General features: G+C 42.8%; 1 long non-coding RNA gene across 1 annotated transcript; it reads left to right on the top strand.

Annotated features, from left to right (window-relative positions):
• Positions 1 to 18,975: 18,975 nt before the first annotated feature.
• Positions 18,976 to 55,792, top strand: LOC142830776 (uncharacterized). Its single transcript, XR_012906246.1, has 3 exons — positions 18,976 to 19,574; positions 29,400 to 29,631; positions 54,006 to 55,792. It is a non-coding gene; the product is annotated as an uncharacterized LOC142830776 (long non-coding RNA).
• The last annotated feature ends 845 nt before the right edge of the window (positions 55,793 to 56,637 follow it).

Genomic DNA, 56,637 nt, shown 5'->3' with positions numbered 1-56,637 from the left:
TGTTGCCTAATTAAACTGTAGATCCTTTGTCTGATGCACCTTTTTAGAGTTGTCTAGTAGGAAATATGACATTGAGAGGAAGAAGTGTGTTAAAAAAGAGTCTTTCACTGCTTGCCTTATAGCACACCCAAGATTCCTGTTTGTCAAATCATGCCTTGTCATTTATTATTGCTTACATAAATCCTGAGACTGTCATGAGACTCACAAGTGAGCTTTGGATTACCCTTTGTACACTCTTGTGATACAATCAATCTCGTTATCTTTCCAGGTTCAGAGAGGCATCAGCCTCCTTACTAGCACTGCAATCCATGGGAAAGACAAGAAGCCCAACTGAGCATTGCATTACTCTAGCTTTAAGCTGGTGGAGAGTTGCCCCAATCTAATTAAAATGTTCAAATATAGGCCACCACAGAAATTGTACAACTACCCACAAATTGCACAAGAGGGCCTAATACTGATCTTGTAAGCACACAAATTAGAAAAAAAAAACTCCACAAAGTCAGAATCAGACCAAAGCATCTAAAACAGACCAAGAAGACTGTCCTAGGCCTAATTCAGTGTTTTCTTTTTTATTGCCCAAGACTAACGGCTGGTAATGCCAGCCCAACTCCCTGTGCTGTAACGACTGGCTATTAAAAGCTGTTTCTAGAATAGTGAAACTAGCCTTGCTGTCAACAGGCCAACAGCTTGACTCCTGTTCTATTGTGCTCAAGAAAAGGCACTGAAGAATCTTGTTGCTTTTTTTTATTCAATATCTAAAATTACAAACATTTGCCATAATTAAAGATGCCCACTAAGTTATTCTCCTCCTTAAATGTGTATCTACTGTATTTTGAGAGAATCTTTGTGTGTGTGTGTGTCCACCCACCCACCTGTGAGTTTGTTTATTTGAGAACTCCTCCTAAAAGGTAAGAGCTAGGACTGCCAAATGTGGTAGGCAGCTTCCTTTTATCATAACTTAAAACAAGATCAGGGTTTGGTTGTGCCAGGACAATAGGATGTGGATGTGCCTGACTTGTGATGTTTTCTCATCTAATGGAAAGGGAGGGCTGTGATAGCAGGGACAGTTAAACTCCCGAATGGCCACAGAGGGCAGCATGTGTCCCAGTCCCAAGGAAACTGCCAGCCAGTGTGGCCTCCACTGCTCCGGCTTAGCCCTGAGGAGCAGGCACTGCTCAGCTGCCTCCATCACCCCAGGCCAGCCCCAGGGAGCAGCTGTCTGTGACTGGCTGTCTGGCCCCCACTGTCCCAGGCCCCCACCACTCCAGGTCAGACCTGGGGAGCAGCCACCTGTCACCCACACCCCCTGTTCTGAGCTCCCCCACACTTCCCAACCTCCTGCCCTGACTCCCGCAACCCCACTCCCCGTCTTGAGCCCCCTTCACCCACCAACCCTGACTCCTGCACCCCTTCATAGCCTCCTGCGCTGAACACCTCATCACCCCCCAATTGTGACTCCTGCACCCTTCCGCAGCACCAACCTCCTGTCTTAAGTCCCTCACACCCCAAAGCCGCTGCCCTGACTCCTGCAGCTCCCAGCCCCGTGTTCTGAAGGATTCAAACAATGCCAGATAAATCTAATATGTTTATAAATAACATTTCTTTTGTGTTAAAATAGACATAAGCGTATTAATCCCTCCACACCCCATCATAATAATGATGCGTGTATATATAACTCTCTGATTAAGCTTTAAATCATCATCGAAAGACTTTAAGTAGTAAAGTACAAAAATAGCTCACTACAAGGATCTGATACAAGTCAGAACCTGTTACAGACACGTGAAATCTCCTAAAGAGCATTAGCTGACAAAGACATGACATAGTTTTCCATTAATATAATTGCATTTCCATTTTAGCACTGAGGTTTCAATCTAAGCTACAGTGAAAATCTTCTCAAACAACCTGGTCCTGGAAGGTGCTGAGCAGGGTGATTTCAGTGTGAATTTAGGGTGCTCAGCACTTTGCAGAAGGAGCACAACACTTGACAGGATCAGGCCCTGATGGAGCAAAGGGTGATTTTGAAAAGCACAGTTTCAGAAGGAGAGAACTAATCTGTATTTCTGGAAAAGCTGCTGGGGGGGGGGGGGGGGTTAAACGAAGTGGTAATTGTGGAGTGTCTTTGCAAGCATTCATGAGCACTGGAGGATTAGTCCTACAATTCCAAAGAAGGCTTTTTATTCTTGTAACATGGCTAATTGATTAATACGAACCCAGGATTCCTGAGCCCATTCAACTATCCTGCAGGGAAACCCAGTAAAGCAAGTGCTGGCTAACAGTTAGGGCAGTGGTGGGAAACCTGCACATGTGGCCAATTGGGGTTCTGGGTGTGTCCCCACATCATTTTGTTTGCCATTGCCCATGTGCCAGGTAGCCAGATTCCAATGGTTTCCGCACACACAGGGTTTTTTTTCCTACTGGTATTACTAAAGTGACATGGATTTAAAGCAAGAGTACATTAAATAAAGTATGTGCTGATTGCACACAACGTTGTGAAAGTCGTGTGCTCCCTCTGCATCCAATCAATGTGCTGCTACAATTCAATTGGCACACCCTGCAAATTTTAGCGCAGTTAGCAAAAGTATCCTATCCCGGGAAAACATCTTGGTTATGACAATCATGTGACTCATGAGATGAAGGAAGGCCACTCACGAGACACGTTCACTAGCATAGGCTGCCCATCACTGAAATAGGGGGTGCTCTTTGCAAAAGTGTTTTTTAAAAATGCAAGCAATGAATATTTATGTTCAGCAACTCCACCACTGTGAAACGTCAGCAAAGAGACAGTGAATAGGAGAAAATGCAGTCAAATAAAATTTGAGCCATAATCAGTGAGTTTTTTCTCAATGTAGGAAGTGTTGTCTAATGATTATCATGGTCACATGAGAGTCAAGAGTCTTTGTTCTGTTGCTTCTATGTGTGTGCCCTGCTCTTCAGTCACCATGGAGGAAATCTCACAATGAGTGGCTGGAATTTGCAAAGAACCTTGTGCTGTTTGAAGTAAAATAAAGTAGGAGAGAACAATTCATTCACCTCTCATTGCAGCCAGCTGTGCAGTAAACTTCAGCCCTGCCAGAGAAGTGGTCCTGCGAAGGCTGTGAATGTTTCACTAAAAGTTTGAGTTAATCAAATCCCACTTGAAACTGAAGGGGCTGCTTTATGGTCACTCACTTATAAGTCAAATGGTTGCTCACAAGCAGCATCATTCTTGAGTAAAGCATTAGAGGGCTCTTAATCAATAGGAAAATAAAGCTAGTAACATTAGCATCTGGGCACCAGGGATTTGGCAAGCTGAGATTCTTGCCAGAATGCCAAATGGTCTTATTTCACTGTTTCTTTGCCCTCCCAAGCTTAATCCTTGTTATGCCTTGTGAGAAACTTACATTGTTGTTTTCTTATGCTGGTTTGTACAGCACTGAGCACAATGAGACTCTGCTCATTGACTGAAGCCCTTTGAGGTTATCGTCATCGTCATTATCATCAACAAGTGCAAATATAATCATAATCATCTAAACAGAAATTAGAGCATCAGTAAAGTCATTCAAACAATTTTGAAGTAGACTCTTTTTCACCAAAGACCCATTTTGAAAAATGAAAATGTTCACATGAAACAGTCTGTTCCTTTAAATATTTTAGTTCCCAATTTTTCTGAGAGAGATTTTATATATAAAATCTAGCCAATAAATTTTACCAATTTCAAAACAAAAACAGGATTACATATTTGATTAAAAATCCACAGAAAATTGGGAAAAAACAGATATATTATAAACTATCATACATATAATGTAATTAATGTGTATATAATATCATTATAAATGTATTATAGTACACAATTAATTGCATTAATATCTCAACATTTTGATTGAATTGTTTTGGTTTTCCCTCAAACTCTCTAAATCACTGAGTATAAAGTTGTAAAAAGTCTATACTTCTGCCCAGTAACATTCTTAAGAATGTTAACCAGTAAGTATACTGGTAAATGTGAGGCTTACCAATATGTTTACCAGTTAACTTGCCCTTGCCAGTGAATTCCAGCAGTGGTCAGCTACACTGGGCCAGAGCAGCCCTGGCTGCATGGGATTTGTGGGTTGCGTAGTGGGACCCTACCTGCAGTGGGACCCCGTAGATGAGGTATGGCCAGTGGGGAAATCCCTTGACTGTACCTGGACCAGGAGGCAAGCTAGGCAGCAAGCTGAGCAGCAGAAGCTAAGTCAAAATGGTTAACTAGTTGAACATTATCATTTAACTGGCTAGTGTGTTGAACACAATGGCCCCAGAATTATATTCTTAAAATATGATGTGACTTTGTGTCTTTAAAGCCAGGGTGGGAGCCCTGGCTTTCTGTGATTTTTGCCCATTGTAAGGCTTGGGGCTTCCCCACAGAGAGGGGCAAGCTGGTGCTCATGTCAAGCTCCACCCCCATGGCAAGTCTCTGAGCTCTTGCACCTCACTGCAGGATTGATGTGTGAGGGCTAGCTTGCCCTGTAGCTGAGGGAATCCCTGACTCTCAGCATCCCATCTCCCTCATTAGGCTGGAGTACAAGCGGAGTCCTGGCGTCTTGAATTGAGTGATAGTGAGGTGAGTGGTTTTTTTTTCTTTTTAGTTAGGAGCCAGATGTGTGAGGGTTTTTTTTTTTCTTCCGGTTCTCACTTGTGTGTGGCTCCGCAATTGATTTTTCTGTGGGTCAGTGGCTCCTGACTGAGGAAAGGTTCCCTACCTCTGCTTTAAAAGAGCAAAAAATCCTGTTATTTCTCTTAACTGTCCAGCAGAGGGTGGGGCAGGTGGTTTTGGGAAAGTTTAGAATGTGGGAGTGTTTGTTGGGGTCAGTGTGACCAGCATGCATGTAGACTGTCTGGCTGAGAGCATCTAGCAAGGAATTAAGTAGCAAAGTATTTGAGGCATGTGGGGTTACTGGGCAGGTAGTGGCCTCGATGGTCTGGATTGTACCCTGTAGCAAGCAATGGGGAACCTAGGCAAGTGAGTGGGCCACATGAGTGGCCCTCCTTCATTTCAAGGGGCTGAAAGATTGTTGTAACCAAGATGGTCTCCCAAGATAGAGTAGTTCTGCCAACTGCTCTTGCAGGCATAAAATTTACGGGTGTGTCTATTGAACTTAGACTGGATGCAGTACTTAGACTGGATGCAGAACAAGCACATGGCTCTCACAGTCAAAGTTGTGTGTAATCAGCACAGACCTCTCTCCATGTGCCCTTGCTTTCTATGTCAGTTTAGTAATATCCACGGGAAAAAAACTACACAGATGGAAACTAGCATTATCTAACAACCCTGCCTGTGGACAACATTAAATAAAATATCTCATGGGCCACACACAGAATCCCGATGGGCCACAGGGTGCCCACCACTGCTCTAGCATGGGATGCTTACAAAAGACAGAAGCACAAATGAACACAGGAATATAGAAATCAGCACCACACTGGATCATACCAAATCGTCTATCTAGTCCAGTGTTCTGCCTCCAGCAGTGACCAGAACCAGATGCTTCAGACGCAGCAGCAATCAAGAAGATCAGTATAAATTTGACCAGTGCTGTCTGTCTTAACATGCTGCAGAGGTGTGCTATGAGGTATAACAGGAATCTCTGCGTTTAAATGTAATTCATTTTGTTATATGGGATAATCTACGAGAGTCTGAAATAACTGGCAATGGCAAATCTATGCATGGGTGAGTGATAGTATTAATGGAGATTGCATGGAGGAAGGATCTTAACTTGAATAAATTGCTGATTTTTGGCTGTCTGATTGAATTTCCCAATTTCATTGTTCAGCTTCTTGCGAGAGGCTAGACAGCCTCTAGGATGAAATGCCAGAGCAGAGCAGGGAAGGAACAGAGCACTGCCTGGAGGGCCAGCCTCAGACTAACAAATTTCAGGTTAACGGTTTGGCCCGCTTAGGTTTAAATTAATTATGTTTTTCACTCAACCAAACATTCTGGAATTAAGACTTAATAGAGAGGTTTGGATTTTTTAGTTTGGTGTTTTTGTAACAGTGAAGTGTAGAAAGAGTTAAAATATATCTAATAAATTTAAACCAAAGAGGAAAAGCTATAGTTTAATATATGTCAGACATATAAAACCTGTTCCAAACCCACTGTTTTAGTGCTCCAGCCACATGTCTTTCTAGCTTTTGTTAGGAAACTAGACCATGTTAGGATTTTATTATTGATAGTCTTTACAACCTGAATGGACTATTTTATTGGGCTTTGAGGTTTTTATTGCATATATTTATATTTCCATTGGGGCTCTGAACTTCGTATTTGAAAAGTTATGAGAGAAGAAATTTGAGTGCATTTGCTCTGTGAAAGAACTCTTGTAATTATGTCAGGGACTTTGTAAGATGCTGAAAATTGGATATTGGATTGACAGATAATCCAAGGAAATGTGACACTGCATGAAGTACATCCGTAGAGTTACATACTTTAGCGTATCCAGACTTTTGGATGCTACTAACAGATCCCCCTGAAAAGACTTTAAAATTTGGCCCTTACCTCCCCACCCCTTTTTGCGATTTTAGTTTTAGGAATCCCTGCTAATCAGCTTTTTCTGTGTGAGGGATTTACTTTGATACAGTAATGAACTGGCTAGTGTGTATGTAGACCACTTCCCTCTACTGGATGCAATCAAAACTACTCGACTGCATAAAATAGACCTTCTGCTAATAAATTAAAATGCTTTTTTTTTTTCATTTCAGGCAGCAGGGCCTTGTGCTTTTGCAGCGGGAAGAGCTGTGACAATTCAGATGCTTCTGTGAGTGACTCAGTATGGCTACACAGGTAGATAGGGCTGATTTTCCACTCAGCTGCCCCTGTTGTAAATCAGGAACCACCCAAGTAAGGTAAATGGAGTTACATCAGTTAGTGAGAAAAGAACCCGGACCATCCAGTTCTAACTCTGCTGGTGACCTGCTGTTCAAAGCAGCAGTGTGCTCTGCAACATAATGACAACAGTGAGGTCCCAATGCATATATTGATGCTACAATTAAAAACCTGCCACTAAGTGGCTGTTTCATTGTGGTGTAGACATTTGAGCTCAGGCAATAGCCTGAGTTCCAGGACCCTCCTCGCTCATGGGGTTCTGCACCTGAAAAATATTTAAGCCCAAACATCTGCATCACAAGGAAACAACCCCTTAGGCTGAGCCCTGTGAGCCTGAGTTAGCTGGTTGGCCAGCTGTGAATTTTAAATCAGTGTGCATTGCTCCCAAGTGGTCTTGGATTTGGTACTATTTGATACTAGGCCTATTGAGCGAAGGGGCTAATGCAGTGAAAATATCTTCAGAGCTCTAATATGTGAGTGGAGTGATTTGGCTATTTTAAAGGCTCTCCCAAATTCCTGGACCATTTTGGTCAATTTCACTGTCAATTAAAAATTGTAAATTTCATTATTTCAGCTATTTAAATCTGAAATTTCATGGTGGTGTAATTGTGGGGATTCAGACCCAAAAAGGGGATTGCAAGAGGATTGTAGGGGGAGTTGTGGTATTGTTACTCTTACGTCTATAATGCTGTAGGTAGTGGCACTGCCTTCAGAGCTAGGCAGCTGGAGTGTGGTGGCTCTTGGCCAGAAGCCGAGTTCTGAAGGCAGAGCTGCTGCCAGCAGCAGCAGCACAGAAGTAAGGATGGCATGGCAGGGTATTGCCACCTTTCTGTGCTCCTGCTGGTGGAGCACTACTTCAAAACTGGGCACCTGGCCAACAGCTGATGCCCACCTCTGACGTTAGTGCCCTGTGATCCCCACTAAAATAACTTAGCAACCAAGGCCAGCCCACAACATTTTGGCATCTGAGGTGGGGAGCTCAAATTATGCCCCCATGCCACCTTTTCTCCTGCTTGCCTGTTATGTCTCTTGTGCCCTCCTTCCTCCAGCACAGCACTCCACCATCTCTGTGCATCTAGAGCAGAGAGAATACATATGCACCAGCAGTAGATACAATTTTCTACACTCTGGGTCCTAGTGGTGCCCGCCTCCCCCACAGTCTGGCATCTGAGGTGGCCACCTCAGTTCGCCTCATGGTAAGGCCAGCCCTGTTTGCAACCCTCTGCAACTCGCTTTTGGGTCAGAAGCCCCAATTTGAGAAAATCCAGTCTCCCTCTTGCAATTAATATAGCATAGGGTAAAGGCACACAACAGATCAGATTTTCCAGTCAATGACACTTTTTTCATGGCCCTGAATTTGGTAGGCTTCTAGTTATATTTCTCCCAAGCACCCTTGTCAAACCAACATGAAACCATTGCAAACAATTTGCTCTTCTTGAACTAGACTTTTTTTTTCTCAGATTATGAAAAGCAACATAGTAAAGCTAGGAAGAGAGTTATGTTCAAATATACAATGGCAATATGGGTTGCACTGGCAGCCAAGTGTAGCTATGGTTTGTGTTTTATGTAATTTGAGGCCAGACTGTGGCTTGGCCTTGCAGGAGAGAGGAGAGAGCAAGAAACCTTGATAGATATGCACGTTGGCATTCCCTGCATCAAGGCCAGTCACAACTCAAGAGAAGGCAGGGCCTTCACTGTTCTTTTTTATCAGTGTCATGCACCCTAAAGGAGGAGAGCCGTGAATTGGGAATTTCTATTCCCAATGTAAAGCTATGAAGAACATAACCAGATGAAACAGATTTTTAATGGGGCTGATTGATTATATTGTGTTCACATGATTGATGTTACTTTTTTTTTTTTTGAATTTATCAATGGAAACTCATTTGTTATGGATGAGATATTAATCTTTATATCAGACAAACTACCACTACATTATTCATTGGCTTGTGTTGAATTTGGAATTAATTGCTGTGTCTTTTGGTGTACTGTGTCTAGTTATGCTAATAAACAACACTGAGTGATTTTCTCTGCTAGTAATTTGCTGCTCTCCAAAGAAACAGTCACATCCTGAAGAATCCAGGATCTCATTGAGAATCTGTGTCAGGAGGGCAATTACTATAACTGTACTCCCACTAGGCCCTGTGGATGGCATGTCCATCCTTATCAAAAACATTTTCCAGGTGCTGGTGGTGTGCATTGTCAATAATTATAGCATGTTGCTATTCAAATTAAAGTCATTATAGTAAACATATGGTAACATTGTAAGGCATTGAAGAAATTTTAAAATTAATTTTTGCTTTTTTATATCAAAGTAATTGTGTGCGTGATCTCTGCTTACTGCATATTATATAGTAACTTCAACCTATTTTCTCTTTAGGACCTTGTAGTGAGGCAGTCTGGCCTCCCTCTGAGCCAGAGGAGGAGAGGAACCAATCTACCAAGTGGGTAGAGCTAGACCTGTCTCACCCTGCCCATCAGAACTATGTCACTGGGAAAGAAAATATTAGATGTGGGGCCTCTGGCTCAGTTGGGGTTGAGACACTGAGAAAGGCAGATGGATCTTGCTTGCTCCCGACTACTGACCCTGCTGCTGAGCCCTGCATGCCCTGTGCAATGAGGAGCTGGCTTTTGCGATAGTCCTTCCAGTACTACGGCTGGCCACATACCCAGAAGAGATGGAGAATCCCCTGGTGATCCAGGTACATCCTGAAAGGAAGGGAGGAAGTGGCCCAGGAATAGCTGAGCACAGTCTGGCTGTAGCTCTGTTTGAAGCACAGTTGGCTCTTTTCAGCTTGATCCTCGCTGACCCAGTTGAGGACCACTCTGCCACTTTTAAGTCTCTGGGTTGAGGTCTGGTGGCGTAGGGTGGGCTCAGACCACATCTACCACATGCACCCCAAATGGCAGCCTCTCCTTGCCAGGCCCAGGTTATGTCTACACTACCGGGTGTCCAGGGAACGCGTCTGCTCTTCTGCTTTTTTTTGTGGAAGAGCCGACGTGCTCTTTTGAAAGCCTGTTTTCCTCCTCCTATGAGGAAGAAGGGCTCTTCTAAAGAGGAGGATTTTTCGAAATTTGGCCCAGCCAAATTTGAGAATAGTCTCTTCTGAAAAAACTATCGGAAAAAGGTATGCAAATTGCGGAGTGCTACAATACCTTTTTCCGATAGATCAGTGTAGTGTAGACATAGCCCCAGTGGCCTGAGTTTGATGGTAGTGTGCCAAAGCTAGGGCACCCTACTCCCTGGGTTTGTTCTGTCTCTGCAGCTGGAGACCAGAGCTCATTAACTACTAGGTTTGCTTTGTTCCTCCATCAGGAACCCAGAGCTAAGTGACTCTCCAGCTCCTATAGATCATAGTCTACAGCAGTGCTTTTTTTGTAATGGTACTGCCCAGTACGCAGTGCCAGCACCTTCAGGTGCAGTACCAGTACCTCCAGTCAGGGCTCAACAACTTTTCCCCTGGAGTTCCGGCACCTTTTTTTTTTCACAAAAAAAGCACAGGTCTACAGTATATGCACAGTACCTGCTTAAAGAGCCCAAGGGAGCTAATTGCTGTCTGGAAGTTCAGCCCTGTTAGGCTACTCAAGATACTAACATATACCTGCTAATTCCCCCAAGATACTGACGGCATAGCGACGTGCTAGTTGTCCCTCCCACTCTGATTACAGACATGTATACTCCACTTTCATAAACAATGAAAAACGAGGGGAGGAGAACGTGTATGCTGAAAATGCTTGGGGCTTTGATGCATGGATAATGTAGCACCTCAGCCCTAGTTTTGAGGAAGAGTAGATGGAGGTCTGGAAGGGAAGGGGAAAATATAACCCATAGATTTTAGCCTCGAGCACAGAAAGATCTATCCTACAAAGTGCCCTGATCCACTCTGACCCTGATTCACTAAAGCACTTAAACATGTATTTCTACTGTTAACACATGGTAACCCTACTGCCTTCAGTCTCTGAGTGCCTCCCAGAACCTCCACTCCCACAAAATGGCACTCCATGGAACACTCACAGCTTGAATACTGCTTGCAGTTCAGGCCATCCCATCTCAGAAAGATATATTACCATTGGAAAAGGGTGTGAAACAGCTTCCATACAAGGAGAGATTAGAAAGGCTAGGCTTGTTCATCTTAGAAAAGTGGCAACTAAAGGAGGATATGAACGAGGACTATAAAATCAGAAAAGGTGGGGAGAAAATTAATAGGGAAATATTATTTACCCCTTCACATAACACACAAGAACCAGGGATCATCCAATGAAATGAATAAGCAGCAAGTTTGAAACAAAAAAAAGGAAGCACTTCTTCACATAATACTCAGTCAATCTGTGGAACTCATACATTTGACCTCCACCCAGAACCGGTCTTAGGGGCAGGTGAGCGGAGCGGTCACCCAGGGTTGCCATTTTCAAGGGGCTGCCGATAGAGCCGGTATAAGGGGCGGGACGCAACTGCATTTCAACCAGACCTCCAAAATCCACCCCTCAGGTTTCTCTGGTTACTCTCCTCATCCTTTTTTTTGCTTAAGAACATAAGAATGGCCATTCTGGGTCAGACCAACGGTCTGCCGACAGTGGCCCATACTAGGTATCCCAGAGGGAGTGAATTGAACAGGTAATGATCAAACGATCTCTCTCCTACCATCCATCTCCACCCTGTGACAAACAGAGGCCAGGGACACCATTCCTTTCCATTAATGGCTATTAGCCAGTATGGGTCTTAACTTCCATGAATTTATCTAGTTCTCTTTTAAACCCTGTTATATTCCTAGCCTTCACAACCTCCTCAGGCAAGGAGTTCCACAGATTGACTATGCGCTGTGTGAAGAAGAACTTCCTTTTATTTGTTTTAAATCTGCTGCCCATTAGTTTCATTTGGTGGCCCTAGTTCTTATATTATGGGAACAAGTAAATAACTTTTCCTTATTCATTTTCTCCACACTGCTCATGATTTTATACACCTCTATCATATCCCTACTTAGTCTCCTCTTTTCCAAGCTGAGACGTCCCAGTCTCTTTAATCTCTCCTCAGATGGGACCTGTTCCAAACCCCTAATCATTTTAGTTGCCCTTCTCTGAACCTTTTCTAATGCCAGTATATCTTTTCTGAGATGAGGAGACCACATCTGTACGTAGTATTGAAGATGTGGGCATACCATGGATTTATATAAGGGAAATAAAATTTTCTCCGTCTTATTCTCTATCCCTTTTTTGATGATTCCTAACATCCTATTTGCTTTTTTGACTGCCGCTGCACTCTGCATGGACATCTTCAGAGAACTATCCACGATGACTCCAAGATCTCTTTCCTGGTTAGTTGTAGCTAAATTAGCCCCCATCATATTATATGTATAGTTGGGGTTATTTTTTCCAGTGTGCATTACTTTACATTTATCCACATTAAATTTCATTTGCCATTTTGTTGCCCAGTCACTTAGTTTAGTGAGATCTTTTTGAAGTTCTTCACAGTCTGTTTTGGTCTTAACTACCTTGAGCAGTTTAGTATCGTCTGCAAACTTTGCCACCTCACCGTTTAGCCCTTTCTCCAGATCATTTATGAATAAGTTGAATAGGATTGGTCCTAGGACTGACCCTTGGGGAACACCACTAGTTATCCCTCTCCATTCTGAAAATGTACCATTTATTCCTACCCTTTGTTTCCTGTCTTTTAACCAGTTCTCAGTCCATGAAAGGATCTTCCCTCTTATCCCATGACAACTTAATTTACGTAAGAGCCTTTGGTGAGGGACCTTGTCAAAGGCTTTCTGGAAATCTAAGTACATTATATCTACTGGATCTCCCTTGTCCACATGTTTGTTGACCCCTTCAGAGAACTCTAACAGATTAGTAAGACGTGATTTCCCCTTACAGAAACCATGCTGACTCTTGTCCAACAAATTATATTCTTCCTGGCTGGCAAAATCATTTTTGGGACATATCAGTGTTATATTCATTAGTTAAAACATTTGGTCACATTGTGATCTGATGCAGTCACTATATCAAGAGGGCTGAGGAGAAGATAGTTATTCTAAAGCCAGGATTCCTGAGTTCTAGACTCACCCTTTAACCTGTTTGAGCAAATCCTAGGGCTTGTCTGTGACAATTTATTGTCATCTACAGAACATCAGTTTTCTATGCAGTAACGCCCAATGTGGCCACTGCTACAATGCACTGAAAATCATCTATTAGCATGTTAGACTGCACGCAGGCACTGTCCTCTTCTCAACCCTTATGATATATTGACCTTGTATAAGATTATAATGTTCAAACACCTTCTCATGTGAATGTAACATTGCTACTTAATGTGCCCCGAAAACATCTGGCAGCCAGGCATCTCCTGCTAGCAATGTTTATGTGACACAGGATTGAGGTTCATCTTGCATGCTGCAGGTCGGGTAGCAATTGACAAGCTTATCCGATATTCAGTTCGGTGTTCTCATCTGCATTAATGTTCTGGAATTCTCATCACTGTAACGTCTGAGTCCCTTTCATAAGCAGAAATGGAACCTATAAGTCTAGACAATAGTTCCTCTCGATTATTTTTACCATTGATCCCAGGATCTGTCTATATCATTTATTTCAGTGGCTGCAAAGGAGAAAACTGAAGAATAGCATATATTTTCCACAGTTTGGTACTAAAACAAGATGTGTTTCTACTGTTTAGTGCTGAGTACAAATAATATCTGCAAATACTCTTCTTATACTGTTCACTGCCTCTATTCAGTGTCATGGTTAATGGCTCACTGCTGATTTGCAATAGAGGTTTTGCCTCATGGAAATATCAGAAATCCTCTTCTTATTCACCAAACACAAGTAACTTCCCTGCCATCAGGTGCCCCCCATAGGTTGGCACCCCGGGCAGCTGCCCGGCAAGCCCCCCCCCCCTTAATCCGGCCCTTCTTGTGCAATAGCTGTAGTGCTAAAAGCAGTTATGCCTCAGAAAAGAGGTTTACCTAGGGCAGAAAAAGCCCTCTGTTCTGCCTTTTAACTGCCCATTTAATAGTGCTAGAGCTCATTTGAGGTGTGGACACTCCCCAGGTTTTTGTGCAAAAACAGCTGTTTTTGCGCAAAATCCGTGTAGTGTAGACGTAGCCTGGATGTTTTCTTTTTGTGCAAAAACCCCTTTTCCCGCCAGATCCTTATGCCCCCCAAAATGGGGTTTACTGATCTGTCAGGAAAAGGGGTTTTTGTGCAAAAAGGAAACATCCACACTACTTTTCTTTAAAAAAAAAAAAAAAACCCCTGTGCGCAAAAACGCCTTGCATAAATTATGCAAATGAGGCATGGTGATATGCTAATATACGCCTCATTTGCATGCTTACTGCCAGCAAAACCTGCAGTGCAGATGTAGCCACAGTGGTAACACAGCTTTTTTTCTTAGAATTTAGAATGATAACACACAATGACCCTTTAAACCATGAAAGATAATTCAGGCTGCTTCCTAAAACAGTCACAACTCTCCCCAGCTTTCTGTAAGTTTGCAAAATGTGTTCAGATGGTACTGTTAACATGGCTTCCCTGAAAGCCTCTTAGCCTGCAAGCAGAACAAGGAAATCTCTTATGCATAGTGATAGAAATGTAGCCGTGTTAGTCTGGGGTAGTTGAAGCAAAATGCAGGACAATGTAGCACTTTAAAGACTAACAAGATGGTTTATTAGATGATGAGCTTTCGTGGGCCAGACCCACTTCCTCAGATCAAATAGTGGAAGAAAATTGTCACAACCATATATACCAAAGGATACAATTTTAAAAAATGAACACATATGAAAAGGACAAATCACATTTCAGAACAGGAGGGAGATGCGGGGGGGGAGGGAGGGGAAGGAAGGAAGGTAAGTGTCTGTGAATTGATGATATTAGAGGTGGGGAGAGTGGGATGTCTGTGAGTTAATGGTATTAGAGGTGATAATTGGGGAAGCTATCTTGGTAATGGGTAAGATAGTTTGAGCATTTGTTCATTCCTTCCCGGAGAGTGTCAAATTTTAACATGAATGACAGTTCAGAGGATTCCCTTTCAAGTGCAGATGTAAAAGGTCTTTGTAGCAGAATGCAGGTGGTTAAGTCATTGACAGAGTGTCCTTTCTGGTTAAAATGGCAAGAAACTGTTTTCTCTTTGTGATCTTGTCTATCTGTTTTGTGGGCATTAATCCTTTGGCGAAGTGTCTGAGATGTTTGTCCAATGTACATAGCAGACGGACACTTTTGGCACATGATAGCATAAATGATATTTCTGGATGTGCAGGAATATGTGTTCTTGATCTTATAACTCACTTGGTTAGGTCCAATAATGGTATCAGCAGAATGAATATGTGGACAAAGCTGGCAATGGGGTTTGTTGCAAGGGAAGGTACCAGGGTTGGTATTAGTGTGGTATGTCCTGTGGTTGTTGGTAAGAATCATCTTGAGGTTAGGTGGTTGTCTATAGGAGACTATGGGTCTGTCTCCCAGAGCCTCTTGGAGTATGGTTTCCTGTTCCAGTATAGGCTGTAGTTTATTTATAATGTGTTGGACAGGTTTAAGTTGGGGGTTGTAGGTGATATCACACTTATGCATAGTGTGATAGCTTGCCATATTTAACAGTGTCTTATATCCCATATTACCTGGCATGAATACTGGAGGGAGGTTAATAATCATTTTGTATCAAGAAGGGTTGTAATGGAAATATTTTTACAGCTTGTGGGCAAATTCCTTCATTACTGCCTAATTATTAGCATGTAACTCAGCAGAAATGAGCATAGTAAATGGCAATTCTGATTTCTAAGCCAAGATATGTGAATATAATGACTTTGTTGACAGTGAACTGATTAAAAATACTGGAGTTTAAATCAAATTCAGGAAGCAATTAATGACACTCAAAAATGTGTGAAAGGGAAATCTAAGATGTTTTCCCATGGGGAAATGTTTGTCATACAGCAATATATTCTCTTTCCTCTGTTCTGGCAGCATCCAGAGACATTTTTAATATGGCAATCATTCAAATATTTTATGCTTCCATTTATTTTGGTCCACATTTGATTAACTTTTGAGCATTTATTGTGAGCATAGAATCATAGATCCAGAGGACTAGAAGGGATCAAAAGAGTAATCTAATCTAATTCCCTGCCAAGAAGCAGGATTTGCTGTCTAAACCATCTAAAACAGAAGACTATCCAGCCTTCTTTGAAAATCCTCTTGCAAAGAAGCTTCCACAGCCTTCCAAGATAGTCTGTTATATTGCCTACAGTTTTCATAGTTAGGAAGTTCTCCCTGAGATTTTATCTAAATCTGCTATGGTGTTTGAACCCAGTATATCTTGTCCTGACCTGTGTGGAAAAAAAGAACATTTTTTTTCCATCCTTTCATGGCAGCCTTTAAACTATTTGAAGACCACTATTCTGTCTCACCTAAATCTCCCTCTTTCCCAAATTAAACATACCGCGTTCCTTCGGCCCTTGCTCATATAGCTTGCATTTGATCATTTTTGGTGCTCACTTCTGGATCCTTTCTGGTTTCTCTATATCCTTTCTGAACAGTGGTGACCAAAACTGGACACAGTACTCCAGTTGAGGCCTAACCAGTGCCAAATAAAGTGGATCTCCTCCTCCTGTGACTTGAATGTTATGCCTCTGTTGATGTAACTCAAAATTGCATTTTTTTTGCAACAGCATCACATTGTGACATTAAAAATAACATTCAAACAAGACTACTTCTTCAGTCTAGTTAAAAATACTGTAAAACATTTTTAAAACAGATCTCTACTTCTTGTTTTAATCAGGGTGAAATATGCTGCTTGACTTGTGAGTTACCAGATGTCTGGCATGTAGTTTTTTGGTTTGAATTGCATCTAAAGAAAGCAAGCTTACAGCAAACACTTATTAATGAAAGGCCACTTCCAGAGCTAGCGTATGCTCTGTGTATCTTTCTGCTTGGCACCATCAGTATTTTTTATCATCTGAGACATGAAACATTACATTGTGTGAGATATTTTGGTACTGACCTTCAGTATGTACTGACTCAGTTTATACTTGAAAGTACATTATTGTCTCAGTCATATTATCTGGCGTACAGACAACGTAATAAACCTACGCTAACAGTATAGATCTTTAAATAGATAAACCGGATAAATGGTGGTGTAATGTGGAAACAGCCTGGAATCTGGTGCCCCCCTGGAGAAGGTATAGAAAACCTGATAATATAGGACTTGCATAATTTTAAGCATTTGAGTAGTCTCAATAAAGTCAGTGGGCTTACTTATTTGTTTAAAATTACTCACATGCTTACGTACCTTGCTGAACTGCAGCCATAATCAGGAGGCAGTCTTCATGTTATAAAGGCCATAGAAACTGAAGGCCTGATCCTTCAAACCTTTACAAATGTGAGTAGTTCTCTTATTCACAATAGTAGGTCTACTGGAACCAGTGAGAAGAAAGAGCCAGTGTAAGGATTGCTCATATCAATAAAGGGTGCAAAATTAGGCCTCAAAAGAAAGGGATATTATTTTTTCTTTTCAAATTGCAAATTGCTTAGAATTGATTTTGTGACCATTTGACCAATGGTACCCAATTCATCCAACTGAACCAAGTGCAAAATAAATGTTCCAAAGCAGATACTAATGACCGAATTTAGTCCCAGTTACAAACATTTGTGGAAATATCTCACAAGTCCATAGTAATGAGATGTAATGTTAGTTCATATGATCCTGGAAACAGGATGGCCTGCCCCTTTAAGGACCAGGCAGTCTAGGGCTAGCTAGCCCTGTTCAGTCAGCCCAGCCATACCCTATAGACTAAGTGGCTCGACTAATGGGTACATGTAACATCCTGAAACACCTGGGCCTCATAAAAGAGAAAGGAAAAGTCGGGTTGAGAAGGAATCACAGGGAGTAAAATGGGTTCTTACTGAAACCCTGAGAAGAGTATCTGAGATTGTGAGTGGGTTATAAGAAGGGAGACTGGGAGCTGGCATGCGATCTCAGAGCCAGAGAGATTTAAAGGCTGACCCAGAAAAAGGCTGGAGGCAGAGGCCATAGGGTGGGTTTAAGAGGGGTCCAAGCAAGTAACAAAACCTTTTGTTTGTATGACCTGGTGGTGTATTTTGGTTACCTAAGAAAGAGTCTGGACTAGACAAGGCTTAGCTGAAGGACTGTATTGCAAGTGGAAAGAGGCTACTGCAGGGCCACAGAGGTGATCTATAGAGGGTACTAGAGACAAAGATGCCTGCAGCATCATGTCCAGATGGCAGGGGTTTTGAAGCAAGGAGTGAAAGGGTATATCTAAACTACATGCCTCTGTCGGCAGAGGCATGTAGATTTGTTTTTTTGGCAAAGGCAAATGAAGCCGCGATTTAAATGATAGTGGCTTCATTTAAATTTACATGGCTGCCGCGCTGAGCCGACAAACAGCTGATCAGCTGTTTGTCCGCTCAGCGCGCTAGTCTGGATGCTCCCCTGCCGACATCAAAGCCCTTTGTCGGCAGCCCTGGTAAACCTCGTCCCACGAGGAATAACGGGGCTGCCGACATCAAAGCCCTTTGTCGGCAGCCCTGGTAAACCTCGTCCCACGAGGAATAACGGGGCTGCCGACAAAGGGCTTTGATGTCGGCAGGGGAGCGTCCAGACTAGCGCGCTGAGCGGACAAACAGCTGATCAGCTGTTTGTCGGCTCAGCGCGGCAGCCATGTAAATGTAAATGAAGCCGCGATCATTTAAATCGCGGCTTCATTTGCCTTTGCCAAAAAAACAAATCTACATGCCTCTGACGACAGAGGCATGTAGTCTAGACACAGCCAAAATGTTTACAATTTTCTACATAAACCTTTTCCACAGTTTTCTTTCTGAAAGTTCTCCGTCGCTTTGCTATAAAAATTCACTGCCCACTAGTACCATAATTCACTGCCCACCAGTGTCATTACTGTTTGTTTTTTGCCTGTGCATTAATACGCTGGTGTGAGGGGTTAGCAAGCATGAAGTGAAGTTGATCTGGTTTTGGCTTCATCCTTGGGGGAAGGGAGCTGGGCTTCAGCTTTCTTCCCTGGACCACAGAGAGTCTAATGTCAGACTGTTCTTTGGATTGTTTGGCAGATCCTCTGCTTGTGGCTCCCCAGGCGGCACCAGACACCTGGCTGAGAGCCACTGCTCTACATCATATAAAATGTCCAGAATGTTACTACAGCCGTTAGCAGCCTATTGAACATCTCTTGGGAGGCAGATTCTCAGTATATTACAATATTGGCCTCTGGGAACTAGATTTTTCAAAAGAACTCAGCAGCATATTAGAATCACTGGAACTATTAAATGCATAAAAAGTCAAGAGTCAACACACAAATCTTACACATGATGTAATATTGTTCTTTACACCTTTCACAGAAGACTTTGAAAACAAAACTCAAGAAAGTTATGGCATTTTTATTGTTGTTGTAAGCAGAAGTCAGTTTCATTTACTGAAGCAACATTTGGCTTTGCAAAGAAAAGCAAAGTCCTAAAGACATCTCTGTAATGAGGGTCATGTGAGTGATATAAGTGCCACAGTAAAAGCAACTATTTTTCAAGCTAAGAAATGTAAACAAGACAAGTATAAGGGATTAGGAAGCTTTTAATCAATCTACCTCTTGCCGTACTATACTTAACACAGTAGGCTACTGGAGCTGGATGAGAAACGGTCTTCTCATCCTGTGAAACTTTCAAGAATTCAAACAATTTTCCTATCCCCACTAAGATGAAAAGTCAGAATCTTAGAAAATGTTCATTACCCAAAACCCCACAATTGGTTCAGGTAAGTTGAACTATTTATTTGTTTATTTGTTTGTTTGTTTTTATTACTATAAGTAGTTTAAATTTATAAATGGAAAACTATTTTGAACCAGAACAGAATGTTTGCTTTGGAAAATGTCAGAATTAAATGTTTTTGACAACTTGAAAACTCTTAAATTTCAAGTCAAGTGGTTGAAAGTGACTCTTTCCCATGACCAAATTGCTAATTTATGATGGAAAAATATTTAACTTTAATATTTAATTTAAATATTCCCACTGAGTTGTAACCTTCAAGAGGGATCCTCCCTCCAGTCATTCTGGTTTTTAATCTGTTATTTTGTATAATCTGCTGCTTTCTAAAGGCAAAAATCCCTTCTTTCAAAATTATCTTGATAAACTACACATGTAAATTAATCCCCGGAAGGGATGCATCGCAACATCCAGTTGGGATGAACTCCAATAGAAGCAGGAAACTCTCCCACTTGTTCTCATTTTAATAATAAAAAATTAATCAACACTAAGTGGACATCTCCGGTGAAATACAGAGGAACTGCACAACTTGCTCACAGACAATTTACAAGCAGGAGAGAGAAGGCAAAATGATTATTAGTTATTTGGCCAACTTTTATTTACTGCTAGCAGAAAACGTGATTTTTGGTTTTGTTTTTTATTTTGCTTTGGGTTGGGTTGGGGAGTTGCTCACTTTTTCTGCACAGAAGTTTAAAAATTAAGGCACTCCTGAAATTTCAGAAGTATCCGACTGTTAAATATGATTTGTCAATGTTTGGGAGAGAGTGGGGGAAATAACGAGGGGAAATAGGTTCTTAGAAAAAGGATGAGAGCTTTGAGTAATAGAAAGCATGGCTGCTCAGAAGCCCCCCTACATAACATGCAATGTGCAGAACTTAGACAGCTGCTGTCAAGGGAGTAATTTGAATTTCTCACTGATGTCAGTTCTTTACGCATGTACATCATGCTGACACATATGTCTTGTATTAAATAAGCTAGATGGATCACTGCTCTCCTACTGGGTGAAGATTTTTTTATGACCTGACCTGGAAGATGAATGCATGTTCATTTTCATCGTACCTGTATATTTACTAATTCTTTTATTGGCATAATTGAAACTTGTTCTGTGACTCCCAGGAAAACATCTGCAGCTTTCTGTCATTTGAAAAAAATACTAATTCACTCTTTCAGGGTTTTACCACATCAACTATTACTTATTATTTGTACAGTCATAATCCTGGGGATCCCTAATCATGGAGCAGGATCTCATTGCTCATCGACTTACAATGTCAGACTGGCCACTTGTTTGCTTGAAAATTAGCACTTTTGTGCCTTTTCTCGTGTTTCTCTTTGGGCCCGGGAGATGTTTCTTGTACATATCCACAAAGCCCCCTCATTACCCACCTTCAAATCCCTCCTTTGACATGATGCCTCCATTCAACTTGACAATGCTAGTTCTTGTCTAGTAATTGGACTGCTAATGGGCAGAGACTACTGCCTCTCATGCTGTCCAATATTGTCTCATTGTTTACTTGTTCTCCTTCATCAGTCTGTATTATTCTTCTGTCCATTGTCTCATACTTAGATTAGAAGCCCCGTAGGGCAGGGACCATTTTTGTCCTGTTTGTACTTCCACAGTGCAATGGGACTCGGGTTTATGAGTAGAGCTCCTAAGTGTTAAGGAAATACAAATAAGAAGAGGAGACAAAAGATGAACACAAACAAATGAGGGAACACAAAGAAAAATGCGATAATGCTAGTCAGCAAAACAGGCAGTGACAGTGCTTCACCAGCAGTCTAGTTAGTAGGTCTTTTCTGTGGTTTGTGTTTTTGTTTATCCAACTTCTCTGATGCTTAAATTATATAAAAGTGTCTGTGAGACCAATTCATGGCTTTTATCTTAATTGCTGACAAAGCACCACAATAAGGATGTTGATGTTCTCACACAATGGCACAGATTCTAGAAAGGGACTTCCTTCTTTCTTTAGATTTCAAAAAGTAGATCCTTTTTTTTCACGCTGAATATTTTTGCTATTGAGTAAATAACCTTTCGTCCATGTGGTTCTGCGGTGATAGATTGACCCTCCCAGCACAGTGAAAAAGGGGTTTCTTGTAATACTGAAAAGAAAATCAATCACAAAGAGCATAATGTGAGACAATCTGCATGAGTTAAAGGACCAGATTCCAACGTCTTTGTGCTAATGGTCAAATTATTTATTCTTTTATTGTTGAAACTTTAATAACAGTGAATAATGCATAACAGTGTTCCAGCCCTCAAGCTGAATGAATAAGTGAATGCCTTTCTCTCCAGCACCTTCTGTGTTGCTGAAGTGTCTTTTGATCCTAGGAGTGGAAGAAACCTAAAGCATTTTGCTCCATCCACACGTGGACAGATTTTAAAGTGTGCAGCATTCATTAGTGGAGACATGCTTTCAAAAGACCTTAGCACACTGGATAGTTGCAGTTGGTAAAATAAAGGGTTGGCTTGGACATCCTGACAATTTGGTGCTCGTACTCAAGAGGACAGAATGCGCAGCCAAGGGATAAGTGGTCATTTAGACCTCCTTGAGATGAGTAGTCTGGTTGGCTATAGTACCCAAGAGGCCCTCAGGACTATGGATGTTAAGTAGAAGTTAATTAGCTAATTGAGTAGTTGACAGAATTTCCATCGACTAATTGATCAGACAGTAAGAGGTGGGGCAGGCGCTGGCTATTTCTGCTGTGGCTCATCAGTTTAAATGTAATAGGAGCTGGGTGCGCATGCAGCCTAGCTCTTACTATTTTTAAACTGCAGAGATGCAGCGGGATTAGCCCCCAGGACTGGCATGAGCCAGGACTAAGCAGGGACTAAACTTTTCATTTGTCTCCCCCCAGCACCGGCTCCTGCTTCCCCCCTCCTCACCCTGCCCTCTGCTGCCTTTTTAATACAGAGGCAGCATGGGGGAGGAAGAAAGTAGTCAATTAGTGATTTGACTACCCGATAAGCCTGAATTTACCTGGTAGTCAGCTACTCAAGTAATCACTCAGGGTACGTCTACGCTGCATCCCTAGTTCGAACTAGGGATGCAAATGGAGACAACCGAAGTAGTTAATGAAGCGGGCATTTAAATATCCCGCGCTCCATTAACATGATCTCGCCGGCGTGCTAGTTCGAATCACGGCCGATTCAAACCAGGAAGCGTGCGCCGGGACGCGTTAGTTCGGACTAAAGCCCTTAGTCCGAACTAATGTTACTCCTCAAAAAATAGTAACATTAGTTCGGACTAAGGGTTTTAGTCCGAACTAACGCGTCCCGGCGCGCACTTCCTGGTTCGAATCGGCCGTGATTCGAACTAGCGCGCCGGCAAGATCATGTTAATGGAGCGCGGGATAGTTAAATCCCCGCTTCATTAATTACTTCGGTCATCTCCATTTGCATCCCTAGTTCGAACTAGGGATGCAGTGTAGACGTACCCTCACATCCCTACTCAGGACATCTATGGGTCATCAGTCAAGGAAAATAATCTTTGTTGGCTGAGGTTCTTAGAGGAGGCATGCACAAAAATACAGTCTGTCACACCCTAGCCTAGAGGTTCTTCCCCTCCCTTTTATCATAGGGATTGGGAGTTAAATTTTCAGCCACATCTAGTCTTTTTTTGACTTTTTTTTTTAATTTAAAAAGTCATATGGAGGGGGGAGACTGTTCCCCTTTGATATGGTGCTAACACCAATGTGTTACTGACATTCTTTCCTGTAAGGCAAATCTCCATTGATACAGATAGCAATAGTATTGCCTAAAATGGAATGTTCTAACAATGGAGTGTTGTCTGAGGCAGGGAATGTCATTGACAATCATAAAAAAGTAAGGCTGGAACAGACCTTGATAAGTCAAATCCAGACCCCTTCACTGGGACAGGACCAAGTAAACCTGACTGGACCATCCCTGACAGCTCAGCCTCCAGTGGTGGATTCCACATTGTCCCTTGAAAGCCTATACTGGAGCTTAACTATCCTTATAGTGAGGTAGCTATTCGAATAAAGATTCTAAGCCTTCCTTGCTGCATTTCATCTTACCTTCAGTGGTCATGGAGAATGACTGATCACAGTTCCCCTCATAACAACCTTTACATATTTAAAGACTGTTATTCCCAAGTTTAATCTTTACTCAGAGACGGGCTTTTTTGTTTTGTTTTGTTTTTTTGGCTCGACAAATTTTGCCTGGAATTGGTCAGGACCAGCTCTGCCTTTACTCATAGGTCAGGTTTCTCTACTTGTTACCATTTGCTTTGTTCTCCTCAGCTGTGTGACACCCAGAACTGGCCACTATTCCAGTACTACTCCAGTTCACTGCTGCTGAGCAGACCAGGACAATTACCTCTGTTGTGTTATATATAGCACTTTTGTTACTACACCTCCAAAATATTAGTCTTTTTTCACAGTTGCCTCACACTAATTCATATTCAGTTTGTTATTCACTATAATCCCCAGAGCCTTTATAGCAGCACTAACACTTAGCTAGTTATTCCCATTTTGTAGTTGTGCTTTTGATATTTTTCCTTCCCAAGTGGAGTACTTTGTATTCTTCTTCACTGAATTCCATCTTGTTGCATTTGGATGAATTCTCTAATTTGCAAGGTTGTTTTGAATTGTAATTCTCTCCTATTAAGTGCTTCTGTTCGTGTTGCACCAGGCATACTGGCACCCTGAGGTGGCTGGCCTATAAATGCCCCCTCATTATAAATTTTCTATTTGTAAAAGTACGATATATAATTTTGGGCATGTGCTAATTCCTGTAACAGTAAGCCCCCTAGTGGGCACAGAGGATAATTAGTGCCTATCTGTCTGTCTGCCTGTGCATAACATGGGAGACATTTAAGGCAAGACCTGTGCATGTCAGTAAGTCCTTGCCCTTCCTCTAAGATTCATTCTTAGAAATTATTGTTGCAATGGCCGCTCGTTGGGTGTGGCTCTATTTGTGATCCAGGCTAAATAAAGGGCTGTTGTTTAAAGTGCCTTGTTTCGCCTCTCTTTATTCCATTTGATCTTTAGCTAGGGTCAGAAATGTGATCACATAAAAATGACATCTCTGTACTCTGTTGAGCTGCTTCCTCTCTGTACTCAGAATCAATCTTCTATCTTTAGCGACAAAAATAACTTCTTACTCCTTTTAGCACTGCTGAGCCATTATTGCTATGGGAGGCTGGGATTTCTTTTTGACTCCTGCACTTCCACAGAATTGCTGATTTAAGTTCTGTTCCTACACTCTTTACACGCAAGGTGACTCCTCAATTACACATTAAACTGTTCTAGTAACACACCGTAGGTAGGCCGGTGAGATGGTTTATGAACCACAAACAGAGTTTGGCTTTCAGATCTCAGGTGAAGTCTTCAGGGCTGGTACTGTGAAGAAAAAAAACAGCATTTGAGACATGAAGTGAGCAAAGCTGATCTAGAAACAATGAAACCAGTTTTCATGGCATGCACAGAATTCCTGTTCCCCACAGATTTCTTTGCCTTTTGGCATAAAAATGACTTCAGATGAAGAAACAAAGGGAAATCCACAATGTCAGTCTTGTGCCCACACCACAGTACAGGAAGGTTGGTTTAGGCACCCAGAGCAGCTGGCAGAGATGTAAATCGCTGCTGAGATGGGGCAGAGTGAGCAGTCAGCACTGCTGGGATGAGCCAGAGTGAGCCCTGCCTCTCCACACTGTCCCTCTTGCTTGGTGTGGAGAGGCAGGGCTTTTGGGTGCTTCTGAGAAGGTAAGCATGGGGCAGAGCAGAATTTAACCACTTAATTAATTGTTCCCATTGCCTTTGTGAATTTCCCCAGAAGTATAAAACAAGTGTAAAAGTTTTAGGTGCCTTTACATTGCTAGAATGTGTAAAGGTCAGTTTGGTCTTATAAATGCTTATGGGTGCCTTAGGGTATGTCTACACTACCCTCCTAATTCGAACTAGGAGGGTAATGTAGGCATACCGCACTTGCAAATGAAGCCTGGGATTTGAATTTCCCGGGCTTCATTTGCATAAACCAGGCGCCGCCATTTTTAAATCCCGGCTAGTTCGAACCCCGTGCCGCGCGGCTACACGCGGCTCGGAGAAGGTAGTTCGGATTAGGAAGCCTAATCCGAACTAGCTACTCCGTGCCGCGTGTAGCCGCGCGGCACGGGGTTCGAACTAGCCGGGATTTAAAAATGGCGGTGCCCGGCTTATGCAAATGAAGCCCGGGAAATTCAAATCCCGGGCTTCATTTGCAAGTACGGTATGCCTACATTACCCCGCTAGTTCAAACTAGCGGGGTAGTGTAGACATACCCTGAGTGATTAGAACCAGTCTCAATTTTTTGACTGAAAAAAATGTCTAGCAAAATGTGCTCCATGAGCTGTTTGTTACTTACCTTTCTGGAGATGATCAGTAATGAGTTTGACTCCCCAGCTCACACTTGATATGATGAAGCACTAAGCATAAGGCTTCATATATTTGTTGATGCATAACTAGAAATAAAGGGTCATAACTGTCTACATTACTATTAGGCAAGATGGTCTGAGGATTTCTTCCAATGCTTCCCACTTCCATTCTCCATCCATTGCATTGGACTTTAAATAAATTACTGAAGTAATTTAAACTGGTGTGGTTACACTCCAAGATTTTGAAAAGTAAAATATGCAGAATTTTAAAATATTGTGTGCGGAATCTGTAATAATTTGCCACAAAATTCCCTCAGAAGTACCTGGAGCCCTAGTCATAGCACTACTGCACTACACCACAGTCTGCACTTTGCAAATTGCTAAAGCTATTGCAACCACCATGAGGCAGATTTGAACCTCAGACCTCTGGAGCTTAGTGTAGGATCTGTTACTGTTTGAGCGAAAAGCCAACCAGCTCTCAGCTCAGACTGTAGAGGTCTCTTGCTCTTATCTGTTGCTATAAGTCCGTGGTCACCAACCCATCGATTGCAATTGACTGGTCGATTGGCAGGGCTCAACCAGTTGATTGCGAGGCATTTGGGTCCCCCCATTTCCTCCCACCCTCAAGAAGTCCCCACTGATGCTACCTCCAGCAACAATGGAGGTAGAGCTAGCTTCCTGCAGGGTGGGGTGGGGCAGTCCTGCAGCTGCATGCCACTTTCAGTATTTCAGGAAGTGTGCAGGCTGCTCCCCCCCTCCCACAAACACCCACTGTGGTACCTGAAAGGCAAGGTCTGTGGCACGCCGTGGACTTCCTTCTGCTTGATGCCTTCCTGCGGGGGGAGGAAGGGGGAGAGGAGGGAGTAGGAGGAAGCATGTGCTGGGGACTTCCCCTGCTGCCTTCCTATCCAGGGGAAGGGTAGGAGTCCCGGGAGGAAGCATGCACTGGGGACTTCCTCTGATGCCTTCCTGCATGGGTGGGTGTGTGTGTGGTAGGAGTCCCAGGAAGAAGCTCATGCTGGGGATTCCCTGTCCCCTGCCCCAGCACCCATCAGCACCCTGTCTCCTGCCCCAGCACCCACCGGTACCCTGTCTCCTGCCCCAGCCACTTGTCCCCTGCCCCAGCACCCACCTGCACCTTGTCTTTTGCCCCAGAACCCTGTCTCCTGCCCCAGCACCCACCTGCACCCTGCCACCTGCCTCAGGACCCACTGGCACCCTGCCCCAGTATCCTGTCCCTACCCCAGCACCCACCATCACCCTGTCCCCACCAGCACCCCAGAGGTATCTTGGAAAAATGCTTCCATGTCCAGGGACACGTTTGTTCTTCCGCTTTTTTTAGTAGAAGAGCAAACATGCTCTTTCAGCAGCCCCCATATTTTTCGTTCCATGAGGAAAAGGGGCCTTCCAAAATAAGGGTTTTTTCCAACGTTTGGCCCAGTCTAGACAAGCCAAATGTTGGAAGAAATCTCTTCTGACAGAAGGATTGAAAAAAAGCGGCAGTGTAGCTATACTCTGAGAGTATATAAGGGCTGGGAATAGCAAGTGATGGAGAGGAAGGGAACAGAGAGGGTGGGGCCTCAACGAAGGGGTGGGGTCTTGGGGAAAGGATGGGGTAGATCTTTGGCTTGTCCTGACATTTAAAAAGTGATCTTGAGTGTAAAAAGGTTGGCGACCACTGCTATAAATGGCCGAAGTGTCACTACACGGGAAAGTGAACCACACTAGACTGTGTGTGGATTACACTATGATATGCTTTTTGGAGTACAAACATTCTTTTTTATTACTTTCACATTTAAGTGCCTGGGAGGGAGCCCTGGGAGTAGACTATCAATTGTAGATTTTACACATTTGCTTAGAATAAACAGCAACATGGCAACAATATTCAAGCAATGTCTTTGTGGTAGAGAAATTATCCAAAATGGAAAGTGTTAGCATATTTTGCGAAAAGAAAACTAATGCTAAATACTTCTAAACATGTGTAAACCTACAACTAATTTCTCTGAGCGAGCCCTATTTGTAAACTACCTAGTCCCATTCTTTACATTCTCTGGTTTTGAACTCAGTAATACATTCCATGTAATTCTATAAAAGCAATTCATATGGAAAAATTCTACACAACTTGGGTAAATGTTTTGTAGGTGCATATAAAACGTTTTTCCTCACTCTGCAAAGGCTCTTTCACAGGAGGATTTTTTGCCTTGTGTACCATTTCAATTCACTTCTCATATTAATAAATGACTCCTGGAGTTATTAAATACTTTTGCAAGATTTCTTATGACATCCGTTTTATTATTATTTGTCCAAATAATATAGTTCTTACTTTGGCAATTTCATTTGAAGTGTCAGTTGAATAATGTCTGGGAATCAGATTCAGGAGAGCTCTTACACAGTGTTTACTAAGCATGAGCTTAAGTCCTTTTGAAATCAATGGGATTTAAATGAGTTTATATGTTTGCATCAATCAGAGTCTAAGACTGGTCTAAATAAGGAAATTAGGTCGCCCAACACCATCATGTATGCGTGTGAAAATCCATACCCCTTGCTATGCAGTTGAACCAGCCTAACCCTCGGTGCAGACAGCATTAAGTCAATGAGAGAATTCTCCAACTGACCTACCTTGAAGCCTGGGAGTACCTATGCCGATTGGTATAGGCAGCATCCTCCCTTCAGAGAATTGTAAACAAGACCCAAGTTAAAACAAATATAAAAGTACCCCATATTATCTTTCACATATACTTTTTTTTATACTGACTGGGGCATGGAAAAGTCTGTTATCATGTAATTAAAAATTGTATGATAATGCACAAAGGAGCTGAATTAAATATGTACAGCTGGTTGTCAAGCTCTCCATGCTTTATAAAAATTGGCTTATGAATATGAATATGCATAGCTCAAAGATGCTTTATGCAAAACAGGTCATGTACATGTCCTTTTAAAAGTTATATTCTGCTGAATTTGTATATTCTATTTTTATACATATATCTTTCTTGTATGGGAAATTATAAATATTAACTGAGAACTTGTTTTATTAATCCAGGTATTCTACTAAAATCTATTAGTTGTACTTTAGAAACTTAATGCCTGGGTGATCAAATCAGTGACCAGTGAATGGTTTTGCTTTTCATGTAAGCCCAAATTGTGGTTGATCCTAAAAAGACATGTAGCTGGGCCATCTGATGCTGGAGCCCATTTTGAATCTGGTACTTTTTGAATCAGCTACCCAAGATGCCAGCTGAAAACATCTAAGGTTGAACAGGGGTAAGGACTGAGCCCACGCTAGGACACTGCCTACTTTGTGAAAGAGATAATTAGAATAACTGTTAGGGTAAGAATTTGCATGCAACAAGTTTCTTAGTGTATTTGGATTAGCTGGTGTGTATTGTTCATTTTGGCTTAGTAACTTGCTTTGATTTGTCTATTAACTAAAACCTTTTTTTTTTCCCTAGTAGATTTTGTTTGTCACAAGACTGCATAGGCAGGAGTCATGGGGCAGATGTATTTGGAACATCTCTCTTTCATCACATCTATCATGTTGGGATAAAACACTATAGAACCAGGCAACATTTTTACTTCATGTTGACTTCCAGTTCCCTGAAGATAAGGCACCACTGAAATGCCTTGTACAACATCAAGATATTTGTTTAAAAGCTGAAGAGAAGTGGAAACAAAAGAACTCAGGTAAGACTGTACTGTACTCATACTCAGACTAGCACTGAGTTGCATGAGTCTGTGCTCTAGCATGGGGAAGAAATCAGGGCTATAGCAAAGAAAACTCATTGCTATGACTATATTCAGGAAGTAGGAGCACTGTGTTAACTTCATTAACATTGATTTCCATAGCCAAGGAGTTTTAGATGTTCCTTGGGAATTAACAGACAATTCTGTGTAGTTTTCCTCATTTTAAATTTAGAATGGGCTTTGAAAGGGAATTTATGCCAACAGGCGTTTGAGCCCTTTAGAGAGATCTTAGAAACTGTTGAAACAGCATTCATCCTCCTTCTCTATCCACAGAGGCTATACAGTAGCAAGAGAGGGGAAGCGTCTTGTCTCATTAAAATCAGGATGTGCATGAGCTGCGGATTTTTGATCCAGATGTCCTTATATTTCCAGGGATTAGCCTATTGCAGAGCTAGGTGAAAGCTGCAAAACTTGGATCAAAACACTAAGGCTATGTCTACACTCGCGGCTTCTTGTGCGAGAAATATGCAAATGAGGCTAAGCATGGAATATCGCCGAGCCTCATTTGCATACCTAATGAGCTGCCATTTTTGCAGAAGAGGCTCTTGCACCAGAAGACGCTATCTACACTGCCCCTTCTTGCTCAAGAAAAACCCTCTTGCTCAGTGCCCTTATTCCTGAAAATAATTGGCATAGCGGCATTGTTTCTCGCACAAGAAGCCATGATTGTTGACATAGCCTCTGTGTTTGTGGGCTTTTGATTTGGAATTCTTATGAATGAAAAGGCACTCTGTGTATATACATTTGGCCATAAAAGATACTGGAATTCATCACAATGGTGATGAACCTAGTATAAATGACTAGTTACAGGAGAGTGTTCTGGATGCATGACGCAGGATATGCAGTGGGCTACACTTTACTCTGGGCTGCATGGTGCACAGCAGATCAACTTTAAGATGAAAGGGAAGTAAAAGATAAGTGAACAACAATTATTATTGTGGAAACAGGAACCTAATCACATTAGCAGAAGCTATCAGCAGCACCTCTAAAGCTGCTTCATTCTTTGAAATGTGTTCTAATGCTGCATAAATACAACAGATATATGCTGATCAGTAAAGAATCCAAGATGTATAATACTCTGCAGGCAGTGTAAATGTAATCCATACACCTAGTGGGTGTGGTTCACTGTCTCATATCGTGGCATTTAGACCACTTACAGTGTGAGATAAGAATGAGTGAGCTCTGCAGCCTAAGCTGAGAGCCAGTTTGCTCTATATCTCAAGTTGTAGAGGCTCCAGAGATCCCACGTTCAAATCTGTCCAGTGGTGGTTACATAAACACTGAAAGGTCTCTTGAGCCAATATCTTTGCTTGCCTATTACTAAAGCTCATTAGGTGATTCTACCATAGCCAAGAAATAAGAAAAGTTTAGAGTATTGAACACCATGTACTGCAGATAAAGGACCAAATTCTGCTCTTTTACACTAAGATAAATCTGAAACAACTCTATTAGGCTCAAGGAAGCTATTCTGGATTTACACAAGAGCAGAATCCAGCCCCATGTTTCCACTTGACACTCAGAAGGTTATCTCCACTAGCAAGCTATTGAACTGTTGCAGAAAATTTAATTTAATCCTAAATTATTTTGAAGGTATTCAGTGTGGATAAAGGTCAGAGTAGTCCTAACTTGCAGGGCTGCAGCACTGTCTGAGCCTCTATCTCTCTAGATGGATCCTGTGTTTTTTCTTATTAAAGAATTGTTTTACTGAAGAAGATACATTAGACAAAATAAAGCAGGAGCCTATGTGTGTGACAGCAAGCTACATCCTTCTTTTCCTGCATTCTTTTAGACTTTACATATTGTTTAAAACATTGTTGTGTTTTAGGATATTGTACAGCTTTTTGTCTGTCTTCATCTCCCCCACTTTCATTATTTATACTTTTTTGCTAAGATGCAGCTGCTAAATGTGCAGTGGAGTGCACCAAATCTTATTCCCGAATCCTGACAGACAAAAGGTGGGGCATGAGTACCTATAGTGACACACACACACACCTTTCTCGGCTAGATTAAAATCACTTTACTATGGAGCTATGTTGAGTCACACCAGCAGGAGATGTGTCTGTCCAATTTTGATTTTAGTTTAGATCAAATTGTCATATCGCATAAATAAAACATCTCTCATTGAATAGTCTTTCCACTGATGTACTGCACTGATGTCTAATAAACCATCTTGTTAGTCTTTAAAGTGCTACATAGTCCTGCTTTTTGTTTCAGCTACACGGCTACATATCTATTACTATTCTAAGTAGTGTTACGCTGACTTATTTCCTTAATACTGTAGTGGAATTAGAATGTTGTTAGCAATGTTTCAGAGTATAGAAGATGTAGTTTTTCTATCGATGGGAACTTGTTTTTGTGTTATAGTTGTTTCTGGTACTTCACTGTTATGCATCGGAGTATAAATTGGACAGAAAACACATGTAAAGGATGTAAGTGAGATTATAATACAACTGTGCTGGCAGCCTGATTTAAAGCCCATTGTAGTCAATGGAAAGACTCCCATCAACTTCAATAGGTTTTTGAGTTGATGCAGGTTTGGCAGTCCCTGCCCAAGTAAAGGCAGATCAACTTACCTGCCAACGAGCAGAAATAGGTGGGTAGCAGGAAAAGCGCTCTGAGGAGAGGTGGCCTGGTTTATCTTACATGCTTGCTAGTTGCATTTCCTACTTTACTTTTATCTCTTTTGTTCCTCAGCAAGCAAGTTACACTTAGGGTGTGTCTACTCTGAGATCACACTGTATAATTGCAGCTGATGTGGAGCTCCCTGAGTCAGGTTGGGCCACAGAGATCACATTGAGAGTGTCACGTGATGGGCTGACCATACCATTCAGCCTGCCTGCCTGCTGTCTGGGGCACCCCACCACACTGTCCTGCTGGGCTAGAACCTCTGGTCTCCCCCAGCAAAGGGACAGATTTGGTATCACAGCTCACAGCAGAGTGACACAGATACAAAGGTCAGCTCAGCTCTGGGAATGCTCAGTCTCATGCACTTGACATACATCCAGGTGCATAGTCCCAATGGGACCAGAACCCCTGCATAAAAGTTGTTCACTCCATTTAATAATGAAAGAGATATAGGCACAGATGCTGTGTCCCCCCCCTCTTCCCAGTAACAATTATTTACACTGGGTTTAATGATAAACAAAACTGATTGTATTAAGTATACAAAGTAGGATTTAAGTGGTCGCAAGAGGAGACTGAGGGTACGTCTAGACTACAGGCTTTTGTCGACAGAAGTTTTGTCGACAGATACTGTTGACAAAGCACGTCTTGACTACATCCAGTTCTGTCGACAAAGCAAGCCACTTTGTCAACGTGACAGTGTAGACGCAAAGGACAGTGTAGATGCAATAACGCCTTCTGTCGACAGAGCTCTGTCGACAAAAGGCGTTATTCCTTGCAGAATGAGGTTTACAGCCATCGACAAAACTGCTGAGTTCTATTGATGTTATGTTGACAGAACTCAACGGCAGTGTAGATGCAGGTATAGTTTTGTCGACAAAAGTTCACTTTTGTCGACAGAACCCTGTAGTCTAGACACACCCTGAAAGACCAAAGTAAGTTACTAAGTAAAATAAAACAAAATACACCAGTTAAGCTTAATACTCTGGCGAACTTGTTACATTAAATTTCTTACCCAAACATAAGCTGGGAAGCCTCCAGACTTGGGCCTGTATCTTCCCCCTGTTCAGTCTTAGATGTTTCCAGCAGTCATCTGGGTAGTAAGCAGGGAGTGCCTTGGTGTTTGGCAACTGCCCCCTGTTATATGGGTTCTTGTCTATAAATGGTTCTTTCCCAAGGTTGGACTCCTTTGTGTTCAGTTTTAACCCTTTCACAATTCCATGAAAAAGCATCACAGCCAAAATGGGTGCCAGCATTAGGTGACCTGACCACATGTCTTGGCAGGACCAAACATAGTCCAGGCTTACAGGAAAAGCAAGATTATTCACAGCTCATCATTATGAGTACCAGACCATTAAATTGCTTGAGTATAACTAATTGTTTTCATTAGCACATCTAGATATATAAACAGGTTTATACTTATATTTGTAACTTCAAATACAGGAATGACACATGCACACAAACAGAATATGCACATTGAGCAGAATACAAGCTTTTCAATGACCGGTCACATGCCACCTTTTGCATAAATCATATTTGAGATAGGCATATTCATATTCAAAAATATATTTCCATAAAAATGGGGTGGTGCAATGTCACAATACCCAAGATAGCTTTAATCAAATTAGTCCTCGTCCTGGAACAGTGAAGTTGTAGTACAGTACAAGTAATTACCCAGATATCCAGGTGGGTTTGGATAGGCCTCACTAGTATGTGCTGCTCCAAATCCTGAGCTGTCTCAATTTAACCTCATTTGAGTGTATCTACACAAGCTGCAATTATTGTCTCTGGGTACAGTGTAGTACCCTTATACTTATACCAGAGGGGCTTCATACTACTGAGCCACTGCTCATATTGTGTATGCCCTTAGACACAATTTTTTTTGGGGGGGAGGAGCTTCTCCCAGCTAATGTGAAAGGGAGCATAAGATAGTAAATGTTTAGCATTCAACAAAATTACTGAATGTGTCTCTTTAGAAACTAAAGCAATATATTGTGTTAGCAATCAATCAGCAGCTCTAGAAGACATTTTAGGCAAGATTATTAACAACTAGCCAATTAGCCCATCATAAGACAGGATTTTCAGGTCTCTCCTCCATGTCAGTCTTCTCTTCTGAGCCTCCGGTCTCTCTCTTCCTCCTACTGCCTCCTCCCCTCTCTCTCAGCTCTCCTCCACCTTCTGCCTCTCTCGCCGTCTCTTCTCCCCCTCTTGCCTCTCACTCTCTTTCTCTTCTCCTTCTCCTTCTCCCTCTCACTCTCTCTCCACTCTCCTCTGTCTCCATCGGGGATGCACGCTCATTCAGGCCCTGCCCCCTGGGCATATGTAACCCTCTTACCGCCTTCGCCTCCCCCCATGGCGCTCAGCTGACTTCTGCGCTGCTCAGGAGCAAGCGGCACAAACGGCCTCTCTCTCTCTCTCTCTCTTCTCCTCCTCCTCCTGCCTCACCCTCTCTCTAGCTCTCGTCCGCCTCTTGCCTCTCTCTCCGTCTCTCTCTCTTTCTCTTCTCCCCCTCCCACCTCTCACTCTGTGTTTCTTTTCTCCTCCCCCTGCTGCGTCTCTCACTCTCCCTTTCACTGACCTCCTCTGCCTCTTCACCTCCTCCATTCTCCTCTCTGTCTCCTCCGCGTCCTCTGTGTCTGCTCCGCTTTCCTCCTTTTGAATCCGGCGCCCTTTCCTGACATCAGAGACGCATGCTCGTCCAGGCCCCACCCCCAGGCTGTTCCCTCTGGGCGGTGCTGTTGCCTCCCACCATGGTGCTCGGCTGACTTCTGCGCCACTCAGGAGCAAGCAGCACAAGCGGCCATTTGAGGAACGCGCTCCCCATGCAGCACTCCCCTGCATGGGGAGCACGGACCAGAAACGGCTGCTTGCACTGCGCCGCGGCCCAGCTGAGCGATGCAGAAGTCAGCCGAGCACCATGGCAGAAGGCAACAGCACTGCCCAGAGGAAACAGCCAGCGTTTCAGCATTACAGAGTCACAGACATTGGGCTGCTATATATATGATAAGCTTTAAAATCATTTTAAAATCAATCAGGTTTACTATGGATATGAGTATAATCTCTTTGATCATATTAAAATGACAAAAGAGGAATTCTGAAACAGTTTAACTCAATATGATGTATTCAGTTGTCACAGATTGTTCTAAAATGTTTCTGCAATATTAAATTCAATATGAGCTCTAGAACCACCCTCCACTATATCTTGTGTGCCAGAGCTATTGTAATTCAGTAAAAAAAACTATTTTCAAGTAACATCTAGGCTCTGACTTCTATTTAGGAGGACAGGTAATCCCAAATTAAGAATGAAAATCTGAGCATGTGAGAGCATATCAGCTCCAGCAGACAGGCGTGCTGTAATGGAGCTGCAGTAGGTGTTTGATTCACCCTGACAGCGCACACACTGTTAACCTTGTCTGAAGTCCAAGTATGGGTTGAGAATCAAGTGTATTGCATTGGAACTCTTTGTACCCACAACCTAGCTGGCAAAACTTGTTGTGAATTTTTGGCCTATCCAAGAGCATTGTGAGGCTACCATTGACAGTGAATTGTTTTTCCTGGAGAATGTCACCCCGAGCTAGTCATGTGATTTTTTCCCCATTAGTTCCACTTCAGGTGCCAGTGGACAAATCAGTTGAAATAAGGAAATTGGAAGCATTATTCCCATGACCCTACTTTCATGCTGTCTAGCTGGTGTAGCAGCAGATTGCACGGTTCTATTAAATAAGAGCTTTCAGTAGCTGCCGGCAGGCATCAGTTACACTGTTTTCAGATTTTCAAACTTTGCTTTACATCCAATAGGGCTGGAAACACTACTTTTTACATGAACTCAGATTCTGATTTCATTATATGAATTCAGGTTCTTGGCCTACATTTCCGTGGTTTTAATGAAACTACAGTTAATCTGATCCTGGCCTAGGCATAAGGGGTGTATGACTGTCTCATGAAAGTTTCAATATTTTCACCATGTATGGAAAAATAAATAAACTGATCTCATACCATGTTTGTGCATCCTTGTCCCTTTGGCAGTGTGAGCTTGTGGTGGCAGTGTTTATGCTTCTAAATGTTTGTAAACTGGTTATTTTATTTGCTCTGACCTGAGCTGTGTGGGAGGGGGGGGAGTAGGGTGATGGAGTTGCCTAGCTCACTTTTCAAGGTATGCAAGAGGGCAGATAGATTTTACCAAGGAGTGGATGGGTGCTGAATATTCCTGTTTAACATACTGGATGGTTAAGGTGCTGAGCTTGCGCACTTCTGTCCTAAGAAGGGCCACAACTGGATTATCCAAGGAGATGTCACAGCAACCAATGCTGGGACTATCCTAGAAGGAGCCTAACTGGCTAGACCAATGCAGACAGGGCCAAAGGAGAAATCCATACTAGATCAGAATGGTGACTATGGCTATGGGGAAAGTGGGGATGGGAATGTGTTATGTAGAGTGAAGCCTACATCAGAGCTTGAGGCCTGCTTTGATGTCCCACCCTAACTAATGGCTGTATGTTTCAAAAGGGGCTCACTGAGCTATAGAGTGGAGCTATAAATGTTGGGCTGTTTCTTATGTTGGTCTGTTTTTAACAAAATCTGATTTACTTCACGTCATTCTGAACAAGGTTTTAAAAATAGGTGCTTGCAGTTTGGAGGCCTGATTTATGCACTTACATAAGTGGCATGGTTGTCAAAAATGCTGAGCACCCAGTGGCTCCTACGATATTTTACTTACAACTTGTGAAAATAGCAGATAGTGAATTAGGCTGGGTAAGTGTAGCCAGACAGGAACCCCCCTGTAACATCCATCTTTGCTTGCCTGTAAGCATGCAGGGCACACAGAGCAGTAAAACAGCATAGTCTTTGAAAGCCTTGAACAGAAGGCCCGGATATGCTAGCTGCTGTGACCCTGGATGGCTGTTAACAGAGATACGCCAATTGCTGACCAAGAGGCTGCCGAGGAGTGCCCTTGACTAAAACCTATATTGATACGAACACACACTGTCCGAGGGGAGGAATCTCCCGCCCAGAAAAAAAATGTCCAGTACTCACAATTTAGGAATCTCTCTCTTGCAAGTGTAAATTAAGTTCACAACTCCCTTGTGAGAACTGGCGTCACAAAGATGGACCAACACAATTTGGCATCTTAGATAAGAAAGAGGATACGGGCCCCTATGGGTACAAAGATGGGTCCAGCAGCACACTTACTCTGAGCGTCAATCTACCATCTATCTGCTGGTCGGGTTAGGTGTTTGACCTCCCGAGGTTCCACAGAGACGCCCACCTTGTATTAGTCTTTCCTAGGAATTGAGGGACCAGCCCTGGCCTGATACACTGGAGTCAAGAGGCACAGAAGGGGGTAAAAATTGTACCTGGATGTGTCCTTTGTCTTAAGTGTACACATAGACTTAGAGCTCTTTAAAGATTAAGCTGTCACTTGGTATCATTATTTCTATTTTCTATCTTTATTTTCTTTGTAACCATTTTTAAGATCTATATTTGCTAGCAGTTAAGAAATAGAGCAATAGCCACTGTAACCATATGATTTATAAGCTTCTTTAATAAACCTGTAACTATGTAAGCTTTAACCTGACTCCTTCAGTTGCTGTAACAGAACCAAGCACAATTTAAAAAAAATTTCAGCCGGTCATAAGGGACAGATATAGGGAGGGCTTGGGCATTTGGATCATGTCACTTCCAGAGGACAGATCCATAGGGGCATCTCTCAGTCTTCCCTAGACCGCCCGCTACGAAGGGATCCTGTATCCTAGCAGTTAAAATCTGAGATGTAATAAACTCTTCCTATAAACTCTGGGGCGTTTGTCAACCTGTTGGCTGCCCTCTGCGAAGACAAAGACACGGATGTTAAACTCCTCGGGGCACCCGTCAGTCTCTCCTAGACTACCCACTGCGATGGGGCCTTGTGTCCCAGCAGTTGAAGACTCGGGTGTAACACATACACACACACACTGCCCTGACCATCGGCTGACAAGGGTCAATAAGAAAACTCCAGGAATTCCTAGGTATCCCATCATGGGCAAAAAGAGAGAAGACTGACCCAATGGTTAAATCCACCCCCGATGAAAGAGAAACTGACATGAGACACAGAGGTGTCCTGGGGTAAAGACGAGAGACAGAGATGTGGTGACCAGGGCCCTAACCTCTTAACAGCTAGGTGATGCTACCAGCAGATGCTGTGCATCACAGTCATAATCCCAAACTGTCCTCTTGTGCTGCACACACGGGTACCTCAATAGCCAAAGGTTCATAGCCATTGTCTTTAGCAAATCTAGGTCATTCAAGTGACTACCTACCCTAGTGCACACAAGGATCTGTGATTTACTGGACAATGGAAAAGTTGACCTGTTTATTTTGAAGCCATTTTGGTATTGTATAAAATATATGACTGTAGGATGGTAGGCCTCCCAGAGGGGTTCCTCCACCTCTGGGTCAGTGGGCGGCCCGTCCAACCCACTACTCGGGTAACTAGTCCCACTCCCGGCCTTACTCCAGGTCGGGGCAAGAGGCAATCAGTTCGAGTGCCCGGCCTTACTTCAGGTCTGGGTCACCAGGAAGAAGTCCTGTATAGTCCCAAGGCCCTGCCATGGGCCAGCTACAAAGGCAGACAGTACCTGAGCCCTGGTCCTGGAGCAGGGCGGGGCAGCAAACACAGTAAATGAGGCCTAAGCCTGGTTCCGGCTGGGCAACAATCACTCTGACCCAGGGTCTGGCCGCCACCCATGTGAATCAGGGTGTGGCCGCAAACACACAGGTTTTGGGAGCTTATTGTTCAGGAAGGGTGCAGATGGGTCACCTGTGGCAATGGCGAAGGGGGAGACTGCCACCCCGTGGGTAGGTGGCAAGGGGGCGCAGGTCCACCCACTCCACTGCACCCCAGCCCAGGGCCCTTTGAGCAGCAAGGCAGGCTGCTACGGGCTCAGTGGAGCATCCAGCCCGAAACGCGCCGGCCTTGGGGCTTTTAACAGCCCACTAACCCCTGTGCCACTTCCGTTCTGCCCCCCTCAGCCAGTACCTGGGTGTCAGGCGGCATAGGTAGGGGGTCCAGGAGGGTCTTGTCCGACTGGGGTGGTCTGGCCCAGTCCGCCGCAGCTTGCCGGTCAGGGGGGCTCAGCTGGGCTCCTGGTGCAGGCTCCTGGTGTCAGGCAGCTGGGTCAGGCCTCAGGGTTAGGCGCCGGGGGAGTCCCGGGCTGCATCTCCGGTCTAGGTGGCATGATCCGCTTCTCCCAGTTCCAGGGCAGGGGCTGGAGCACAGAATCGGTCTGGCCCTTTGAGTCCTCGGCCTCATCAGGGAAGGTAGGCTGGCCAGGCCGGGCTTCAGCCTTCCGGGCAGAGAGCCTGCCTCGGGGCCCAGGAGGGTAGAAGGCCCTGGCTAGGCCTCAGTCCCCACTTCCCACACTGGGAGCCCAGGGGATGCCTCTAGTCTCTCAGCAGGCTCCGCTCTGACTGAGGCTGCTGTCTGGGCTTTTATAGTTCTGGACCTGCCCCGTGGCTTCCGGTCAGGTAGATGGGCGGGGTCAGCCTTAGCCCAATATGGAGGCCGGAGGGGTTCCTCCTCCTCTGGATCAATGGGTGGCCAGTGACACTAGTTTGTTGCAGAGAAATCTGGTACAATTTTGGAAAAAGAAAAGAGATATAGGGGTCAAAACCTGGTCCCTGACCCAGTGCAGTGTAGACTGGCCTGTTTCGTGAGATTCCATGGTGGCTGTGTCTTTGTGAAGAGAGAGATAAGTAGGAAAGGGAGGAACTGAACTCTTCCTTTCTACTCCAAAGAGCTGTAGCAGTTTTACTGCATGGCTACTACTACAGCTTCAGTATCCTGCTGCCCTCTGCGCCGCTTTACATTCTGTGGGCCCTGGTTTACACTAGGGAGTTAATAACTCCCCTTATTTCAAAATAAGAAGCGGGATGCTTATTTTGAAATCTGTACACCTGCTTTCTTTTGGGAGTAAGCTTATATCAAAATAGTTATTTCAGGAGTTATCATTTCAAATTTAGTTATTTCAAAATAATTTCCTAGTGTAGACATGCCCTGGGACAGTTTGGACAGTGAATCCGCCTAGTACAGTGATGGGCAACCAAGACTAGTAAGTGAGCTGCATGAGTGGCTGGTCCACCATCATCTCAGCTGATTTGCAGCATTCCAGCTCTGAGAGCAGGGATGGAGCATGAATCATTGGATTCACGGTGCTCTGAAAATGGTGGGAAGGAGGGAGAGGAGAAGGACGTGTGGGGTCCAGTGCCCCAGTGTGCAAGAGGCGCATGGGAGAGAGGGGCAGACAGGAGGTGCGCAGGCTGCAGGTGGAACCCCAATGGGCTGCATGAGGCCTGTGGAACACAGGTTGCCCACCACTGACCTAGTAACTGTACCACTGAAAGCACAGCCTGCACCCCTATATGTTGGGTAGGGGCAACTTTTCCAGAACACAGTTCAGTGGCGTGCAGGGGATGAGGAGTGCTTGCACAGCCCACTGCGCTTTGTGCACTGATTCCATTCCAAAAGCCCCGGTACCACTTCATACTGCACCATAGCCACTCCAGAAGCATAGATACAAATTACATGACGCTAGAGCCACTGACAATCCTTGTTTGTATTCTGCTGTTCTCAAACACGGAAGTAATAACCTTTTCCTTCTGTCCTCAAGCCCAGTTGCATTTATCTGAGTCATGTTCAAGTGCTACTTTTCTACTTCAATATGTTCTTCATTCTCCCTCTGCCCCCCCCCCTCCAATTTAAACCCTCACACTTTTATTACATCCTTCTTGCCCTAATGTTGGGGCTCAGGGTAAAAAATAGTCATTTCTGTTCCTCTGTGTCATTAACTGTTGTTTCCATCCTCATTGTGGTCCTGAGAGTGACACTTCTGCCTGCCCTGATAAAGGTTCTCCTTAAAGTTCTTGTGGGTGTCCTTGTTTCCTCACTCCAATTGGTTACCACTTGACAGCTTCAGGTAGGAGTCTGTGTACTGGCACCTGACATTTCCAGTGCTCCCTTCTGAGTCTAGAAATGAGCTGCAGCTGCTGGCTCGTGACTTTTGGATGCCTTCAGTGGTGATACTTTCTTCATCCCATGCACAGAAGGTTTTGTGAGCACCTATTTTCAGAGGCATTGAGTTTTCTGTTGAACATTTTAGTAGATCTCCAGCCCTCACAACCCTATGTTAGCACTGAGAACATTGGATGCAATGTGTCATTATCTATTGAACTGACATATGTAAGCTTACTTACTTTGAAGTTTTCAAAATGCACCCATTGAAGCCACTCTGAGCCCGTGAATCAGAGAACTGTGGGACTGGAGGGGACCTTGACAGGTCTTTTAGTCTAGTTTCCTGCACTCAAGGGAGTACTAAGTATTATTGAAACCAGCATTTTTGAGACTGGGGGTCCCAACCTAAAAGGGTACTGCGGTGTGTGTGTGTGTGTGTGTGTGTGTGTGTAATATTGCCAGGGGTCTAGGAGAGGGGGAGGATATAGCAGCTGCAGCTCTCAGGTCACCTATTTTTAAAAGCATATACAGTGATTTGCTATCACTTTTTGAGAGGGGTCTGTCAGAACCTGAAATATTTTCAAAGGGGCCTAAAAAAAAAAGTCTGAAACCTCCTGATTTACATCACCCCTGGCAGGTGTTTGTCCAATGTGCTCTTAATAATCACATATGATGGAGACTCCCTAGACCACTTTTTCCAGGGCTTAATAATGTGATTATTTTAAAAAATACACTCTTTATTGATCAATATCTGTCTCTGATACATGATTTAAAATAAATCTAAGCACAAGTGATACACAGAAAGATCTGAACTGCTAGCTTGTTTTTCAGAACATACTCTGTTTGCACTCCATTGCTATATTTGTTTGCAAACATTTTGCAATCACCAATCTGTTGATAGTGTGAATTTTTCTGTCCAAGTACAGAAATTTTGATTATGCAATAGAAAAAAATGACTAAGGGGCTTTTTCTAATATAAAATATAATTTGGAGGATAGATTATGCCTTACTTTTTCTGGAAAAACACTTGAAGGCAGTACCTATGCCCTACCCCATAGTGATGATCGGGGTATCAGTACATTAAAGACTGTGCTCAGACAATATAGTGATGGGGGACTGTATACATACCTTAGATTTTAAAAGGCCCAAAGTTGGCTGTGGTTAAAAGAAATGCCCTTAGTGGATTGGGTTTAACTCTCTGGTTAAATAGTGCATGTTATTATATTTGCATCAGCAATATGCAGAAGTTTCCATACAAACAGCATTGAAATGCAGTTTGGGAACCCTTGCAATTACTTGAGCATGTGGCTGTGCTTTCTAAAGCACATGCCACGCTATTGGGTTTACCAAGATAATCCAGAGAAATCATTGCCCGAGCCCCAGGCAGCACTAAAAAGCCTCAACCCTTTCACCTGAGACCCAGCCCCTGCGTTGCCCAGTGGCCCAGCAATTCTGGTTTGATCTGGTTCCTAATCAGTGTTATATGTGGGTTTTGGAATTATTCATTACAGGATTCTTGAAATATGTCACGATCTTTGCAGCAGATCATATATTGCTAGGCATCAAACACATAACTAGCCTCACAAGAGAGGATTTCTCCTAAAAATAGTATAAATGTTAACATATTTTTAACTTAATACTCACTGACAAGTTTGTCAATTTGTCTTAAGGTGTTGATAATTATCTTCCGTGTCTGGTTTATGAACAAAAAACTCTGATGATAATTTATGTTTTATGATAATCAGTTAATTGTTATCAAGTATAATTGCTTTGTTCTGTAAAGAACATAACAGGGTCTTTTTACAATAGATGGTTGGGTAATTCCATTAATAAGAAATGTGTGGCCAATAACAATTTGCCAAAAATCATAGAGTGCCCCCCAATTATTATTGTCCACCAATCTGGCTTCCCCTTCATATCACTGTCTAGATCATATAAATCCTCCAGATTCAATAAAATAATATTAGTACCACTAAAATATTAATTGATGTTGAGCGCTGCAGTTCTTAGCTTAGAAGGTGGGAATTCAAATACTATTTTGGAATTTTAGGGGGAGAGGAACCTATCTTTCCCCTCCTCTCCTACTCCTCCAGATTTACAAGTAACAGAAGCCCTCTATACTTGGATATCTTCCCTCCCTGTGAGCCAGAAATGAGGCTCAGACAACTTCACACCCCTATTTTCTCTCCTCACTCTTATACAGACTCCTTTGCTGTTATGAGGATTTGAGCTGGAGAATGGATGAGGACTTGGTAGCCTATGAGGAAGCATGGGAATCCAGAATGGAGAGACATATAGCATCCCACTTCTAGTTGCACAGAGCGTACAACTTTACAGGAAACTTCACTCTCCCTTTGTAGTGCCCTTGAGCTCCAGGAAGGCTTTTATATTCACTGCCTTTGAGGCACCCACTAGGGCACTGTTTCTTAAACTTTTTAAGACCGAGAAACACCAAACAATATTTTTTTTTATGGGGAACACATTGTTGAGAAAAAAAAGGAAGCTTGCCCCTTTTAAGGATGGCCATTTGAACTCTGTTCTCTCTGAACCAAAATTAGGGACACATTACCTACACCCCTGAGTTTGGCCCCCACCGAACCCTCTCTCCTCTGGTGCTGGTCTCTCTCCTGCAAGGGTCTGCCCTTCTGCTTCACCCCCAAATCCCCTGGTACCTGCACCTTCCCTTACCCTTGCACCCTTTTGGTGCTTCCTCCTTCCCTCACTGCCCCTGACCCCTTGCCCTTCACTGTAAGAGACCATGTAGACTCAGGTTTTTGTTTTGAGAGATAATACAGCAAATTCCACAGGAAAGATAATACAAAGTAAGGACTTTGCTGAGAGGGCATCACAAAGGAACAGAGATCAAGCAAGGACATCGGCAGACCTGAATGAACTCTGGTGAGTTCAGGGGAACAAGGCAAACTCATCTCTTAGGACAGGCAACAGACCTTCAAAGAGCCACTGTGGCTACTCCTAGATCCAAATGGTGAGTAGATTGGATGGGCATGTGAAGTGATGTGCTTAAGAAAATATTGTCTGCAGGGCATACTCATCACTAGGAGGAACATTTCTAGTCCTAAGTCACTAATCATAGAATCATAGAATAATAGGACTGGAAGGGACCTCGAGAGGTCATCGAGTCCAGCCCCCCGCCCTCAAGGCAGGACCAAGCTCCATCTACACCATCCCTGACAGATGTCTATCTAACCTGTTCTTAAATATCTCCAGAGAGGGAGATTCCACCACCTCCCTTGGCAATTTATTCCAATATTTGACCACCCTGACAGTTAGGAATTTTTTCCTAATGTCCAATCTAAACCTCCCCTGCTGCACTTTAAGCCTATTGCTCCTTGTCCTGTCCTCAGAAACCAAGAGGAACAAATTTTCTCCTTCCTCCTTGTGACACCCTTTTAGATATTTGAAAACCGCTATCATGTCCCCCCTTAATCTTCTTTTTTCCAAACTAAACAAGCCCAGTTCATGAAGCCTGGCTTCATAGGTCATGTTCTCTAGACCTTTAATCATTCTTGTCGCTCTTCTCTGTACCCTTTCCAATTTCTCCACATCTTTCTTGAAATGTGGCGCCCAGAACTGGACACAGTACTCCAGCTTAGGCCTAACTAGTGCAGAGTAGAGCGGCAGAATGACTTCACGAGTTTTTCTTACAACACACCTGTTGATACAACCTAGAATCATATTTGCTTTTTTGGCAACAGCATCACACTGTTGACTCATATTCAACTTGTGGTCCACTATGACCCCTAGATCCCTTTCTGCCATGCTCCTTCCTAGACAGTCGCTTCCCATCTTGTATGTATGGAACTGATTGTTCCTTCCTAAGTGGAGCACTTTGCATTTCTCTTTATTAAACCTCATCCTGTTTACCTCTGACCATTTCTCTAACTTGCTAAGGTCATTTTGAATTATGTCCCTATCCTCCAAAGAAGTCGCAACCCCACCCAGTTTGGTATCATCCGCAAACTTAATAAGCGTACTCTCTATCCCAATATCTACATCATTGATGAAGATATTGAACAGTACGGGTCCCAAAACAGACCCTTGAGGAACTCCACTTGTTATCCCTTTCCAGCAGGATTTAGAACCGTTAACAACAACTCTCTGACTACGGTTATCCAGCCAATTATGCACCCACCTTATCGTGGCCCTATCTAAGTTATATTTGCCTAGTTTATCAATAAGAATATCATGCGAGACCGTATCAAATGCCTTACTAAAGTCTAGGTATATGATATCCACCGCTTCTCCCTTATCCACAAGGCTCGTTATCTTATCAAAGAAAGCTATCAGATTAGTTTGGCATGACTTGTTCTTCACAAACCCATGCTGGCTATTCCCTATCACTTTATTACCTTCCAAGTGTTTGCATATGATTTCCTTAAATACCTGCTCCATTATCTTCCCTGGGACAGACGTTAAACTGACCGGTCTATAGTTTCCTGGGTTGTTCTTATTCCCCTTTTTATAGATGGGCACAATATTTGCCCTTTTCCAGTCTTCTGGAATCTCCCCTGTCTGCCATGATTTTTCAAAGATCATAGCTAAAGGCTCAGATACCTCCTCTATCAGCTCCTTGAGTATCCTGGGATGCATTTCATCAGGACCTGGTGACTTGCTGACATCTAACTTTCCTAAGTGACTTTTAACTTGTTCTTTGTGAATCCTATCTTCTAAACCTACCCTCTCTCTGCTTGTATTCACTACGTTAGGCACACCTCCAGACTTCTCGGTGAAGACCGAAACAAAGAAGTCATTGAGCATCTCCGCCATTTCCAAGTTTCCTGTTACTGCTTCTCCCTCCTCACTAAGCAGTGGGCCTACCCTGTCCTTGGTCTTCCTCTTGCTTTTAATGTATTTATAAAAAGTCTTCTTGTTTCCCTTTATGCCTGTAGCTAGTTTGATCTCATTTTGTGCCTTTGCCTTTCTAATCTTGCCCCTGCATTCCCGTGTTGCTTGCCTATATTCATCCTTTGTTAGTTGTCCTAGTTTCCATTTTTTATATGACTCCTTTTTTATTTTGAGATTGTGCAAGATCTCCTTGTTAAGCCAAGCTGGTCTTTTGCCATATTTTCTATCTTTCCTACACAGCGGAATTGTTTGCTTTTGGGCCCTTAACAACATCCCTTTGAAATACTTCCAACTCTCCTCAGTTGTTTTTCCCTTCAGTCTTGCTTCCCATGGGACCTTACCTACAAGTTCTCTGAGCTTATCAAAATCTGCCTTCCTGAAATCCATTACCTCAATTGTGCTGGTCTCCCTTCTACCTTTCCTTAAGATCATGAACTCTATTATTTCGTGATCACTGTCCCCTATACTGTCTTCCACTTTCAAGTTCTCAACTAGTTCCTCCCTATTTGTTAAAACCAAATCCAGAACAGCTTCTCCTCTGGTAGCTTTTTCAACCTTCTGAAACAGAAAGTTGTCTCCAATGCAGTCCAGAAACTTATTGGATAGCCTGTGCCTCGCTGTGTTAGGTTCCCAACAAATGTCTGGATAGTTGAAGTCCCCCATCACCACCAAATCTTGGGCTTTGGATAGTTTTGTTAATTGTTTAAAAAAGGCCTCATCCACCTCTTCCACCTGGCTAGGTGGCCTGTAGTAGACTCCTAGCATGATATCACCCTCGTTTTTTACCCCTTTTAGCTTAACCCAGAGACTCTCTACACAGCTATCTCCTACATTCATCTCCACTTCAGTCCAAGTGTGTACATTTTTAATATACAAGGCAACCCCTCCTCCCTTTTTTCCCTGTCTGTCCTTCCTGAGCAAGCCGTACCCTTCCATACCAACATTCCAATCATGCGTCCCATCCCACCAGGTTTCTGTAATACCAATGATATCATAGTTGTATTTATTGGTTAGCAATTCCAGTTCTTCCTGCTTATTACCCATACTTCTCGCATTTGTATATAGGCATCTAAGGGATGGTATTTCATTTTTAACTGCATATCTATTCCATTGCTGTTTCCCCAAGTTTGATTGTGTTCCCTTTTCCCTAATAGAGATTTTCCTCTTTGTACACTGTCTTAGAATGTTGCAAGTGGGGGAGTTCTGACTGTTCTGAGTACTCCAGAATCTAAATTTGGGTTTGGGGGTGGGAAGGGGTTCAAGATGGTTTTGTTACTTGTCAAGAGGGATCCTAGATATAGCCCTTATTACTACTGATAGCACCTGGCAAAAGGGTAATGCTGCCTTAAATGAAGAGAATTGGGCCCCGTGATTATTAAATCTGGCACATCTATATGCCATTATCTATTTCCCATTGGGACTCTACTTAAAAAACATATAGAGGGTATTCAGCTGCTAGGGGAAAGCAGCAAAAATCCATTTTCTTGTGAAATGCTGTTCAGATCTATCCTTACTATAAAGTCTCTCAAAATACTAAAGCTCACCTCCCCAAACATTTTTAACCCTGGAAAAGGTCAGGAAAATGAACACACTTTCTATACTGTTATTAGTTAAGAAAAAGGTGATAAAGTTTATAAGGATTTAAAATGACTGATGCTGCAACAAATGATGATGCAGCTGTTTTGTTTTTTTAAACTGCTACCTATTTCAATTTCCTTATGCCTTTGGAAAGGTCTAATCTGGAAGTTAAGACAATGTATCAAATATCTTTTTAAAGGTCCGGTTCTCAGCAAAATACTGTTATTCAAAGCCAGAACTAAAGAGGAGACTAAGAGGGGATATGATAGAGGTATATAAAATCATGAGTGGTTTGGAGAAAGTGAATAAGGAAAAGTTATTTACTTATTCCCATTATATAAGAACTAGAGACCACCAAATGAAACTAATGGGCAGCAGGTTTAAAACAATTAAAAGGAAGTTCTTCTTCACACAGCACATAGTCAATCTGTGGAACTCCTTGCCTAAGGAGTTGTGAAGGCTAGGACTATAAGGGTATGTCTACACTACCCTCCTAATTCGAACTAGGAGGGTAATGTAGGCATACCGCACTTGCAAATGAAGCCCGGGATTTGAATTTCCCGGGCTTCATTTGCATAAGCCGGGCGCCGCCATTTTTAAATCCCGGCTAGTTCGAACCCCGTGTCGCGCAGCTACACTCGGCACGGAGTAGCTAGTTCGGATTAGGCTTCTAATCCAAACTAGCTGTACTCCTCGTGGAATGAGGAGTACAGCTAGTTTGGATTAGAAGCCTAATCCAAACTAGCTACTCCGTGCCGCGTGTAGCCGCGCGACACGGGGTTCGAACTAGCCGGGATTTAAAAATGGTGGCGCCCGGCTTATGCAAATGAAGCCCGGGAAATTCAAATCCCGGGCTTCATTTGCAAGTGCGGTATGCCTACATTACCCCGCTAGTTCGAACTAGCGGGGTAGTGTAGACATACCCTAACAGGGTTTAAAAGAGAACTAGATAAATTCATGAAGGTTAAGTCATAAATGGCTATTAGCCAGTATGGGTAAGGAATGGTGTCCCTTGCCTCTGTTTGTCAGAGAGTGGAGATGCATGGCAGGAGAGATCACTTGATCATTACCTGTTCGATTCACTCCCTCTAGGACACCTGGTATTGGTCACTGTCAGCAGACAGGTTACTGGGCTGGATGGACCTTAGGTCTGACCCAGTTTGGCCGTTCTTGTGTTCTTATGTTAGAGCGTCAGCACAGATTTCAGAGTGTGAATGAGCATGGAAGCTGAACAACTTTCCCAACAAAAGATGTAATTCACTTTGGGACAGGACATGTACTGCCACTGCCAGTATAGTCCCTTCTCAGTGGCTAAAGAGAAAGATAAGTCTGTAGGTTTGTACAGACTTTTAATATTGGATAAATAAACCATCTTTTCTTTTTCCCTACCAGGGACCCTGATCTAACATACCACTGAATACAGTGGGAATTTTGCTATTGATTTAAATGGGAGTTGGATCAGGCTCTAGATAACATTTAGGAGAGTCTAGCTCATGAAATCTATATAGGTTTGCATACCTAATCTCCAGAATGAATCCACATGGGACTTTTGTACTGGGAATGGAAAGGCAAATGGCAAGGGAGACGAGGCATTTTTTGGAGGGAGGATTCATTTTCCTGATCCAATAAGAGGAGGGCCTGTGAGGAAAGGAGAAGAAAGCAAACAGCACGCACAGTGCAGACTCAGCCCAGCTCAGAGTTCCATGGGACAACACAGCTTCCAAATCAGTCAGCTCCGACATTATAATAATCAATTGTATGTCATGGCTTCTGAGCCATTATAAAACATACTCCAGCAGTGCATTAATAGTTTCCTTGTTTGGGGAGAAATGAGTTGACCCAGAATACTGTATCCCAGGCTAATTTATATACCAACCCATGAATCTTTGAGCCAAGATATAAGATGCCAAACAGAGTATAGCTTGGAGAAGTAGCATGTCCTTATTCAAACTCTGCTGAGGTTCTATCCTGTCAACCAGCCAGACACTTTGTTGAAAATGGTATTTTACCTGCACGGTGACTATGTTCACCACAACCAGACTGTTAAATGTGAGTGTCAAGGGAACTCAGCTACATGGTCCAATCCTGAGGAGAGATGAGGTTGCTGGAAATTTTGCAAATTAAAGCCTTAAGTCACTCTTGTACACAAGCCAATTGATTGGCATGTCAACTAAAAGAATTATATATCATGCCAGTGGAGTTCCTTGCAATGTGCTTGGGATGAGAACACAGGTGGCTGTACTTTAGTGGCAGTTAAACTCTTGTGTAAGGAGCCTCTCCTTCACCTTATCTATACAATTAGTAATCTGTGGATTCGTTTTTGCAGTAAGCATAATTAAAAAGAAAAAGAGGTTGCTGCTGAGCAATAGCATAAGATTCGGTTAGGCTATTCTAGTTGGTTAAAAAAGACCTTGATCCTGAAGTAGCTTCTTTTTCAGTAGAGGGTTAAGACAGAGAAGTATAAAACTATACCTAGCAGAAATAAATGGACCTTCTCTATTTTATCATGCGTCTCACAATATCCATGTTTTCTAAAGCTTCAGCTGCAGGAGTTGTGTTTAGGAGAGAATCTCGGCTTCTGAGACAAAGTCCTGGTGTGAAAGCAGCAGCAGTGAGGCAGAACATATCACTTGCCAGAGGACCCAAGAATAACTAGGTCAGACAGCCCTGGAGTGCCAAAGAAGGGGAGCTAGGGATAACCAGTTGGGCCAGAGAACAGCTGGAGACTGTTGGCTTTCCTGAGTACTCGGAAGGCAGGGGAAGTTAGCTGCTGAAAATGGATGGATTGACAGGTATGCTGCCCTGTCCAGGAATGAGCATCTCTGGGTATGTCTAGACTGCATTCCTCTGTCGACAGGCATAAGGGATCTGTCGAAAAAAGGCTTTCTTTCTCAACAGATCCCCCTCTAGACTGCCGCTTTTTGTTGACAAAGGGCTGAGTCGGCATAGTGCGGTGACCATTTTTATGCATAATAGGCGTGGGATATTTAAATCCCTGCCTCATTTGCAATGTTGACCTGCCTAATCTGCATCCCTCTGCCAACAGGGATGCAGTCTAGACATACCCTCTGTGAATTTGGGTTCTTGGACACAATATGGTTTCTTCTCTGGAACAAGGAAGGGTGCAGGGGTTTTTTGCATTGTTCCTTTCTGAGTAGAGGGATCTAGAGAGAGATTTTTATTATATTAACTTCTCCCATGGTCCACATGCTTGTTGACCCCCTTAAAGAATTCTAGTAAATTAGTGAGGCCTTGATTTCCCTTTACAAAACAATGTTGACTTTTCCCCAACAAATTATGTTCATCTATGTGTCTGACAATTCTATTCTTTGCTAGAGTTTCAACCAATTTGCCCGGTACTGATATTAGACTTTCTGGTCTGTAATTTCCAGGATCACCTTTAGAGCCCTTTCTAAAGATTGGTGTCACATTAGCTATAGAAGATGACTTAAAGGATAGGTTACAAACCACAGTTAGCAGTTCCACAATTTCACATTTGAAAGAGGCGAAGGGCTCTCCTACATTAATGCCTTGGTACAGAGCCTCATATAGGAGCTTGAAGGTATATGTAGTAACCACAATGTTCAAACTTGGATTTTCAGAATCAGAACACTAACTCCATATTGGAATGTGTAAATAATTAATCTTCTTCAGAGATGTAGGGTGCTGGTAGTTCCCATTTGCTTTTAAATCTAATGGCAACATTTCCAGTGTTGACATTAGGTGTTTAGTGCTCATCATTTGAATAAACTGGATATGTGTGAAACTCAGACAGTCTCATTGCTTGTGCTGGCTTTCCTCTTCCATCGTCCCAGATTTCCTATGAAGTGATAATGGACTTCAGATGTGATATTCCCAACAGAAGTGCTTTCAGGAAGCAATGACTATGGAAATCTACACTGAATTGCTGGTTATCCAACAGTAGATGGTACCCATAAATACAGGCAACGAGTGGCTATTTTTAAACCTATTTCAGATAGGTTGGTGTGGGGGGCGTTATTTTTTCTGAGTCTTATTCTGTGTCTTATCACAACACATTCATGGTTTCTCAGGGCCCAATCCTGGGACTCCTAACTTGGTCTAAACTACCATCTGTCTCATCATGACATTTGTCTGAGATCAATTATTGGAATGCAAGGTACTGCTCAGTGCAGCATAAGAAGGTGATGAACATCATCAACTGGCTTTATGTACTCCATACCTTGCAGGGCAGAGCTGAACAGTAAGGAAAAGGTGGGAGAAATCCTTTATTACACAGATGTCGATCCTGCAAACGCTGAAGCACATGAACTATAACTGTACACATTGTTAGTCCCATTTATTGACTGAACCTCTTCAGTGTATACAGTTTAATATGTGGCTTATATTTTTGCAAGATCAGCACTCTATTATATGTACATTTCTTGTAGGTAGATTAAGAGAACTAAAAGGAGCCCACTTTTTTCTTGTGGCTTTTTTTTTTTTGTACCAAAATATTCACTAATGATTAACCAAGATATGTTATGTTTGTACAAGTTCTGTACATAGCCTGTTGTTTCCACAATTCCCAAGGTACACCAAACTGTCTGAAGGCACATCTATTATTTATAAAACCTTAATTAGGCTCTCTACTTAATGATGAAATTGAAATTTGCCAACAAATGGTGCGTGTTAATATGAATACACAGTGTCACAACACATGCACTGTAAAATTAGCAGCTGTCTGTTATTGCCACCAGTAACCCTATTCTCTCATTTCTCACAGCCTAATTAAAAGAATACTTAATCTCTATATAAAATTAATTGTTGCCATAAGTTTTAACAACCTGTCCATCTTAAATAAGAAAAATTCTTGTATTTAATTGTTATTTTTTGTGTGCGATGTTTACTGCTAGGTTGGTGGTTTAAATTCTAGTGATTTATTAAATCATTTCTGTGCAACCACCTCACAAATTTTTTAAAAATAATATTTTCTTGATAAATGTATAGTCCTGACAGTGGGGGGAGGGAGGAAGAGGCTGTTGCCCCAGGACCCAGAGATTCAAAAGGGCATGGAGTTCCCAGCCTCTGCTGTGGCTGCTGTAGCAGTGGCCAGAGCCACAGGCCCTTTACATAGCTGCTGGAGCACCTGGGGGTGCATGCCAAGTGGTTCTGAAGGCTGCCATGGCATGGGTGGAGGACCCGTGGCATAGTGTGCTCCAGGAGCACTAAGGGCATGTGATTGTTTGTGCAATCACTGTCCAAAGTTGGAACTTTTTCTCTCTTTATCTTTTTTATGATTAAAGGCTAATTAGAAAAAGATTCAGGTCTATAGAAGGCTATAACTATGCTGCTGGTATGGCTAACATTTTTCTACTGTGCTTTCATTTTACCTTTATGACTTTTTGAAATTTGGCTTCTGTACGTGTGCCATATTTTAGAGCAGATGAATTATAGTGGCAGTCGTGCTGCAAAACCGGAATGTAACTAAATAAATTACTGAGCTACGGCTTCTGAAATGGATGATCCTATGCAGGTTATCACCACAAACTGAGTCATTGCTATGACTGTAGCCAGGCAACATAAAGAAGTGGTGCTGCTGCTACCTGCTAATGTGTTGGTGAATCTAGAACATCTCTGTCCATGTGTAGGGCACAATTCTATACTGCTCTAAGTGGAGCTGGGAGGAGCAGGCAGTCAGTTGAGGCTCCCTGATCCTGTGGGTCTCTTTAGCTGCTTTAAGCTACATGCAGGGTGGAGCAGTCCCTAGCTAGCCAGGGACCAGCCATGCGCTCTTTCTTGGCACACCTGCTAGGCTGGAAGCTAAGCAGGAGTGACCTAGCGGCAGGTTAAACCAGCTTTATGCCATCTGTGAATTATTCATCAAGGGAATCCAAGCTTTCGGTATAAGCCTGTTATATGGTCCCTTTATGCTTCTCCTAAGTGCTATTGTGGTGCCTAGGATTGAGTCCTGAAACTACCATGTCCCTTAGGGTATGTCTACACTACCACCCTAGTTTGAACTAGAGTGGTAGTGTAGACATATCCTTACTCTTTACTTCATCCAGAGTACTCACAAGCTATGGGTGCCCTATTCCTCTCATGAGGATGATGAATTACAGCCTTCCTTTTTCCCCTGACCCCCTTCTTTCTCCCCTATTTATTTTAGTTCTGGACATCCAACACTCCAGTCATCTGAAGAAGTGGGCTGTGCCCATGAAAGCTCATGATATCATCTACACAGTTTGTTAGTCTATAAAGTGCTACCAGACCATTTGTTGTTTTTTAATTTTATCCTGTACAGACTAACTCGGCTACCCACTGAAGCTTTACTAAGGCCAGGTCTACATGAGGGGAGAAAATCAACCTAAGATATGCAACTTCAGCTATCTGAATAGCGTAGTTGGAGTTGATGTACTTAGGACAAATTTCTGCTGTGTCCCCACTGTGGAAGATCAACAGTAAAAATTCTCCCATCAAGATAAAAGAGTTGTCTCTGATCTGAAGATTTTGTCTAGAACAAGAACAGCTCATTTGGGTAAGAATTGTTGTGCAATACGTTTTTTAGTGAATTAGCACAAGCTGTACATTTTCTTTTAATTTTAACTTGTTAACCTGTTTTCACTTGCAACCATTTAACTCCTACTGTTTGTACTTAGTAAACAAAAGTGTTTTTATTATGAGGCCCAGTGTAAATAATTGTAACCTGGGGGGAATGACCAGTGTGCATATCTCTCTTTCATTGATAAAGAGGGTGAACATCCTCTGTGTGTAAAACTTTTACTCAGAGAAAGATGGATTTATTTGGGGTTTTGATCCCTTTTGAGGGTTTTTTTTCTCTGAGTGCTGTGCCATAGAACTGCATTCTCCCAGACCTGATGTGGTTCAGTGTCTGCATTGCTCTTCAGAGGGGCAGTAACCCCAAATCTGTGCTTTGTCTTGGGGAAACCAGAGAATCTGGCCCAGCAGGATGGGGTGGTGGGAATTCCCAGAGAGCAAGAAGATGGGTGTCAGTGGCATAATCAGCACACTGGAAAACAATCTCAACAGGTCTTATGTGACTACACCCTGTCACAAGACTGATGTGATAACCATTAGTCATCAGTCAGCCAAGGCCCCATTGGCAGGAGCATCTAGAGGAGAGTGCTTCTATGTGTATAAATCTAAATAAATAAGGGTGAACTGGGATAAAAAAATGTGGATGAATTGAAGTCAGTGGAGTCTTGACTTCTTGTATCAGGCACAAATTTGACCCTTGTGGTACAATGGGAGTTGTGTCCCAATAGTGACTGCATCAGGACTGAAGGATTTGACCCTTTGGTAACTGATCATGATAAATTAATGTCATATGGTCAAGATAAAATTATATAGAACAATGAATGGCAGAGAGAAGCTAGACTGGGTGCAGCTATTCACTCTTTACTGTGATATAAGAATAAAGGTTTATCCTTTAAAGTTTTGATCTGTACTGCATTTTACAATCCCTTACTTTTCCTTATTACGCCAGGAGATAATTAGTTGTTAAACATTTTATGGCTGGAGATACTGATGCAAAAAAGCTAAGTGATGATACTGAAGTTTATTTCATGTGGAATTCTACATTTTGCATTGACAATGCCTCACAGAAGCTATCTCCCCTTCTGTATGTAACTGGAACAGAAAACACATTTTAGACAACTTAATTGCTATTGTTCTCTCGTATTGGCTCAGTAACATATCATTAATTACAATTTAAAATGCCAAATTGCTATTCTTTTCTTTAGACATCTTTGCATTCTTTCAGCTATCTCTGTAAATCATCTCTGCCCTCCCTCCATCTGTGTGAACTCTCTGTTGTGCACCACAGCCAGATGCCAATTTTCACTGGAACAGTAGGTCACCTAGTGAAAGTCTTTCCCCATAAAGCAACCTGTGTACTTGGTCCACTTTCTTCCAAAATATTTTATAGATCATTCTGACCCTGGCCCAACAACTTATTTAATCATGCACTTAACTTTAAGTATCTATGTAGCTCCTTGGACTCTAAGGGTATGTCCACACTGCCACCCTACTTAGAACTAGGGAGGCTAATGTCGGCATTCGAACTTGCAAATGAAGCCCAGGATTTAAATGTCCTGGGCTTTATTTGCATGTTCCCGGGCACTGCCATTTTTAAATGCCCCGTAGTTCGAACTACCTGCCCGCGGCTACACGCGGCACGGACTAGGTAGTTCGAATTAAAGCTCCTACTTCGAACTACCGTTACTCCTCATTGCAGGAGGAGTAACGGTAGTTTGAATTAGGAGCTTTAATTTGAACTACCTAGTCCATGCCACGTGTAGTTATTCCAAAATAGCTATATGAGTGTCTACACAGGCATTCAGTTATTTCAAATGGACAGCTTATTCCAAAATCTGTAAACCTCATTCTATGAGGAATAATGCCTAATACGAAATAACTATTTTGAAATAAGGCATGTAGACGCTCCACTGCTGCTATTTTGAAATAGCTCCTCACCAGGGCCATTCTAAGTTATTCCTCTCCAGTGCCTCCTGGGGCTCTAAATTGAGATAGCATATCTGCATTAGGGAAGCCTGCCTCGGACTAATTTTGAGGCTTCCCTGCAGCGTAGATGTGCTATTTCGAAATAAGCTATTTCGGAATAAGCGTGCTGTGTAGTTATACCCCTATAGGACTGCTGTCATGCTTAAGGTGAAACTCCTGCTTATGTGTTTGGCTAGGTTGAGTGCTCTGTTGGGGAGGACAAGGTTTGTGTTCCCTGCCCAGAATAACTGCAGGATTCAGGAACTCGAATTCACAGATCCCCAGAAATGGGTTTGAGGTCTGAGTCATCCTGTATTTTCACATTGCCTCCCAGGCCTCTGCTTTCCTAGCTGCCATGGCTGTGGAGTGACTTAGTACTTTATTATATTATTATATGAAATTCTTGACATTAC

This window comes from Pelodiscus sinensis, chromosome 10, assembly GCF_049634645.1.
Source record: "Pelodiscus sinensis isolate JC-2024 chromosome 10, ASM4963464v1, whole genome shotgun sequence".
NCBI classification, from domain to species: Eukaryota; Metazoa; Chordata; order Testudines; family Trionychidae; genus Pelodiscus; species Pelodiscus sinensis.
The sequence above is the reverse complement of the archived record's forward strand: the minus strand, read 5'-3'. Positions and strand labels throughout refer to the sequence as shown.